The 67,668-nt window shown below is 56.1% G+C and overlaps 4 protein-coding genes across 10 annotated transcripts in view; 3 read left to right on the top strand and 1 right to left on the bottom strand.

Annotated features, from left to right (window-relative positions):
• CYGB (cytoglobin) overlaps positions 1-2,219 on the top strand; it is a 9,373-nt gene extending 7,154 nt beyond the window's left edge. The window contains exon 4 of one of the 3 annotated variants that reach the window (XM_039226183.1): positions 921-2,219. In XM_039226183.1, coding sequence (XP_039082114.1) covers positions 921-1,277 — 357 coding nt within the window. In that variant the 3' untranslated portion in view covers positions 1,278-2,219. The remainder of the gene's footprint in view (positions 1-920) is intronic. The other 2 variants (XM_039226184.1, XM_039226185.1) reach the window with 2 other exon arrangements.
• Positions 2,220-17,984: 15,765 nt separating this feature from the next.
• On the top strand, positions 17,985-43,361 carry RHBDF2 (rhomboid 5 homolog 2). 4 transcript variants are annotated; one of them, XM_039226531.1, is made up of 20 exons: positions 17,985-18,052; positions 29,744-29,926; positions 30,363-30,414; positions 33,730-33,901; positions 34,646-34,773; positions 35,127-35,322; positions 35,421-35,624; positions 36,348-36,476; positions 36,838-36,956; positions 37,109-37,303; positions 38,903-39,014; positions 39,214-39,288; positions 39,417-39,578; positions 39,888-39,997; positions 40,137-40,200; positions 40,290-40,384; positions 40,731-40,806; positions 40,971-41,071; positions 41,336-41,489; positions 42,185-43,361. In XM_039226531.1, the coding sequence occupies exons 4-20, from the start codon at positions 33,758-33,760 to the stop codon at positions 42,602-42,604; spliced, it is 2,484 nt and encodes an 827-aa protein (XP_039082462.1). In that variant the 5' UTR covers positions 17,985-18,052; positions 29,744-29,926; positions 30,363-30,414; positions 33,730-33,757; the 3' UTR covers positions 42,605-43,361. The 4 variants fall into 4 exon arrangements, with proteins under 4 accessions (XP_039082462.1, XP_039082459.1, XP_039082461.1 ...); XM_039226528.1 differs by having other exon boundaries at positions 34,586-34,773; XM_039226530.1 differs by lacking the exon at positions 17,985-18,052 and adding an exon at positions 18,500-18,533 and having other exon boundaries at positions 34,586-34,773.
• A 340-nt stretch (positions 43,362-43,701) lies between these two features.
• AANAT (aralkylamine N-acetyltransferase) lies at positions 43,702-46,442 on the bottom strand. The gene is made up of 4 exons (XM_039226560.1): positions 46,350-46,442; positions 45,313-45,541; positions 44,891-45,045; positions 43,702-44,543 (listed from the first exon to the last, which is right to left on the bottom strand). Exons 2-4 carry the CDS (start codon positions 45,473-45,475, stop codon positions 44,238-44,240), a joined length of 624 nt encoding a protein of 207 aa, XP_039082491.1. The 5' UTR covers positions 45,476-45,541; positions 46,350-46,442; the 3' UTR covers positions 43,702-44,237.
• Positions 46,443-59,675: 13,233 nt separating this feature from the next.
• Positions 59,676-67,668, top strand: part of UBE2O (ubiquitin conjugating enzyme E2 O) — a 56,740-nt gene continuing 48,747 nt past the window's right edge. The window contains exon 1 of one of the 2 annotated variants that reach the window (XM_039226237.1): positions 59,676-60,164. In XM_039226237.1, the coding sequence (XP_039082168.1) occupies positions 59,745-60,164 (420 nt within the window). In that variant the 5' untranslated portion in view covers positions 59,676-59,744. The remainder of the gene's footprint in view (positions 60,165-67,668) is intronic. The other variant, XM_039226236.1, reaches the window with a different exon arrangement.

The following is a 67,668-nucleotide window of genomic DNA, read 5'->3' as shown; positions in this document are numbered from 1 at the left end:
CCCTCCCCCTCTTTTGCCCCAGCCGGACCCCTGGGATTCCATCTCGCCAAACCCCAAACACTAAGAAACCACCAGAAGCTCCGTCTGCCCGTTTCTGCTCCTCATGGAGTGAACGGGGATAGGCTACAGGGACGGGCTGGCCGGGCCCCCACACCCATCTAGGCTTGGACATCCCGAATTTACGTCACTCCCCACCCCCCGCACCCCCGCCAGACATGAAAGGGCTCGTCCCTTCATCCCTTTGCACACTCTCCCCCTACCCGGGTCTCCTGAGGGCACGGGTGCGGGCGCCAAGAAGGCATGTGGCCCTGGGCCCCGGCCTACAGACCCCACCTACTGCCGAGGTTCAGATGGGGTGAGACGGTGGGAGGGAGTTGCACAGCAATCCTAGCAGGTCTCCATCCAGTTTCTCGTACCAGGGCAGCAGCGCTGGGCCGCCCTTTATGGAAGGGTCTCTGCTCAAGGGTGTGTGTGCCTTTTCTCATGGGTGGGGGGGTCGGAAGGTTGGGGGGTGCGGTGGTGAGTTCAGGGGGCCTTCATGGGCAGAGAATGCCTGTGTGTGGCAAGAAGGGTACCCAGCCAGGCCCACCCGAGGGGGGACACTCAGAATTCATAGAAAAAGGGCCGAAGTGTTGGTTCACACAGTTGATGTTACCCCAGATGTTATCCACCTGGTGGAGAGAGAGCTGCGGTTCAGGGGGGCCGCCTGACTTGTCTGAGGCCGCCTGGCAGGTTCCCAGCAGAACTGGGGTCTAGTGGGCTCTGCCTCCAGGCGGCCGTGCCCTGGGCCTCTCGGCAGATACTGTCCTGCCTTGCCGTCCCCTGATCCCTCCCCCTGCCCCCCCACCACGTCCCCTGGTCCCACTCCATGCCCCCCCTCCCCGGTAACCTCTCACCTCCGTCTCCTATCTCATCCACAGCCCACCGGCCACGCTGCCCTCCTCGGGGCCGTAGGACCCCCCCTCTCTCCTTCCCCCCTCCCAGGCAGCACCCTGAGCAGAAGGCCGAGTTCCGAAGACCCTCCCTGGGTGCCAAGGAAGCTGGAGGAATCCCTGAGTCGTCTTCCCAGAAAGAGGCAGCCTCAGTCCCCACCGGAGCCGCCGGGAGGTGGCGCTGGCTGCCTGGCTGCTGACCCCAGCTCAGTGGCCTTTGGGGATGGGGGACCCTTCCTCCTTGAAGAGCTGGGCCCACCCTTCGTAGCTTTTCTACTCTCTGTCAGAGACCCGGCTGAGAAGCTGGCAGGAGCCGGGGGCAGGTCCGAGTCCCTCCGGGAATAAGCCAGCCCCGTTTCTGTCTGCACGAGCAGCATGCACCATGTCACCTACCTAGAGCATCACGCGCACACATCTACCATATAAACAGATATATTCTATATACAATCTATATATAAAATATATATATATACATACATATCTATACTGTGTATCTTCGGAGCCCAGAGGCACATGGAAGCCTGGGTTCTGCCCATCTGTGTGTGGGGCAGGGAGGGGTCCTGGTCATGCTTCTGGGCAGAAGACAGTGTGTTCTCGGAGAGATGGGGGTCCCACATCAGAGAGAATCGAGGTCCGTGGGCACGGTTGGGGTGACCCGAGGGCCTGGGTGGGCAGGGCTGGGGTGACCCAGCTTTGCCAGCAGAGTCCAGCCCGTTGTCTGACCAGCCTCCCCACATTCCTGCCTTCCACTTCCAGGTTAAAAGGATTTGGCTTTTCCCACTCCCCTGCCCCCCCCCCCCCAGGATGTGGCTCCCTGACTTGCTGCAGCCCCAGGTTGCAAGGGCGAGCAGAGGGCCAGCCCCGCGCGGGACAGGGGGAGGGGCCGGAGGAAAGGAGCCTCGAATGCCACCCCCATCTGCCTTTGCTGCCTCTGCAGCAGAAGCAGGGCTCCACGCTGCTGTCAGAGATGACAGCCCAGATGCCGCCATCCTGCGGGCCTGGGGCCTGGGGCCTTCCCGCCTCTCCCCCCTCCCACCCCGGCTGCTGGCTGAGAGTTGGTCCTGTCCACCCATGTGGGTCAGAGAGGCTGGGGACCCCCTCCCCCCGTGTGTGTCCCTTGGTCACGTGTACCGTCCTCAAGGGTGTCTGGCTGCTGTGGCTGCTGTGCCTGTGTTCCCTCCCGTCCCTCCCCCTGCGGCCCTGCGTTAACTGCCTGCCCTTTTGTAGTTTCTGATGTTTGTAACCAGTCCCAGCCGTGTCATTAAACAAACTCGCTCTTCCCGCGTCTGTGCCGCTCATTCTGTCTTTTCCTGCCAGCTGGCCCTCGTCTCTGCCTCCCCTCCTCAGGTCAGGGCTCAGGCCTTACTTGGGAGCCACTCAAGGGCCCGCTGTCCTGTACCTCAGCCTTGGCTGGCCAGGGCCCCTCTGAGCTGGGGCTCGCCACCCCCGGAGTGGACGCCCCGACCTGTGCCGTCAGGAGCACAGGGCTGGAGACTGGAAGCCGGGGGGGGGAGGGGGGCAGGGGGAGAGCCAGCAAGGGTGTTTGTGCCTGTTTTAGTTTTTTTAATGTTTGTTTATTTTTGAGAGACAGTGTGGGGAGGGGGGGAAGAGGGAGACACAGAATCCGAAGCAGGCTCCAGACTCTGAGCTGTCAGCGTGGATCCCGACACGGGGCTCGAACCCACAACCCGTGAGATCATGACCTGAGCCCAAGTCGGACGCTCAACCGACTGAGCCACCCAGGCGCCCCTGTGCTTGTTTTAAAAAGTCAAAGGGCTTTTAATCTATGGTTCTAGAAATCTCCTCCCAGAGGAGAATAGGGTAAGTGAGGGAGGAATCAGGGAGAGACTTTCTGGAAGAAGGTTCCTGCTGGTCTGATGGGCCAGTAAGAGAGCCGAGGACTGGGCTCCCACTTGCCAGATGCGAGCATCCCAGGCAGGGAGAGGGAGCACCCCACCTGCCGCACCATTTACTGTGCGGAGAAAGGAAGTCTGCTGGTACCAGCCTGACACTTCTAGCACCTTCCCTGCGCTCTCCACTCCCACCCCTTCCCAAGCCCTGTATCCTGCACCCCACAGCCTCAGACTAGCCTGCCCAGCCCCCACGCACAATGGAAACAACAGCAGAGAGAGCATCAGCTCCCCAAGGAGGGGCCGGGAGGTCACCACCCCTGGGTGGGCTACAGGAGAAGCAGAAAGCAGCCTCCGCCCCTTGAGAAGACTCCAGGCGGCCTGGGAAGATTCAGCTGACAGACAGGAAAGTCTTATCTCCCAGACCATGAACTTCTTGAAAGCAGGCTACGCCTTCAGTCTCCAGGGCCTGGCACGGCAGACCTGCTCGGGAGAAATCCAAAGACTAAATGAACACCACTCATCCCACTCATCGAAAGCAAGACCAGGACCCGGGGCCAAGAGTGAGCTGTGTGAATGAGCCTTAAGCGCAGGGTGGAGACAGCGGCAACAGTGCAAGTCCTTTCCAGAGAGGCTGCGCCCCGGGATAGAGCGCTGGATTCTGGAGCCAGCCTGTCTTCTAATGCTGTGTGACGTTGGGCAAGCTGTTTTGCCTCTCTGGGCTGTGTGATCACTTCTAATTTAAGATAGGAGTGAGGGGCGCCTGGGTAGCTCGGTCGGATGAGCATTTGACTCGATCTTGGCTCAGGTTGTGATTTCAGGGTTCGTGAGTTCAAGCCCCACATCAGGCTCTGTGCTGACAATGCGGATCCTGCTTGGGATCCTCTCTCTCTCCCTCTCTCTCTGCCCCTCCCCTGTTCATGTTCTCTCTCTCTCTCAAAATGAATAAATAAAAAATAAAACAGGGGCGCCTGGGGGGCTCAGTCGGTTGAGCGTCCGACTTCGGCTCAGGTCGTGATCTCACTGTTCGTGGGTTCGAGCCCCACATCGGACTCTGTGCTGACAGCTCAGAGCCTGGAGCCTGTTTCTGATTCTGTGTCTCCCTCTCTCTCTGACCCTCCCCTGCTCATGCTGTCTCTCTCTCTCTCTCTCTCTCTCTCTCAGAAATAAATAAAACATTAAAATTTTTTTTAAAAATAAAATAATAAACGAAAATAAGTGAACAGGGACGTAAGCCAGCCATGGTGCTGGGCACGTGGAAGTTGCTGGGGCAGAGGGACTGGACTCTCAGGCCATTGGAAGCAGCAAATGGAAGGAGGGAAGGGGAGACTGGCCAAGATGAGTCTTGAGAGAGGAGGGGCAGGGATGGGAAGAGGAAGGCAGTGCATGGAGGAGGGAGCTCTCAGGAAGCAGGGCAAAGGACAGGAGGTGGAGCGGCCCAGGAGCCTGGCCATGTCCTGGGCCTCGTGGTCCCTGATGGCCTCAGGCTGAGCCCAAGCCAGGCTTGGAGGCTGCAGGGCTGAGAGGAAAAGGGGCACCTGTGGGCGGGGTGGGGGAGGGCTTCCGGGAGGAAAGACACCCCCCTTCACTTCACTTGGCTTAGATGGTGAAGGGGCCTCTGAACCCCAGCGAAACTGGAATCATTCTGGAATGTGGCCCTTGGGAAAGTTTATCTCCACTCCCCCACCACCTAGGGAGGGGATGTTGGCAATTAGCAACTCCCCCCAGACCTGGGCTAGACGGGGGTGGGAGGTGGAGAGTGGGTGGGGGAGGGACAAATCCAACCACCGCCAGATGGGCAGGGCCCAGGTGTCCCCCGTGGGCTGTCCCCAGGGAAGGGGAGCAGTGTCTGGGCTTTTGTGCTGTATGCTCAGGGATAGCCTTGTCGCTGAAGAGCTAAGCAACTGGGCCAGCTCCCGCTGGCGCCCTCGGGCTGGGAGTGATGGGGTGTCAGGAACAGGGGTGCCCAGGCCCCGGCTCCTTACAGGCCAAGCGGTCCTGGCCATGCAGACCCGCAGCGCCCCCTGCTGGCAGATGGGCAAGGGCCTCACCGCGAGGCAGCGCGCTGTGGGGCTAACGACCTTCCCTTTCCTGCTTCCCCTTCTCTGTGGGCCCGCCTTCCTCCCTCGCTTTTTTGTCCCAAGACAAAAAGAAAAATGTGAGCCCTCCTACCTATTTATGAAAATATCTTCCCATATTTTGAACCAAGCAGTGAAAGTTAAATAAATGGTCTATTAGTAAAAAAGCAGACTATATATAAAGCTTCATGGTGCCCAGGTTGTTGGCTCGACTTTGTCAACTTTATAAAGTGACTCACTTCTGGTGGCTGCATTATTCCAGCCTCTGCCTCAGGGCCACGTGGCCTTCTCTGTGTTGGCCTCAAAGTCGTGCGGCACCTGGGTGGCTCAGTCGGTTGAGCGTCTAACTTCAGCTCAGGTCATGATCTCATAGTCCATGAGTTTGAGCCCCGTGTCGGGCTCTGTGCTGACAGCGTGGAGCCTGGAGCCTGCTTCGGATTCTGTGTCTCCCTCTCTCTCTGCCCCTTCCCTGCTCATTCTCTCTCTCTCTCTGTCTCAAAAATAAATAAACATTAAAAAAATAAAAGCCTCTCAAAAAAAAAAAAAGCCTCTCTGTGCTCCTCTTTCAAGTTCATGTCATTGTATTTGGCGCCCAGCCTAAATCTGAGATAATGTCATCTGGAGATCTCTAGCTTGATTACATCCACAAACACCTTTCTCAAACAAGACCACATTCACAGCTTCCTGGTGGATGTGAATGTGGGCGGTGGGGACCTCCAGTGAGCCCACGATGCCTGCCTGTAGGGGGAAGAACAATCAGGGAGCCACCGTGACCTTGACCATGACCTTGACCGTGTGCCTGGAACCCCTCCTCATCCTGTAAGCTAGACTCTGGCTGGGCCCTGCTGGTCTGACCGGGCCGCGCCCCAGAAATTGTCAATCTCCAGGGTGGAAGAAGTCCGTAATGAATGTGTGAACAGAGAGGTAATTTCAGACCAGTGAGGACCACAGTCTCGGGGGCAGGAGGGAGCTCCTACAGATGGGCTTCATCTATTCTCCTCCAACGCTTCAGTGATACTCCTCATAACCCCATTTTATGGCCCAAGAACTGGGTTCAGTTAACAACTTGCCCACGGTCACAGGGCCGAGCAGGAACTCCAGACTGACCCCGAAGTCTGCGCCCCTCAACAACGCAGCAGAGAGAAGCCTTCGCCCCTGGCCTGGACTCCTGGCCTGAACCCATGGCCTGACCTGCTACCTCTGCTGCTTCCAGAGTCTGTCTCCACCCGGCAGCTGGGCAATGCTTTCTCTAATCGTGTCGGCCCCGGCTCAGACCTTCCAAAGGCCTCCGGGTCCTAGACAGCCCTCTGGGGTCCAGAAGGCCCTATAGAAGGAACAGCTAATAATGGGGGAGGTTAGGGGCACCTGGGTGGCTCAGCCGGTTAAGCATCCGACTTCGGCTCAGGTCATGATCTCACATTCATGAGTTTGAGCCCCACGTCGGGCTCTGTGCTGACAGCCAGCTCAGAGCCTGAAGCCTGTTTCAGATTCTGTGTGTCTCCCTCTCTAACCCTCTCCTGCTCACTCTGTCTCTCTCTCATAAATAAATTTAAAAAACATTTAAAAACATTTTCAAAAACTAATGGGGGAGGTTAAGGAAGTCGATAAAGAAAGGACCTGGGGTCAGAGACTGTGGGGAGAGCTGAAAAGGCCCCACGGAGCTTCAGAGAGAAAGTGAGGGTGAGCTTTCACAGACCCGAAGTTCTCAGTTTCTCATTCCCGAACTGAGGTCTGGGCCGCTGGTGGGGAGCCCACAAGTTCCCAGCTCGGGAGGAGTGGAGGGACCCAGGCTCTGGAAAAGACTTTGGGAGCCTGAGGGACAGCTTTTGTGTTTCTCAGGACAGAGTGTGGGCAACAGCATTTCAGACGGGCATCAGGAGACCCGCACGGGTCCAGATCTGCCCTGCCTTCCTGTGCAACCGTGGGCAAATCTCTCCTGTGCCGGGCCCCACTCAGGACCCCCCAAGACGAAGGGCCAGATGACCGCTGGAGTCCATGGGCTCTTGAACTCTTCCTTTTTCTGCTGAGCCCAGAGTCTCTCCTGAGAGTTACTTCGAGGGGCTCTAGGGAACTGAAAGCTCTAGAGGTGACTAGCAGCCCCCAGGAGAGCAGAGGGTCAGGGCCCCAGGCCACAGTGAGGGTTCCGGGAGGGTAAGGACCAGGCCCCAGGAGGAAGAAGAATGCAGAAGAATGTCTTTTCTTTTATTCTTCCTCCTTCTTCTGTTATTTTTCTTTTTCAATTACATAAGTATACATTTATATATTTTCATTGTAGAAGATTCTAGAAAAACCTTTCAAATGTTATTTAAAAAAATTTTTAATGTTTTTATTTATTTTTGAGAGAGATAGAGTGTGAGTGGGGAGGGACAGAGAGAGAGCGAGCGAGACACGGAATCTGAAGCAGGCTCTGGGCTCCAAGCTGTCAGCACAGAGCCCGATACAGGGCTCAAACTCGTGAACCATGAGATCATGACTTGAGTGGAAGTCAGAAGCTCATTGGACTGAGCCACCCAGGTGCCTGTAAATTTTATTTTAGAGAGAGAGCATGCCCTGTGTGCATGCAAGTGGGGGATAGGGAGAGAGAGAGAGAAAGAGACTTAGGCTCAGCACAGAACCCAATGCGGGGCCCCATGGGGGGCTCGAGCCCACGACCATGGGATCATGACCTGAGCCAAAATCAAGAGTCTGTGAATTTAAAGTAAAATATAACAATCTCTCTCTGGGGGCTAAAGAGTATCAGCTGCCCAAGAACACACAGACACCCCACATCCCAGCAGCACAGCCTTGAGCAGATGACTTGAATTTACTGTGTCTCAGTTAGTCATCTATACAACGGGCTGTTGGGAGGATGAAATGAATTCATACATATACAGAATGCATTTGTGCCATGCCTGGTACTCATGGGGAATCTTGAATAATTTATGCAAATGGGGCCACAAGGAAAGATGGGGGCACATATGTCATGTCTCCTCCCCCTCCACCACCCCTCCCACCCGCATACACACAACATTGTCCCATTGGTTCACTTTCAAAAGCCAAGTCCAAAGATAAAAGTATCGACAAACAGACTGCAGAGCCTTAAATCTAGCACAGAGCCCTTCTGAGCACAGGGCCCTGTGCTGCTGTCCAGGTCACATGCCCATGAAGCTGGCCCTGCCTCTGGACAACAGCCATTGCCAATGAACTTGGAAGTGGATCTTCCTCTAGCCAGGCCTTGGGATGCCCACAGGCCGAGCTAACACTTCAATTATAGCCTCTCAAGATACCCTGAGCCAAAACACCCAGCTAAGCCACACCTCATTCCTGGGCCACAGAAACTGAAAGAATAGTGTGTGTTGCTTAAAGCAGATAATTCACTAGTGCGGCCGTAATTAAGGAATTCACAGCTGTCATTCTGTAAAGTGGGTCTTTCCTTCCTCCAAAGTAGGACTGTTTGGTTACTTTAAAACACATTTCCTAGGGCACCCGCATGGTTCAGTCAATTGAGGGTCCGACCTTGTCTCAAATCATGATCTCACGGGCCGTGGGTTCGAGCCCTGCGTTGGGCTCTGTGGGGACAGCCTGAAGTCTGCTTCTGATTCTGTGTCTCCCTCTCTCTCTGGCCCTCCCCTGCTTGTGCTCTGTCTCTCTCTGCCTCTCAAAAATAAATAAACATTAAAAAAATAATAATAAAATAATAAAAGACAGTTCCTGCTGAAAAGGCAGGAGAGATGCTTGAGATTTTCCCTTTATTCACCTTTTTTTTTTTTTTGAAAAAAAGTAAGCTCTACATCCAACATGGGGCTCGAACTCACAGCCCTGAAGTCAAGAGTCACATGCTCTCCCGACTGAGCCAGTAAGCCGCCCCACCACCAGCTTTCAGAGTAAAATACTGGTTTAATAAATTCCTCTCTGGGGGTCCTAAGAGCTTCTCTGGATTTCTCCTGTTTACATTTCTCAGGAACACATGACTTTTCACGATTCCATCACCTGTACTCATGTTTCTTTTTGATGCTCAGATTGTTCCAGTTTGGCCAGTGGGAGTCCCTTCCAGCAGATTAGTGTGTCCTTTTGACACGGTGCCATTAATTTCTGAAATCCTCCTTGCTTTCTGCCACAAACAAGATGTCTCAAGGTCCTCACGCACTTTCCTTGCCCCAGACCCAGAGCCAGCTATTTTTCCAGGGAGCCTTGTTTCCTTCAGAGGAGCCTTTGTTTAGGCACTGAGATCTGGATGCTAAGGGTCTTTGTGGTTTTAATCGGGATCCCCCCTCTGCCCCCAGAATCGGGTATATTCACTGTCCGTTTTCACATATTCTTCTTTGAATTATCTGTTCCTATTTTGTATCCAATTTTTCTCTTATACATACATTTTTTAAGATTTTATTTTTAACAGGCACCTGGGTGGCTCAATCAGTTGAGCATCCGACTCTTGATTTTGGCTCAGGTCGTGATCCCAAGGGTCATGGGATCAAGACCTGCCTCAGTCTCCCTGAGTGGGAGCCTGCTTGGGATTCTCTCTCTCTTTCTCTCTGCCCCTTCCCCTCCCCCTTCCTGCTTATGCATGTGCTAGCTCTCTCGCTCTCACTCTCATTCTCTCTCTAAAAAAAAAAAAAGGAAAAATTATTTTTAAGTAATCTGTATACCTAACACGGGGCTCAAACTCACAACCCCAGGATCAAGAGTCACATGGTCCCTAGTCAGCCAACCAGGCTTGCCAGGTGCCTCTCTTATCTTGTAATTTTAAAATTGGTTTGTAGGACCTCGATATTGATCCTTTATCACTTATGTTCATCGGAAGCACTTTCTCCCATTTGCTGGGCTTTTAACTTTGTCGAGGGGCAGAAGTCTACAGATTTTATGTCATCAAATCTGTCGGTCTTTTTGGGTATGGCTTCTAGGTGCAGTTTCAAGGGTGGTGTGTCTTCCTACAGAGGCCTCAGCACCTCAAGGTTAGCTAAACGGCTTAATGTAACACATCAAACAGCTACCTAGTGGGGAACTGGGTAGACTGGAGTATTTGCTACCAAAGCCAGCGTACCACCCCCCCCCCGCCGCCCCCCAGGCCTCCACTGCCCTCCCAGGGTGTCTGCAGCCTCCAAGGTGAGGGAAGGAAGATGCAGTGGTGATCTGGGGTCGGCAGCATGAGCCCAGCCAGGATGTGGGAGGTAACATGGTTTCTGGAGTAACATTCAAAGTCATTCCCAAAGACCAGTCAGAATGACCAAGCCTTGGCTGAGACTAGGATGCCCCAGAGGAGGGCTGATAAAGGGTTGAAGGCAGCACATGCTGGAGCAGGCTGCCGGGAGGGAGGTAGAGAGTTCAAGGTCACCGTGGGGGAGGAGCTGGCACCGGGAAGAGACAGTACTGGAAAGCATCTCTGGGCCCCAGGAGTCTAATCACATCAACCTCTGGACACTGGACGCCTCCGCAGTTCACCTGGGTGGCAGGCAGCTCTTAGGATCCCTGGGGTCTTATAACTCAGGAGCACCCAGTTAGAGAGAGGGTCACTGGTGCCCCTTTCTGGGCAGGATGTTCTGAAAGGAGTGCAGGATGGCAGAGAGGAGTTATTTAGGCTTTGGCATCTTAGCCTGTGGCCTTAATGCCTGTAGATTTAAGAGGGGCTGCCAGGTTTTCTGAAAAAAAAAAAAATAAATAATAAAGGCAGCAAAGATGAATCATGGCTTCCTTAGGTTTCCTAGACCAGGTGGGGCTCCTTGGCGCAGAACCCCTTATAACCACTAGGTGGCGACTCTGCACCATCAATGCCCGCTGCCAGGGCCCCAGGAAGTACAGGTTCCCTTGTCTCCACTTCACCCCTGGCGCCAGCTGACTCTTTCTTGACTTTGCCCCCTAGAGCCGGGTGGTGGGGGGGCGATAAACCCCCGAGCATAAATAGAGAGGACACCTGGGGTCCTGGGCTAACCAAACTCTGGACAGAGGGGATGCCTTTCTCATCCCTCTTCTCCACTCCGGTCCCCTGGCCCCCTGGCCCTATACCTTTGACCTAGACCATTGCGGTAGCCTTTCACTAGCCTTGCTACCTTTCTTTCTTTCTTTTTTTTTTTAATGTTTTATTTATTTTTAAGAGAGACAGCGTGAACAGGGGAGGGTCAGAGAGAGAGGGAGTCACAGACTGAAACAGGCTCCAGGCTGAGCTGGCAGCCAGCACAGAGCCCGATGCAGGGCTCGAACCCACGAACCGTGAGATCATGACCCAAGCCGAAGTCAGATGCTTGACCCACTGAGCCACCCAGGCTCCCCTAGCCTTGCTACCTTTCAATAGATCTTTATTATGTATTCTAAATATCTTTTAATCACAGCTAACAAAGAGACCCCCTAATATTTTATTCCCCTGGACAAATACAAGGACATCCTTCAAAGGTATGTTATCAGAACCTTTTGGCTTTGCTAACCTTTGACTTCAGGGTCGCTTTGCCCTTTTCTTCGGAGTGTCACAATGTCTCACCTTCTGATCTGAATGTCACAAGTGATGGGATTTTGGAGTGATGGGGACTCAGAGCCAATGGCCAACAAAGAATTCCTGAGACATCTTCAGTGCAAAAAGGTGGGTTTATTAAAGAGACCGGGAACAGGACCCTTGGGCAGAAAGGGCTACCTTATAAGTGTGAGGCTGACCATTTACATACTACGGAGTTGGGGGGAGATAAAGTCAAGAGGAAGTTTCTAAAGGGATTTTCTTATGCTAAGAAGACTAATAAGATACTGGAGGCCTGACTATTGTCAAGCTAAGTATCTAGTAAGGCACTAACAGTAGGGAGTTCCTGGAGAAATGTTATACTTTGTATTTGCCTCAAGTATTTGTCAATGGGCTGCAGGTTATAAGCAAATTTAATTTCACTTGCCATTTCCTTCTTGCCTTTGTTCCCACATCACTGTGGAGGGGAGGGTGATGCTGGGGCTCCAGGACACTGGGTCTAGAAGTTTCTGGAAATGAGGCTATTGAGAAGATTGCCTTTTTCTTGTCATTTACTAAGACATTTGTCAATTAATAGAGACTCATGTCCTTCATGACTGTGATTTCTGTCAGTTACCCATTTTCTTTCCTTCCCTTTGTTCTTGGGCAGCCTGAGTGCCTGAGGAATGTCACAGATGGGGGGGGGGAGAGACGGGGGTTAGTGCTAGCTTGTGCCTGGCCCTCAGCTTGCCTTGTGATCCCATCACCATCTGCAATGCTTGTCTTGCTTACCCCTGGGGATTGCTGTCAAGATTAAAGATGCAATCATGTCTACGGAAGTACTTTTCAAAGAGTAAAATATTAGATACCAATTTTCCAGTTTAAAAACTCCCTGCTGTTTGCAGAACAGAATAAAAACACCTATCTTGACCCATCAGAGCCTCCAGCAGACACCGCCTGCCTTCCCACACTCGCCGCCCATCATCCTTCCAGCAGATTCTGTGATGCAGCCAAACCAGGGGCCAGAAATTCCCCTACTATCACCGGGGTTTCCTCACTCCTGAGTCTTTTTTCTTGTTCTACTAGGAACTCCTTTTCTCATTGCTACCAGTCAAGCCCCTCCGGATGCCTTTAGGCTCATTTTAGAAAAAGCTTAGGCAGTGTTTTCTGTAAGTGAAGAACATAATACGTGGCACATGGTATGAAAGGAAAAGCAAGTTTCTGTCCCCCTCCTCTCCACCACCCTCCCACTCAGGGTCACTCCACAAATGCACTTCTGGAATGTTTTTGTGGATCTACCAGCAAATACATGTATGTTCTCTTTAAATGTAGGTAAATGAACTTATTCCAGGGACAGCTGGCTGGCTTAGACCTTAATCTCAGGGTCAAGAGTTAGAGCCTCACGTTGGGCATGGAGCCTGCTTTAAAAACAACGGAGGGGAGTCTAGGCGGCTCAGTCAGTTAAGCTTCCAACTTTGGCTCAGGTCATGATCTCGCTATCCATGAGTTTGAGCCCTGTGCCTGGCTCTGTGCTGACAGCTCAGAGCCTGGCGTCTGCTTCGGATTCTGTGTCTCCCTCTCTCTCTGCCCCTTCCCTGCTCATGCTCTGTCTGTCTGTCTCTCTTTCAAAAATTAACATAAAATTAAAAAAAATAAATTTAAAAAATGGAGTTACACTAAACACGACCTTGCTCTTTTTCACTTACTATATTCTGAATGGATTCCACATGAGCTCACAGACTTGCCTCCCTGCTTTTAAACACCTGTGTAACCATCACCGCAAGCTATACCCCTGGTCTGTTTGACGCCCTTCTGCCTGCTGGCTGCACGGGTGTTTGCAGTTGCAGCCAAGGCCACGACCAGCCTTCCTGTGAGGAGGAAAGCCGGCAAGAGCAGATAAAGAAGGCCAACCAGATGTCCGAGGCTGGACATGCTTCTGGCTTCTGTACCCTTGCTTGCCTCTTGCATCAGCCAGCTGCCCACATAAGCACAGCTGATTCCCCCTTTTTCCTTGAGCCCCTGCAATCTCTCCCACCTGTGCAGGCAATAGAACGTTGCCAAGTACCCGGATGCTAGCCAGGCATAAAAGAAGGTCAGTGCCAGGGCTCGGGGCTCAGCCTTTGGAGGTGACTCCGCTGAGCAGGTACCGGTGCGAAATCAACAGTCTTTTCTGATTCTCGGAGTGCGTGTTGCTTGTGTCTTCCCGTGTGCCGAGGATTTGCTGTAACACCTGCATCCACATCGCTAGGCAGTGTGCTCTGTTTCCATGGGACAAATCCCGGACATCAGTCACGGCCAGGAATCCTCTCCTCCTGGGGGCGCCTACAGTGTCGATTGGCGTTCTAGGCGTGACCACGTGGTTCAGGTATCTGGAGGATTTGCTGGAGCCTGAAGTCAGATTGTGACTCAGTTCAAACTCCAGCTGCTCCACTTCATCTCCCTCTGCCTCAGTCTTCTCATCCCTAAAATGGAGATGATCATAATGGTACCACTCCTGAAGTTGTCACAAGGATGTGAGGACAAAGGCAAACAGAAATGTAGATAAAATTAAATTTCCTTATAATCTGCAGCCCATTGGCAAATACCTGACACGGGCAAAGGATAACATTCCTCCAGGAACTTCCAATTGATTGTCTTCACGTTAATACCTTGGCGGGGGGGTGGGGGGGGTAACCCTTATCTTGACAACAGCCAAGCCTCCAGGATCCTGTAAGTCTTACCCCGTCTTTACCTCCCCCCAATCCCAAAGGATATAATCCATTGCTCCTCACAAGCCTAATGTAGCTTTTTCTACCCAGGGGTCCGTTCCTGTGCCTTAACAAAATCACCTTTTTGCACCAAAAATGACTCAAGAATTCTTTTATTATTAAAATTTTTTTTTGAATGTTTAATTTTGAGAGAGAGCATGAGCGAGGGGGACAGGGGGGAGGGCAGAGAGAGGGAAACAGAATCCAAAGCAGGTTCCAGGCTCTGAGCTGTCAGCACAGAGCCCGACGCAAGGCTTGAACTCATAAACGGTGAGATCATGACCTGAGCTGAAGTCAGACACCCAACGGACTTAGCCGCCCAGATGCCCCCCCAGGAATTCTTTCTTGACTGTTTGCTCATGAACCTCACTTCAAACCACATCAGCAAGAGTTGAGATAACACATTATAGCCCTTAGATCAGGGTGATGGGGTGGGGAGGGGCAAGCTGAGGGCAGAGGGCAGAGTGCAGGATAATAGCACCGACCCCCCCCCCGCCATGTGGGACATGTATGATATTCCTTGGACTGTCCCAGCTACCCAAAACCAGGAAAGGACAAAAACACAAAACAAAAAAAAACAAAACAAACAAAAAGCAAATGGTTAAATTGACGAGTCTTCACCAGTTCATCAGAAAAAGCCAATCCCATCAATAGCCTGAAGTCCAGGAGCTCTACTGTCTTAATGTTAATTCTTTGTTAGAAGGAAAAACAACCTTAGCTTAACAGTATCTCTGCCTCCAGTAAGTATTTAGCACGCGAAAGTCTCTTTGGAAGCCCCCTCTTGACTTTATCTCCCGTGATTCCATTTTTTAAAAAAGTCACCCCCTACACTTACAGTACAGCTCTTCCTGCCCACGGGCCCTGTCCCTGTGCTTTATTTAATTTTTTAAAAGAAATTTTAATGTTTTATTTATTTCTGAGAGAGGCAGCATGAGCAGGGGAGGGTCAGAGAGAGAGGGAGACCCAGAATCCAAAGCAGGCTCCAGGCTCCGAGCTGTCAGCACAGAACCTGATGCAGGGCTTGAACCCACGGACAGTGAGATCATGACCTGAGCCGAAGTCGGACGCTTAACCATCTGAGCCCCCCAGGAGCCCTTCCCTGTGCTTTAATAAAATCACCTTTTTGCACCGAAGACATCTTGAAGAATTCTTTCTTGGCCACCGGCTCAGAACCCCATGAACCCTACCATCACCCCCACAGTTCATCAAGAGGAAGGACTCCAAATGGCCAGCTGCCCTTACCTTCCTGTTCAGTTATTTTTTTTTTTAATTTTTTTTAATGTTTTATTTATTTCTAGGAGAGAGAGAGAGACAGCGTGAGCAGGGGAGGGTCAGAGAGAGAGGGAGTCACAGACTGAAACAGGCTCCAGGCTCCGAGCTGGCAGTCAGCACAGAGCCCGACGCGGGGCTCGAACCCACGAACCGCGAGATCATGACCTAAGCGAAAGTCGGACGCTTAACCGACTAAGCCACCCAGGCGCCCCCCTGTTCAGTTATTTTTAAAGGTTGTTTGTTTGTCTTGAGAGAGAGAGAAAGCCCAAGCGGGGGAATGGCAGAGAGAGAGGGGACACAGAGGATCTGGAGCAGGCTCCGTGCTGACAGCAGCAAGCCTCATGTGAGGCTTGAACTCATGAACCGGGAGATCATGACCTGAGCCTGGACACTCAGCTGACTGAGCCACCCCAGGGCCCCTAGCCTTCCTGTTAGAGTGTGTGTGTGTGTGTGTGTGTGTGTGTGTGTGTGTGTGTGTGTGTGTTTCCACCTCCCTATTGAGTGCCAGCCCTTGGCACACAGGCCCTGATCTCGATCCTCTCTGCTGGCCCCCAGCCCCCAGGGATGTGGTGGGTAAGTGGTCCTTGCATTTGCTACGGGGCGGGGGTGGGGGTGGGGGGGAGCCCTCCAGCTTTAATCCACTCCCCACCCCCCTGTCCTGGGGGATGGGGAGGAAGAGGTATGCCTTCCTCTGCATAATCCCCAGCAGCCAAGAGCCCCTCCTCCTCTTCTCACTTCTTAACTTCCCACCCCCATCCGGATTAGTGATAAACACCGCGGGAACTCTGTAAGGGGCCAGGGTCTTGGCTGTCCTCTCAGACCACAGGACTGCTTGATCCTGGTCCCCACGGGTCCAGGCCCCTCCCCCCGGCCCCCAAGTAGAGTCTCCCTTCAAACTGTGCTCCTTGTCAGGCCAGGCCTCCCCAAGGTGGAAGGGCAAGATAAGAGCTGCCAGGGCGAGAAAGGGGCATCCGGACCTTGGAGATTTTCCCTGGCTCCCCTCAGCACAGTTTTGTCTAGGCCGAAGTGGGGAGGCTAGGTCAGTTAGGTCCTCTTCATGCCGAGGAGGAAGAAGGGTCCCCCTGGGTAGCCAGACCCAGGCCAAGGGGCCGAGAGGGCAGAAAGACGGGGTGGCTCAGTGCCAGTGTGGGGGCATGGTTAGTGGCCACACCACAGCCAGCACCCACCCAGCCCACACCCAGCCCGCAGATGGAATTGGGTGGGTCCTGGCAACACCTTCAGGAGGGGATAGGTTCATAAATTTTGGCCCTGGCCACAGGGTAGATGCAGGTGGGACCCTCCCCCTCCCCCCACAACTATGGGCTCCTGTGGGAGAGGGCGAGAGCAATGCCACGTCCACACCCCAGGAGAGCCGCAGAGCTATGGAGAAGCCCGGCCACAGGGAGATCAGGAATCAAAGGCCAGCTTCTCTGGGCTGAGAAGGAGTAGAAATTGGCTCAAAATTGATGGGACATGGGGTCCCAGTGTGATAATAGTAACAAAAATAGCAATACTAACAATAGCAGCTGCCAACAGTTATTAGCACACGCCAGGTGCCCTTCAAGGGGCTTCTTACCAGAGGCAGGGCCGGTTATCACCCCCATTTACAGAGTAGCAAGCAGAGGCTCACGGAGGTGGTAGGCTATCCAAGGCCACACAGATAGGAAGTGGCAGGGCCAGGATCTGAACTTGGGTCGTCTGGCTGTCAACCTCCACGGCCTATAATAACCACAGTAGTTAACACTGCGATGCACCGCTTCACTGCATCCCCACTACCAACCACGTGAGGCCAGGCAGGCTTTGCTACTTTGCAAATTAAGAACAGGCTCAGAGGGGCCAGGGCCTGGGCTGAGGCCCCCCCTGAACCCGAGGCTGGCCCCACCGAATCTCTGGATCCTGAGCCCTTTCCTCTTCTGCAGCAGGCACCGTGTGAGCCAAGGTTTTGCCCCATCAGGAAGGTTATGTGTCGCCAGGTCAGAGACAACGTGAGTTTTCTTTCACTGGGTCGGCCGGAAAGGAGATTCCCGGGGCCCCTCCAGAGCCCCCCGCCGCCCACGCAGGCACCCAGCGCGCGCTTCGCCCAGTGGCGAGCACTCCGGCCCGGGCTTCGTGCAGGGGTCGGACGGGGGCCGCCCGGGGGCCGGAGCAGTGGAGCAAGTCTCCGCCCCAGGAGGATGCAGGGGAGGGCAGAGATCAGAGGCTTCCTGGAGGCGGGAGCTGCCGCAGGAGTGGTAGTCATCGAGATTCTGCAAATGCGTTTCGGGGAAAGCGAGGGGCTGAAGGTTCGAGGAACAGGCCCCCTTGGCCTTGGACTGAGAAAGCTGGCGGGAGCGGGATGCGGGATGCGGGGTGGTCGTCACGGGAGTGACTATTCTTGGGGGGTGACGTGATGGCAGTTCAGACCTAGATCATGCGCTTTGTCCCGGGAGGAGAGGTCGGCGCCCGGAAGACACCAGCTCCCGCAGAAAACCGGGCTCTCCCCAGGCGGGGACGCCCTCCCCCAAACCGGGGATCTGAGCCACAGAGCGATGGGCGCGAGGCCCGGGCGCTCCTGGGCTGGCCGCCTGGTCCCGCAGCGACCCGGGCCCCGCCCCCAGGCCGCCCGGCCCCGCCCCCGACCGCCCGGCCCCGCCCCCGACCGCCCGGCCCCGCCCCCTCCGCCCGCGCGCAGGTAGGGAAGAGGCGGAGCGCCGAGGCCCCGCCCCCAGGAGCCACCGCCCAGCCGCCGGCCGGCGCCGCTCGGAGCTGCGTCCCGGGGACGTGGGGCCGCAGGGAGGTGAGCGCGGGGTGAAGGGCGGAGCCCTGCACGCGGCGGCCCGGCCGCAGGCGTCACAGGGGTCCGCGGGGTCGGGCGCGAGCCTGGCCTGGGGCTGCTGTGCGGGGCCCGCGAGGGCGCCCGACCTGCGGAGCGCTCGGGCCCCACGTGGGCCGCGCCCGAGGCCAGAGGCCGGGGCTGGGCTCGGACGGGGCCGCTGGACCGGGGCTGCCGGTCCCTGGGGCTCGGCTGGGGCGAGACGCCCAAGGGGTCCTTGGCCACGGGTCACCAGATGTAGGGGACACGACGATTGAGCAGAAGTTTAAAGCCCCAGGAGGAAGAGAGGGGACTGCCTGGGTACAGGACCGCGCAGTCTCGCCTTCGTTTCAGAAGCGCCTGGAACTCAGACCCTTCCCTCCCCGTTCCCTTCCTGGACGAGCAGCGGGCCGGCGCCGCCGCCGAGGCGAAGTTTGTGCGTCCAGCCTCGCCAGGGTGGAAACAGGTGCGGGAGAGTGGATTCGCAGCAAGTCTAGGTCGGAGCTCAGAAATCGGACCCAGCAGTCCATTCTGATGTTGCTCCAAGGGCCTTGGGCTAAGTGAGGGTTAGAAAGGGTTAGGTCTGCTAGACATGCTCTCCCATCCCAGGACAGAGGGGAAGCCAAGGTCTCAGCCCCCGCCTAACTGGGTGAAAGGCTAAAGGAAGGGGAAGGGTTGCCAAATGACCCCACACGTTGACTGGCTGCTGTTTCCCATATAGATTTAGGACCCCGCGTTTGTGACACTTACAGGTAAAATGATGAGCCCCCAGCATCTGTGTTCCTGCCACTCCGTAGGGAGGGCAGAGTGGATAGTGAAGCTTGTGGTTCTCAAGCAGAGGACTGATTTTTGGTGGCAGGAGATATTCGGGAATGTCTGGAGACATTTTGGTTGCCACAGCTCAGGAGAGGGAGGTGAGTGTTGATCACCACTGGCATCTAGTGGGTACAGGCCAGGGATGCTGCTAAAAACATCTTACAGTGCGCAGGACAGCTACCTACCAGAAATTAACCAGCTCAAAATGTCAGTGCTGGCCCATCAAGTCACTTATTATTGACTTCCCCTGCTTGCCTCGGTTTCCCCACGGGTTAGGGGAAGAACAGAGTAAACTTAGGTTGTGAGGGCAGTCATTCCCCTAGCATGAGGCTTCCTTTGGTGCCAAAAGCCTGCCTCTTCCCTGCTCAAACCAGGGGCCCTGCAGGAAGCTGGTCTGGGTGCTGTGGGGGAGGAGCCCAGTCCCAGGGGCTGGGAACAGGGCCCTCTCACCGCTCAGTCTCCAGGAGTGCTTCACCCCTAAGGCAGCCTCCCATGCGGAGTTAGCCAGGGCAGCCCTCTAGCTCAAATATCCCCTGGGGTGGGGGTGGGGGGGAGGAGGAGAATGGGGAGAGCTCTGTTCTCATAAATTTCCCCAAAGCTGGATTGCTGAGACAGGCATGGACGCCTGGCGCCATGTGACCTGCTGGAATTTTCCCTTCTAACCTGACACCTAAGTCTTCCAGTTATTTACACCAGGAAAATAACAACCAGGGACTAACAGGCTTCTAACTCCTTGTGGCTCTCCAATCTGCTTCCGCCCGGCAATAAAAAGGTCCTCTGTGGCTGTGGGAACCCTGATTAGCCCCCCTGGCTGGGACAGTGAGGCAGCCCCTGCTCCTGATGTTAGCCAAGCGGCAGGCCGAGGGGCAGACCCCAGTAGGGACGATTCCTTTGAGGTGGGCTCAGAAATGTTGGCCCAGTTCTCAGGGGATGGGGCTGGGGGCCTGGCCTAGAGGGATGGGATGTCCGTGCCCAGGACCCCAGGCCACCCCACTGCCCTCCCGTCTCATTTTCTGACAGTGTTCATTGCCCATATCCTGTTCACTTCTGAACCCTGGCCTCCTGGACCAACTCAGAACTCTGGCAGGATGAGACGGTGGGTGGCAGATTCTAGGGGTTTTTTTGGTGGGTTTTGTTTGTTGTTGTTGGCTGTTTTGCTTTTAACTTTGAAGGCCTGGAATGGCACTCCCATCTTTTTGTTTGTCAAAGAAACCAAAATAGTGGCCTCTGTCTGTAGTGCGTCCCTCGTGGCACAAAGCAGCATTGAAGGCTTGTACAAAGCCGTTCAGGGATTAAGCCGTAGAGCCCGATATTGAACCTGGGCCTGTGGTTCCCAAGCCCAGCCCCAAAACCTTGTGCCACCTGCTGGTAAACCTCCAGCTGGCTCCTATCTGGTTCGCTCATTTGTGAGCTGTAGCTCGACGTGGCATAAGACACACACACACTGCCCAGAGGGACACTTCTGTTCTCGAAGGAGGGATTAGTCAATGCCACAGATACCTCGTGGGGGCCACCGGGGTCTGAGCCGGGCCCTTCGCCCTTGGCAGTGTTTTTACTGGTGGCTGGAGCCCTTCAGAGCTTCCTGTCTACCTGCAATCAGCTATGCCCGATGAGACGGCAGATAAGAGGAGAAGAAGCCGAGGGGGTGTGTCTGTGCGGGCCTGTACCTGCTGGTTTCCAGGTGACTTCAGCGAGAGCCACTGCTTTTTGGTTCAAGATGAGTGGTGGCAGGATCGGGGTGGCCCTAGCCTTCTGCCTGCCCCACGGTGTGACCCCTGGGGAGATGTGCTCTCTGGGCTGCCTCCCCCCCCCACCCCCCGCGCCCCATCTCTGCACATCCTTTCCGGTCTGTACCACCCACTTGGGAGCGCAGGCCTCGGTGTGGCCAGGCCACCGGCGGGGTTTTCCGGACTGAGCTCACATGTTCGTTCCCAGTTTCGTATCCGGCTGAGCCAGGCTGTGGGGAGGACTGGCCGGGACATCAGCGGCCACTGGGAGTGCAGGCTAAACTCACCTGTGGGGACTGGGTTGGGGAGGCGCCCAGGCGAGGCCAGCTCTGAGGATACAGGCCGGGGCGCCTGGCCTCACCTGTCCCATCATTGGGGGGGGCAGTGCTCGGGGGACAAGGGCTTCTACCACACAGCCCATAAAGTTACCGTTGCTTCCCTGAGGGAGTTAGTGGGGGGGGGGGCGGTAAAGAAAAACCCATCACCTCATCTTCAGGGAAGTCCGGGAGGCCCTGTGTCCACATCCCGTCATCCTGTGCTCTTACCCAGGGACCCAGACACAAGTCATTTGTTTGCGGTTCAAACGCTGCCAGAAGGCATGTTGTGGGGGCGGGGTGCTAGCTAGGAAAGCGTTGGAGCTAAGCGGCCAGTGCCAATCAGGGATGCCAGCCGGCGGAGGGTGGGAGGAGGGGGGTTCCCAGCGCAGGGAGCCGAGAAGCAAGGCCCAGAAGCTGGTGGGCACAGTGGCCTAGGAGATGGTCAGTAGGACTAGGGTCACTTAGAGTCCGTGCCTAAGTTTCCTTCGCTACATAGTGGGCCAACAGTGGTCTCCCGGGACGAGCTGCCGTGAAGATTCCAGTGGATTCCAGTGGTGACACATGTGAAGTCTTGGGCGGGAGCTGCCGTGATAAAGGCATCACACCTGCTGTTAGGAGCGTGGCTGTGGGCCCTTGGCACGTGCTCATGGTGATGACAGGGGCCTTGCCTCCTGGGCTCTGGGGGAGGCAGTGCTATAATTACAAGGTGTGGGGGGGCCGATCTGGGGTGGGGACCTCAACCCGGGGAGGCTGAGCGACTCCGGAGGGTGGGTTTCCAGTGGAGCCTTGGGCAGGGAACTGTTGGCTCCTCCCAGCCAGGGCTTTTCCCTGCCGCCCCCCCCCAGCTTTTGTGATGGGGGAGTGAGGGAGTCATGGAGGTGGTGACCCTTGGCTCTGCTCCCTCTGGCTGCGCCCTTGGGGCCAGGAACGGGAAAGCCATTCAGAGCCTTGGTTTCCTCTGCCTCCCCCGTGTGGCCCAACAGCCAGTACCTAGAGCGCCCTCAGGTGGTCCCGCCCCTGCTGTGCAGCAGGGAGCACCTTTGCCCGCTCCGGTGGGCCCTCCCCAGGTCAGGCCTCTGGGTGTGGCTCCAGAAGGCCTGAAACAGGAGGTGGGAGACCCACTGTGGGATGGGGGCCAGAGCAGGACTTGGAGGGGAAATAAGGCCTGAGCCCTTGATCTCACTTTTTCGGCCACTAATGATGATGAGGTAAGGGGAGCTTGAGCTTGAGAGAAAGCCCTTTGATAAGCTGGGAAGTAGCAGCTAAGTGCCAGGTGATGTCACTTCTGCCTAGGGGCTGCTGGGAGGGGCTCCCGAGTCTCAGAGGCCCACACCTAAACTGGGCCAGGCTCCGGGACTCCTCGGTCACCACCCCAGGCCCATTTTGTGGCCACTTTGTCTCACCAGTTCCAGGGTGGCAAGAGACACCACGACCCCCTAAGTAGGGAGCCTAGGACAGGTGACTTGACTTCTCCGAGCCTCAGTTTCCCCACCTGTCAATCAGAGATCTGTTACCACTGGGGCTCTGGGCTCAGATGTAGAGACCAAGTGAGTGGCGGTCAACCAAAAAGAGGCTACCAAGTACTGGCCATCGCTAGTGCGCTGAGCGCGGTACATTCATGATCCCACGTCATCTCTGTTGGGTGGGGGAGGCGTCCCGCCATTTCACAGCAGAGGAAACTGAGGCTCTGGCAAATTGCTCCAAGTCTCCCAGCAGGGGGTGGCCAGGGCCGGGTTTGAGTTCCCGTCTCTGTCCTCCCCTCCCCGCAGCCCTCACTCCTCAACAAGGGAATCCATGCTGCCCCAAGTGAGGGGGCGGAGGGGCTGCAGTGAGTAGGGATTTACAAATCCCCGCCTTCCCCTGTCTGAGTGGCCTGGATCAGCCCAGGCCCAAGTACCCTGAAGCTCCAGCAGCCATTGGGGCTGGGACCAGCCTCTTCCAGGGAAGCAGCGAGCTCCAGGGCAGGGTTCTGGGAAGTCAAGTTTATTAGCTCCCTAATAACTGTTTACAAGCTGAAAACTGTTGGCCTGGCACGCTCCCTCCCAGCTGTGGGGCCGGCCTGGGCCTCCAGAAGTGAGGGGGACCCAGGGCTGCCCAGGGCCTGACTGCTGGCTGAGTGATTGTGGGCACGGTGCCTGCCTCTCCATAGACTATGGTGAGCCTTTGTCCCTCAGCTGAACGTCCACCCAGATGAGCCCAAGCTAATAATGGTGCCAAAGCCACCTAGATTTCAGACTCCTGGGAGGCTTTGCATAAACAGACTAGGGTCAGAGATGTTAAGTGGCTTGCGTCCAGTTCACGGCATTTAGGGCTGGGCCCCTGTCTCCCCAAGTTGGACCGTGTTTGTTTCAGCTTGTATTTATTTTGAGAGAAAGAGCGCAAGAGAGAAGGGGGGAGGGGCAGAGGGAGAGACAGAATCTCAAGCAGGCTCTGCGCCAGGGCTCGAACCTCTGAACCGTGAAATCATAACCTAAGCCAAGATCAAGAGACACTTAGACTGAGCCACCCAGGCGTGCCAGGTGGACAGAGTTTTCACTGTCTGGAGCCAGGCCGCCGGGAGGTGGGTGGAAGCTCAAGACAGAGTGCCCTGCTCTGGGTACCGAGTGTGGTCCTGTCTGGAAACAGCCTGGTGTCAGCCTGGAGTGAAGTGGGCCTGCCCTGCCCCCCAACCGATGTGTACCCCATCCTTCCCCTAACTGCCCAGCCTGTGCTAGGCCTCTGCTGGGGCCAAGGACCGGGGAGAACCCAATTGCCAGGGGCACCCGGCTGCCTCCTTTGGAAGAGCATGTGACTCTTGATCTCGAGGTTGTGAGTTCCAGCCCCACGCTGGGTGTAGAGATTACTAAGAAATGATTATAAACTTAAAAAAAAAAAAAAAAAACCAAAAACCAATTCCCAGTACCTCTCTTGCCTCAAGAAGGGCAAATCCTCTTGCATGTTTGAGCAAAGCCAAGTTTGCACCAAGCTCGGGTCAGCATGGTGTCCAGTGGTGTGCACTCCCTTTCTAGGAGCTTCTTCTGCCCTGGTGTCTGGCCCAGAAAGAGCCAGGGCCTCTGCACCCCCCGATGCCACTTCCTTTTTTTTTTTTTTTCCCCTGAAGTTTATTTATTTTGGGGGCGGCTGGGTGGCTCAGTCTAAGTGCCCACCTTCTGCTCCGGTTTCATGGTTGGTGGGTTCAATCCCCACATGGGGCCCTGTGCTGACAGCTCAGAGCCTGGAGCCTGCTTTGAATTCTGTGTCTCCCTCTCTCTCTGCTCTCTCCCTCCCCTGCTCATGCTCTGTCTCTTTGTGTCTCTCTCAAATATAAACATTAAAAAATTTTTCGTAAAAAAGTTACTTTTGAGACAGGGGGACAGAGGATCTGAAGTGGGCCCCGTGTGCACTGACTGCAGCTTTAGCTCAGTGAGCCCCATGTGGGGCTCAAACTCACGACCTGAGCTCAACCAACACTGAACCAACCGAGCCACTCAGGTGCCCAGCCCCCCACCCCGTGTCCCTCCTGACTCTTCCCCTTCTTCACTGTGATGCTCAGGGAGCAGCAGAACTGGGGCAGAGCATGTCACCTTCCCAGAGGGGGCTGGGCTGTTGGGTAGGACGCCCCAGGACCCTGTGCTCCCTGCCTTCTGTTGTCCCCAAGCTTCAGTTGGCCCCTAGGCTCTGGGAGCTGCCGCTTTCCTGGGAGTGTGGAAGGGCACATGGATCCCTGCTCAGCTGCTGTCCCTTGGGTGCCCCCACGAGCACCTTCTGGAGTCCAGAAAGTCCCAGAGGGCACCTTGGAGGGCAGGGCCCAGCACTGTGCCCAGAGTGCTGCCTGCCCCTGTATGTTGCCTGCAGCTGCTACGTCCAGCTCAGCCAGCTTCCTGGACGCAGGGCCCCCTCGGAGGATGGGGGATTCACATCTCTGCCCGCCCCACCCGCATGTGGCCCCGAGAAAGCCCGATGGGTAGTACCTAGGGTGTCGGGGTCTGCACCACTCTAAGAACTTGTGATCCCCACCCCCGACTCCCACAGACTCACACCCTCAGCCTGGAGCCCAGCGCCCGCTTCCCGTGTCTGTGGTCGGCAGTGCCACCTAAGCCACTTGAACTGGGTCAAGGGGAGTCCAGAACCTGGGGTCTGATGGGGGGAAGCCAGTAGGTGATCAAGCCCCTGGATCTACTCTCTCCTCCCCACTCATTACCTTCTGAACTGAGTCTGAGCAAAGCCCTTAAAGGTGCGGCGGGGTGGGGGGAGAGACATGGGGGCTCTCTGGGCAAGGGTCCTCTGGGGGTGGGGCCTCTCCCTGTGGGGGGCGGGGTGCAGCTGGGCTGAGCGCAGGTCCCTGCATAGCTTGCAGTTTGTGTCTGCGGGCTTGCACCACCCTGGGGAAGTGGGTGCTGGCCGGGAGGGACGGAGAGGGCCGCGGAGACTTCCTGCTGGCTTCTCCAACTTTGCCCAGCAAGTGACTTGGGGTTCAAAGCCTCCAAGGGGGACATTGTGATCCCTTCCCTTTCTGTCTCCCTGTGTTCTTTGTCTTCCTGAGTCCTGATCCCCAATCCTCAGAGTCTCCTCTGCACTTTCCTGTCCTTCGCTCCCGGCCCCACTTGGCAGGGCAGGGAGTGCGCGGGTGAGTCACTGGCCATCGGGAAGCCTGTAGGACGACTGGGTGACATGCCTGCCTTTACATAAGCTCCTGGACCTCGAGAGGAGCTAAAGCAACTTCCCGAGGTCAGCAGAGGCAGGGTTTGCCTGGGGGTTGCACAGTGGGCGAGGGCCAGCTTCCTCTTCGCAGCTTTCTAAAAACGACCTGGTTCCCAGAAGGGGTGAGGGGGGGGAGGGACAAGCTGGTTTCAGTTTCTACGGCAGGGAAGCAGGGGGGAGAGGCCACTTCCTTGCCCCCGGCCGTCATCCTGTCATCCTGTGATTCATCAGGGAACAGACAGGTTCCCCCGCAGAGGGCCCCGAGCTGCCTCCCTTCCCTCTGGACTGCCCCTGGCCCGCTCACCACCCACGGCTCAAAACCCCGGGCCAGGTGGCAGTTTCTTTCTTTCCTTGGTTCAAGGGACCTGAGCCCCTCCCTGCAGGAAGGTCCTCTGAACTTCCTGATCCTGTCCGATCTGGCGGTTCATACCGATCTGCCTCTTTCCTCTACTGGAGGGGATGCTTGCCCCTTGTCCAGGCTCGGCCTCTGCCTTTGTCCCCAGTTCTGGCCACACACAGGCTGAGCCCTGATGCCAGCAGCTGCCGCTCGCTCCTGCGCTGGGATTCTGAAGATCCCGCCCACCGTCGGCATGACCAGGGGAGCGTTCAGAAACCTGCCAGGGCGCCTCAGAGACAGGCGGGCAGGGAGGGGATCGGGCGGCCCCCTCCAGCGCCCGGCCGGAACGTGCGCTGGTAGATCTGTCAGGAGACCTCTCCGGCCGAGGCCTGGCTGTGACTGTCGGGATCGGGCTTAGCTGCTAGGGCCCAGCCCCACCCTTTGTGGGGAAACCACATTTTCTGTGGACATCAGTGAGTGCTTCTGAGTCTGCATTTCTGTCCTGTGTGCCCGATCCTGGCTGCCATCAGCTGGGTCCCACCACTGCTGTGGGCATGGGGGAAGGGTAGCAGACCTGTCACCCCGTGAGCCCCTGGGGGTGATTTGAACTCTGCACCTTCACTCTTTATTGGATCTGTCCCACCCCACCCCATGATGGACTCCACCCCAAGTCCCCTCTCTCCATCCAGGCCCCTTTGAGGTCTTCTAACCAGTCTGGGCTGGGGCTGAAGGTCCTTCTGGGAGAAGGCCCTGCCGAAGCCAGGATCCAGCTAGGGCAGGTGCCATTGGTCTCGCTGGGTGGGAGAGGCTCCCGGCCTGACGTGCTCCCCTGACTCGACCCTGAGGCTGGCCGCTGCATCGGCCCTGGGGGTCTTAGAGAGAGCAGCGGATGTGACTGTGGGCCAGGAGGAAACCCGGTCCCAGGATGTCACAATTTCCTCTGCAGTGAGCAAGCATTTCTGGGGCGTGGGAGATATGTGGTGGGCGGGGTGCTCCCAACGCTCCAGCGCTTTCTCTCTGGGTTCCTCCACGGCCCCACCGCACTACCGGCCCTATCCTCTGCCCCCCACCGCCCCCAGGAAGGAACTGGGATTCTGATACATCTGCCCCCCAACTTCTGCACGAGTTTGGGGCCAGTCTCAGGAGCAGGCTCGCCCCTCCATGGTGGAGAGGGGCCGAGGAGAAGTGGTGTTTTGTACTAAATGTGTGGGCCTCGCGGGCAGCAAAGCTGGGCCGTCACCTTGTCCGACTCCCTTGCTTAGCAGAGAAGGAAAGAGGCCGGGGTAAAGCTGCTTTGCAGGCCAGGATGTGGCCTGGCCCACGAAGATGGTGGAAATGGTCTTGGATACCACACTCCGCCCCAGGAAGGTGCGCACGCAGCCCTGCCTCTGTTCTCCGGGGCCAGGCCTCTTCTCCCTGTGACCCCCAGAAGTGTCTTGGGGCCGGTCCAGTCTCCCCAGCCCTGCCGCCAAAGGTTGTGTCTGCCCTTATTTCCGTCAAGACGGTGGCACCGATGGCCCTTGACACAGCAGGTCCGAGGCTGGGGAGTCTGGGCTGTGTGGGGGAGGGGGGAACAGGAGACCCCGTGGGAGCTCATCCTGGGACAGCATCTGGTCACAGAGCCACAGCAGGGCAGAGGGCACTTCGTGGAGCCTTCCAGAATGGGCTGGGTGCAGGATGGGGGGAGGTAGTTTTGTCCAGGGTCCATATGGACTGACAATCTGAAACCACGCATGTACCCACCGTCCCCCCTCTCCCCTGCCTCCCATCCCATCAGCCTTTAGTGAGGGCTTAACTGTTCCAGACCTGCCTCTGCCTAGGGCTGTGTAGAGGACACCTACGCACAAGCAGTGATGCTGGGAGAGGCAGGTGAGAAAGTGGTTGGTTCTGTCTGGTGACAGCGCAGACTTCCTGGAGGAGGTGACATTTCACCTGGTGCTGCCCAGGCAGATGAGGTGGAGCCTGGTGTGGCCAGGTGAGGTGCCAGGCTTCAGACAAGGCAGTGGGGGCTTGGGAATCTGTAGGGACAGCAGTGTATTAGGTAGGGGCCAGGGCAGGTTCTGAAGGGCACTGGGTGCTTATTCCAGGAAAATGAGTAGTGCTGAGTTCCAGAAGGATCCTACGTACTTGGTGACCTCACCCAAGCTTGGGCTCAGCAGCCCTGCCTTCCCAGCCTTCCTCCGCTGCCTGCCTCCCTCCTTGGGGCCAGTTTCATAGGCCGGTGCCTGCCTGGTGCCCTCTCGCTGCACCGTGGTCCCAAGGGAGACCAAACTGGAGAACTTTCCGTGCAGGGGCCCCAGGTGAGGCTGTTGTCTGGGAGCTGTCCCCAGAGTAGACTCGAAACGGTATCTGAGGAGCTGGCCAGCCCAACGCTGAGGCCCATCTGCCCGTGACCTCTGAGGGACCTCGTCATCCTCTGCCAGCCTGGCCTGAGGGGTGGGGTCAGGACTGCCAGCACTTTGGGATTGAAAGGATGCCTGAGTCTCTCGGTCAAACCCGGAGCAGAAAGTGTCCTGGGCCCCCGGCTCTGCCCCAGATCCCCCTCTGGCACCCACTCCCCACCAAAAGCTCCTCCTGTGGTTGGAAGCCTTCGCTGCCCTGTGGAATCAGAGGGAGGGCGCAGACCTGCCCCCACAGCTCCCCATGGCAGCCCCCGGACCCCTCTTGTTAACCCCAGGCCTCTGAGGAACAGCTCTTAAGTGCTGCTGAGTATAACTTTCCCTGCGGGCTGGACTCTACTCTGTCGCCTGCCCTGATTGGGGGGGGGGGGCGCTGTCTAGCCCCCCGTGGGCTCTAGCTTTGGGCTGGGGGTGGGGGAGCTCCTGTTTCTTAAAGAGACCCAGCTGTTCCCTTCCTGGCTGTGTGAGCTTGGGCAAGTGACCTAACCCTTCTGAGCCTCCGTTCCCATCCACAGAAGGGGAGCAAGGGGAGATGTCTGTTTTGAAAGGTGTTTTGAGGACAAATTGGGATAATGTGTGTGAAGGGCCAAGCCGGGCCTGGTGCACTTCTGAAGACATGATCTGTCCTGTCCCTGGTAGCCGTCGGGGTTGTCTACTCACTGAGGGTCTGCTGCAGTGTCCCCTGGGTCCCCTGTGGGTGTCCTAGAGAGCTCTTCACCTTCAGATGCTTAATTTTATGTTGTGTGGACCCGACCTTGATCAGTTATTTAAAGAACAAATACAACTTCTGGGGCGCCTGGGTGGCTCAGTCGTTTAAGTGTCCAACTCTTGATTTCAGCCCAGGTCATGATTTCACGGTTCGTGGGATCAAGCCCTACGTTGGGCTATACTGAGTGTGGAACTTGCTTGGTCTCTCTGCCCCTCTTCTCCCTCCCCCCATAAGTAAACATTAAAATAAAGATCTAAAAAAAAAAAAAAAGAACGAATACACCTTAAAATCATCTGAACGCTGCCTGAAATACCTGCCTTACTCTAATTGAAATGAAATCTTGATCAGAAGACATCCAGCACTTTGTTTTTAAGTTAAATGTGTCTAGTAAAGTTATGTTGAAACAGAAAAAAAGAGTAGAGACCATCCGGATTTGGGATTCCCACCCTGGAGCTGGGGCTTACAGAGGGCTTTTTAGGTAAAGCCTCTGAGGCGAGAGCCCCCCAGCTGGGCACCCAGCTCACTGTCAGGAGGGGCTCTGATGCCAGGCAGCCAGAACCTATTCTTTAATGCCTCACCCGGGAGGCGGGTGGAATTATCCCCATTTTACAGTTGCATAGACTGAGGTCAGGAAGATTAAAAGGTGCTTTGGTCCCAACATGCCTGCTTGAGTTTGCCCTTCCTTCCTTAGGGGCTGCGCGTGCCAAAGGAACCGCCCTGCTTGGCCTGGAACCGTCTACCTTTGCACCTGCCCACTGAGCTGAAGCTTGGCCCCAGAGCATCTGCAGAGGGAAGGGCTAGAATGTACTAGAACATGCTCTAAAGACCCCTGCAACCAGAGCCAGGAAGCCGTGAGCTCAGCCCAGATCTGAAGGTAGGAACCCGGGGAGCGGAGGGGAGCGGGAAGCGGGGGGTGCGGGGGTGGAGGAGCAGCGGGGGCTGGACTCAAGGCGCCAGGTGCTTTGCTTGTTGGTTTGCTTTTCAACAAGTACGTGCTGATCCTACCGCCTGTGGGCCCGGGGCTCCTCTGGAGGTGGAGATGCAGCAGTGAACAAGGTAGAGAGAGGAAGGCGAGACTTGAAGGGAGGGGGTGGCAGAGGGCTGCTTCAGGCAGTCAGAGGGGGCTCCTTGGAGGAGGCGGCGCTCCAGCTGGAATCAGAATGAGAGGAAGGAGCTTCCTGTTCCACTGTGTGATGATCTGACATGGAGATGGAGGGCCGAGCACAGGCAGAGGCGTGACGTTTATGGAGCGCCTGCCTGAAACTTTTTTAAATAGTTTTATTGAGCTATAACTCACATTTAATCCACAGAAACTGCATCTGTCTACAGTGTACAACCCAGTGGTTTTTCGTGTAGTCACAGGTACGTGCAGCCCTCACCGTCACCTTCAGAATGTTTCCATCACTTCAGAATGAGACACCCCCCCCCACCCTTCAGCTGCTGTCCCGCCCCCTCCCTGAGCCCTAAGCAACAGCTGATCTTTCTGTCTGTAGATCTACCTGGTGCAGACTTTTGCATGAATGGGCTCCTAGAGTTCAAGGTCTTTTGTGTCTGGTTCCTTTTTTTTTTTTTTTTTGTAATGTTTATTTATTTTGAGGCTCAGGAGGGGCAGAGAACGCTAGAGAGAGAATCCCAAGCAGGCTCCCTGCATCAGGGCAGAGCCTGAGGCGGGGCTCAAATTTAGGAGCACTGAGGGGCGCCTGGGTGGCTCAGTCGATTAAGTGTCCGATTTCGGCACAGGTCATGATCTCATGGTTCAAGGGTTCGAGCCCCGCGTCGGGCTCTGTGCTGACAGCTCAGAGCCTGGAGCCTGTTTCAGATTCTGTGTCTGCCTCTCTTCTCTCTGCCCCTCTCCTGCTCATGTGCTCTTCTCCCTCTCTCTCTCTCTCTCTCTCTCAGAAAATAAATAAATAAATAAAAATTTAAAAATTTTTAAAAATTTAAAAAAAAGCAAACTCAGGAGCACTGAGATCATGACCTCAGCCGAAGTCAGGAGTCCACCACTTAACCGACTGAGCCGCCCAGGCGCCCCTCACGTCTGGCTTCTTTGGCTTAGCATAACATCCTGCAAGTTCATCCCTGCTGGACCGTGTCAGCGCTCCCCTCCTGTTTGTGGCTGACAATTCCGTGGTGTATGCGACACATTCTGTTTGTCTGTTGATTGGCCTTGGGGTCGCTTCCACCTTTTGGCCCCGATGAACGTGCCTCCAGGAACCTTCCTGCACAAGGTTCTGGGTGTGTGTCGGGCATTCTGTTGTTTGATGCCCCGGGCGCCTCTCTTGGTGGGGGGAGGTCTTTCCCCCATTATAAGGGGAGGGTTTGGGTGACCTGAGGTCAAGGGCAGGCCTCCGTGCAGGTCAAGCCCAGACCACCCACCTGCAGTGTGCTTGTGACCATGACCCCTCGGCGTCTCCTAGCGGAGCCTAGCAGGTGTGAGACAATGAGGGACCTAGAGAGGTCAGGTCAGCCAGGGGCAAGGAGGAAACTAAGCGAGGCAGGGCTCAAAGCCCGGGTGAGAAGCTTGGACTTGGTTTTAAGGGAGAACAGGCCATCGTGGGGTAGTGTTGAGCAGAGAGTGATGTGGTATGATTGGTGCTTTTTTTTTTTTTTTTTTTTTTTCTGAGAGAGAGAGAGACAGACAGACAGCGTGAGCAGGGGAGGGTCAGAGAGAGAGGGAGATACAGAATCTGAAACAGGCTCCAGGCTCTGAACTGTCAGCACAGAGCCCGACACGGGGCCCGAATCCACGAACCGTGAGATCATGACCTGAGCCGAAGTCGGATGCTCAACCGACTGAGCCACCCAGGCGCCCCTGATTGGTGCTTTTAAAAGGTGGCTTTTGTCGCTGTGTAGAGGATGGTTGTGGGGGGAGGGACAGCAGGTGGAGTGGTTAGGAGGGTGCCTGTGGTCCTTCGGGTGAGAGAAGATGGTGGCTTTGGTGAGGCCGGGTAGAGATGGTGGGGACAGACAGATTCAGAACAAGCATGGCTGCTGTGTCACCCTCTGTCACCTGGAGGGCTCCCGTGTGACTCCCTGAGTCTGTGCACACCCGGGGTCAGCACTGTGTCGGCAGGTGGTGTGGAGCCCCTGGCCTTGATCGAGGGAAGGAGAGACCAACCCTGCTCCAGCAGCTTCGGGAAGCCGGGAGAGGAAATAGCCGCAGATTTTAGCCAGAAAGAGGGCAGAGTGAGTGACAAAAGGAAGAGAAAACAGGCAGAGGGCCTTGACTCTGCTGGAGTCAAAGGGGAAGTGGGGGCTGGTGGCAGCAGTAGGAGTGGAAAAGCCCCAGATTGGGGCAGCGTCAGTAAATTGTCACCTCCTACTGGCAGGGCCATTCCCCAAGATCCCTGGAAATTCAAGACGCACTTATCCTTCCGCCCAGCAACTCCGCTTCTAGAAGCTTTGTCTTGGGGTAGTGCTGGGGCAAGCACACAGTCTAGGTCTAGGCGGGGGTGTCGGTGAACAGACAGACCCAAGTCCAAAATGCCGGAAACACCCTCCACGGCCATCAGTCTGGAATTGATTTAGTCTTGGTACGTTCCACTCAATAAAACCTTTGTAGTCATCGAGAAAGGTAAGGTGGGGGCGCCCGGGTGGCTCAGTGGGTTAAGTGGCACCAACTCTTGATTTCGGCGCAGGTCGTGATCTCACAGTTCATGGGTTCAAGCCCTGTGTCCGGCTCTGCACTGAGTGCAGAGCCTGCTTGGGGAATCTTTCTGTCTGTCTCTCTCCCTCTCGCTCTGCCCCTCCCCCACTCTCTTTCAAATAGACAAACATTTTTTTTTTAAAAAGAAGGATAAGGCAGCTCTGTGTGCATTGATGGGACAAGACGCACATGCCCCGAAAGGAAAGGTTTGGTAGGAGTGTGTGTAAAACCCAAGTGCGTGTGTCCTTTTCCAACTGCACAGAGGCTCCTTACTGGGAGATGGGTGACAGGCAGGCCACGGGCTCACTTTCTGCTTTATTGTCTTCTGGGTCTCTGCTGCTTTGTTTCTGCAGTGAAGCATGCGTCACTTTTATGGTTGGGATATAGCATTTTTCCTCCCTGAAAAGAAAGAAGGACCAGACAGGTGGCAGTTTCAGTTACCTTTGAAAAAGGAACCAGGCAGCCCAGGGGATGGGAACCAGCGTGGTGGCTTTCTCCTCCATCTGCAGGCAGGCTGAGCCACTACTTCCCTGCCCACACAGCTGTGGACCTCTCGTCTGGCTAGCGCCCCGCCAGGTGGCCCTGGAGCCTCTTTGTCCTCCCCCAGGCCCTGCCCCCAGATCAAAAGCAGCCCTCGGGCCCCTGGCCTACTTTGACCGGGCTGACAAGACGGCCAAGGTCACCACTGCAGCTCTGTCCTTTGCCCTCAGGCTCCTTTCTGGGTGTGGTCCTTGCCTGAAGCAGAGAGACCAGCAATGGAGGGAGGTGGAAAGGTGGGGATTTCCCAGGCCCCCTACTGGCCTGGAATGCAAATGATGGACTGAAATAGACCTTGCAATACCCCCCCCCACACCCCCCCAAGTTCAGATTCAGTCTCTGCTGCGAGGTTTAGACCCCGGAGTTAAGTGTGACCAACTTTCTGCAGGTTGTTCTTAGCCTGAGCCACCTGCCCTGGCAGCAGGGTCCCCAGGTCCCCGCCTGTCTTGCCACCTCTCGACACACTTGTGCCCCTCTCCCTGTTTCCATTCCAGCCGCCCGGCCCCCCCTCCCCCGCCCGCCATGGCCTCGGCCGACAAGAACGGCGAGAGCGTTTCCTCCGTGTCCAGCAGCCGCCTGCAGAGCCGGAAGCCGCCCAACCTGTCCATCACCATCCCACCACCCGAGGCGCTGGCCCCTGGCGAGCAGGCTAGCATGCTGCCCCAGGTAAAGGGGCAGCTGGACGCCCACCGCCCTGCGACACGTAACAGCTGAGCCCATGCAGCACCGCTCGGGCAGAGGAGGCCCCTCCTGGCTGAGCCCCAGCTGCCTGGGTAGCCCCTGACTTAGGCCTGTGCGCCCTCCTCCCTCCCCAGACATCACAGTGAGTGGGCCCTGTGCTCAGGAGCTGGGTCTCCCGGTGGCCAGTAGCCAGGGATGTGCGGTCCTCAAGAAAGCCTCCCGGTTCCACCCAGGACGCGCTATTTCCCTTTCTGTGCGAGCCCCTCCACATCACCACCACCCCCCCCAGGGGCGAGGACTGTCAGACTTGGGGGAAGGGGCCCCGTGCGCTGGGCATCAGCGGCCTGACCCTGCAGCGCCTGGCTCCTGTGGAGAATGGAAATGAGCAGTGTCACCGACAGGCTGGACCAGCGCTCCATAAAGGGCTCATTGAGAGCAGGCTTGAGGCAGTGTCCTGGGGCATAAAGGGGTGCTGTGTTGGTGCCACCCACTCACCCTGGGGGGCTCCTTCATGTACAGGGAACCAGGAGGGAGTGCTGGGAGGGAGCTAGGAAATCACGCTCGGGTTCACTGAAGAGCGTTAGAAAATGGTGACTTGACAGGTGGAAGGAAAGCAGCCCAGGGCTCGTAAATCAGGGGGTGAAGCTTGTTCTCCGTGCTCTCACGTAGGGAGCCAAAGAGCCAGGCCAGGGCACGGGCGCCACCAAGTCCCAGCCTGTCCCCCCACAGAGGCCCAGGAACCCAGCCTACGTGAAGAGCGTCAGCCTCCAGGAGCCACGGGGAGGACGCCAGGAGGGCAGCTCGGAGAAGCGCCCTGACTTCCGCCGCCAGGCCTCCCTGTCCCAGAGCATTCGAAAGTGAGCACCCTTCCCGGCGCCCCCATCCCCGGCAGCCCTGCGGACCTTCTCTGGACCTTTCCTGGGTCCCCTTCCTAGAAGGAGCAGGCAGGCCTTAATGAGCAGCCCTCCCTGCGGGGCTAGAACGTGAGGGTCCGTTAACACCGTGTTGTGGGGGGAAACTGAGGCCCCAGGGCGGCGTGTGCCTCGGCACCTATCCCCCCACCCACCGCACGTGCATGGCATCGCCTCCCACATCCCCTCCCCTGCACACAAGTGCACCGCGCCCTTCCACCTCACGTCCCCCCCACACGTGCCCTGTCCCGCTTCGGGGCTTCGTCCCCACGGTGCGCCCACACCCGCGGCTCCCGCAGGGGCACAGCCCAGTGGTTCGGGGTCAGCGGCGACTGGGAGGTGAAGCGGCAGCACTGGCAGCGGAGAAGCCTGCACCACTGCAGCGTGCGCTACGGCCGCCTCAAGGCCTCGTGCCCGCGGGACCTGGAGCTCCCCAGCCAGGAGGCGCCGTCCTTCCAGGGCACCGAGTCCCCAAAACCCTGCAAGATGCCCAAGGTGGGTTCCGTGGGGAGGGGGTCAGGGGCAAGGGGGGCCGGCAGTGGCAGGCGACCCAGCCCAGGGGCCTGATCTGCTCTCTCCTCCCTCTCTTCCAGATCGTGGATCCGCTGGCCCGAGGACGGGCGTTCCGCCACCCAGATGAGGTGGACAGGCCCCACGCCCCACACCCGCCACTGACCCCCGGGGTCCTGTCCCTCACGTCCTTCACCAGTGTCCGCTCTGGCTACTCCCACCTGCCCCGCCGCAAGAGGATGTCTGTGGCCCACATGAGCTTTCAGGCGGCCGCCGCCCTCCTCAAGGTGAAGATGTCCCTGCCCGGCCCCCCACGGCCCCTCCGTCTCTCTCCCCAGAGCATCCCCCGGAACTCACCCGGGCGCGTCCCTCTGTGCCAAGGGCAGTGGATGCACGGGATTACCTGGCAGAGGGAGGGGCCCGGCCCATGGCCTTCCAGCCCCAGCGCTCTAGGGTTTGGGAAGCGGGGTTCTGCACCCCCTGGGCTGGGAAAGTCAGAAGGGAAAGGTACACGCACCGCCCGCTCACCGGAGTGTACTTGGCCCCTGTGATGTGCTGGGCACAGGGGCTGCAGAGTGAAACGAGCCAGTGTCCCTGCCCTGGAAGAGCCCGCAGTCCCGAGGGGACACGTGTCCCCAGTCCGCGTGATGAGTGCCGGGGTCTGTGCAGGAGATGGGCTCGTGTCAGGGAAGGGCCCGTGCAGAGCCCGGGAGGTAGGAGTGGGTGTGGCGCGTCGGGGCCAGAGAGGTGGGCAGGGGCACAGTGTGTGTGGCCCGAAGCTGGGGCTGGGGGAGATGGCCCGAATTTGGGGACTAGGGGTACAGAACGAGTGGTAGGGAGTTCGCTGCCCAAGCCAGAGGGCAGGAAGTCAGCAGGGAGAGGAGCATGGCCAACTGGCGGCGGAGCGCTCCGTTCAGGGCTACAGAAGGAGGTGCTCTGCCCAGGGAGGATGGGCTTGCTGGTTCCTTGGGGGGCGGGGGGGACTGATGCCCATGCCTCTGTCATCACAGGGGCGCTCAGTGCTGGATGCCACGGGACAGCGGTGCCGGGTGGTCAAACGCAGCTTTGCCTACCCCAGCTTCATGGAGGAGGACGTGGTCGATGGGGCAGACACATTTGACTCCTCATTTTTTAGTAAGGCAAGCATGGGGTGAGGGCCTTGGGGACAGGGTATGGGGTGGCCTGGGAGTCAGGAAGAGGGGACCTGGCCTTGATCATGCTGTGCCAGGAGCCCCTGACAGTCCAAAGGCCCACTGGTGAGATGGGATGTGCCGCCCCATGGAGCTCCTGGGCCCCGGTCCTACTGTCGGGGACCTGGCGGGGCAGAGTGCCAGCCGGGAAAGTCACCGTCAGGGCTGCCAGGCACGTGTCCGCCACTTCCCTCCCAAAGAGCCTGTCCAGGCTTTGTTCTGTCCTTGGACTGAGCTGTGGGGAGCAGCTTTGGGGACAGTGACTCCTCACACTGTCTTTGTGTGTGTCCCCCGCTCCACCCCACCCCAGGAAGAAATGAGCTCCATGCCCGATGATGTGTTTGAGTCTCCCCCACTCTCGGCCAGCTACTTCCGGGGGATCCCACGCTCGGCCTCCCCCGTCTCCCCCGATGGGATACAGGTCCCTCTGTGAGTTCCGGGCATCCTTCCTCCCAGTGGAGGGAGGCGGTGCAGCGGGCTGTGGCTCCCCCAGACCGCAGGTCCCTCCCAAGCCCCCTTCTGGGAGGTGCGGGGTGGGGGTGGGGGGAAGGGGCAGCAGGCTGACAGCCCTCCCCCACCAGGAAGGACTATGGCCGAGCCCCAGGGCCCGGGGCCAGGCGCAGCAAGCGCATCGCCTCCAAGGTGAAGCACTTTGCCTTTGACCGCAAGAAGCGGCACTACGGCCTGGGCGTGGTGGGCAGCTGGCTGAACCGCAGCTACCGCCGCAGCATCAGCAGCACCGTGCAGCGCCAGCTGGAGAGCTTCGACAGCCACCGGTGAGCAGCGCGGTGGCCGGCTCCGGGAGACGGGCTGTGCGCCCGGCTCTCAGGCGCCTGCCGGCAGAGGGGAGGAGGGCCGAGAGCCACCCACGGAGGTCTGGGAGCTTCCGGCCTCCCCAGGACCCTCTCCTGCAGCTCCCCCGCGTCCGGGCACTTGGCGAGCACCTCCTGTGGGTGAGGACGGCGGGGACAAGGCCTCAGGGTTTTGCCCTACAGGCAAGCGTGTCACCTGCGAGGGGTCCTAGGGTGCCTGCTGCCTCTTCACCCTCCCTGCTTCCTTGGCCTGTATCCTCAGCCTGGCTCCTGAAAGCAGTCAGTCGACAAGCATTCGAGCGCCGTCACACGGGCCCCGGAGCAGCTCCGACAGGCACAGGGAGGGCACGGTGGGCCAGAGGGACAGATAGAACCGTGGACTATGAGTGAGGGGGGCGTGAGGCAGGATGCGCACAGAGACCTTGGGGGAAATTAGAGGATTGGAGAGTGCCTCACAGTGTGCGATGGGCAGTGACCCGATAGCCGTTAAGCCCCAAACGTTAAAAAAATATTAAGTAATAAGTGTAGCGGGGCGCCTGGGTGGCTCAGTCGGTTAAGCGTCTGACTTTGGCTCAGGTCATGACTCACAGTTGGTGGGTTCGAGCCCCGCGTCGGGCTCTGTGCTGACAGCTCAGAGCCTGGAGCCTGTTTCAGATTCTATGTCTCCCTCTCTCTCTGACCCTCCCCTGCTCACACTGTCTCTCTCAGAAATAAATAAAACATTAAAAACAAAACAAACAAAAAAAGTGTAGCAAATGTCCCAAGGAGGACAGAGAGTGAGAGTGAACTGGTGAGGAGGGGCGCAGCCAGCATGAGCAGGAGTTAGCCCAGTAAAGAGCGATGTGAAGAGCATTGCTGACAAAAGAAGCACCATGTATAAGGCCCTGGGGTTGCAAGGATCATGGATTGTTCCAGGAACTGTGAGAGAAATTCGTGGGTGGGCACAGTAATAAGGCCTTGCAGCCAGCAGGAGGCAGTGGTGTTAGACTTAATTCCAAGGTGGCAGGAAGCTGGGAGAGAGACACGTCGGGGTGCATTTTTTTTAACGCTTATTTATTTTTGAGAGAGAGGGCGCAAGCTGGGGAGGGGCAGAGGGAGACAGGATCCGCGCTGATGGCAGAGAGAGGAGAGAGCATCAGCAGGGCTTTCACGGACTTCAAGATCATGACCTGAGCTGAAGTTGGACGCTTCACAGACTGAGCCACCCAGGCGCCCCTCTAGGGATGCATTTTTTAAAAAATATTTTTATTTATTTCTAGGAGAGAGAGACAGCGTGAGCAGAGGAGGGTCAGAGAGAGAGAGGGAGTGACAGACTCTGAAATAGGCTCCAGGCTCTGAGCTGGCAGTCAGTACAGAGCCCGACGTGGGGCTCGAACCCATGAACCGTGAGATCATGACCTAAGCAAAAGTCGGACGCTTAACCGACTAAGCCACTCAGGTGCCCTTGTAGGGATGTATTTTAAAAGTCCCTGTGGTGGAGGACGAGTTGGAGGGGGGATGAGCTCGACAGGCTGAGGGCTGGGATGTGGGTTCAGCTCTGCTGACCCAAGGCCTGTTCCCCAGGCCCTACTTCACCTACTGGCTGACCTTCGTCCACATCATCATCACACTGCTGGTGATCTGTACCTATGGCATCGCGCCCGTGGGCTTCGCCCAGCACGTCACCACCCAGCTGGTGGGTCAGGCTGAGGGAGGGGTGCTCCACTGGTGGGGGGGGGGTCCCACCTGCCTGAGAGGCATCAGGGTCATCTGCCACTGAATCCTTCCACCAGTGGCCTCCCTTCACTATATAGCTCTACCCCTAGGCTCCACCCCTTGGGCCCTACCCTGGGACGGGGAGCCCCCTGATCCCCCTCCTTCTGCCTCTGCCCCAGGTGCTCAGGAACAAAGGTGTGTATGAGAGCGTGAAGTACATCCAGCAGGAGAACTTCTGGATCGGCCCCAGCTCGGTGAGGGGCCCAGCGGGTGGGACAGCCCCCGTCCAGGCAGGGTGTCGGCTTGCCCAGGGGGTCCCCTCAGGGGAACCTCAACAGAGTGGCCAGCTCAGGGCCCACACTTACTCTTTGCCCACCCCCAGATCGATTTGATCCACCTGGGAGCCAAGTTCTCACCCTGCATCCGGAAGGACCGGCAGATCGACCAGCTGGTGCTTCGGGAGCGAGACCTTGAGCGGCACTCGGGCTGCTGTGTCCAGAACGACCACTCGGGCTGCATCCAGACCCAGCGGAAAGACTGCTCGGTGGGGCCAGCCCTCCGCTTGCCATACCTTCGGGAGGGTCCCTGGAGGACAGTGGCCTCATCATCCCCTCCCTCCTTCCTCGCCCCACACACCCCTGCACGCAGGCTGGCACAGGGAGGGTGCCGGCTTCCCCAGCCCTGGACGAGTGGGAGCCGGGTCTCGGGAAGGTCAGCGGGGGTGGAGAGAGGTCTGGGAGATGGGTCTGAGCCCTGAGGACGAGCGGAAGAGGCCCCGTCCTGGAGGGTCCCTCGGCCACTCCAACGGGGGCGACGTTGGCTCAGTCATAACCAGCCCTCCTCCGTCCTCCAGGAGACTTTGGCCACTTTTGTCAAGTGGCAGGATGACACGGGCCCCCCCATGGACAAGTCTGATCTGGGCCAGCGGCGAACGTCAGGGGCAGTGTGCCATCAAGACCCCAGGTACGGCCCCAGGGTGGCCCACACCGGGGCCCTGAGAAGATGGGTTTGCGTATCCTGCCCTGTGCCTCCTGCAGGGAGTGTAAGGCTTGGGGGGGGTGGGGCACAGCTCCTCATTTTGCCCCCCCACCCCTCCCTCCAGAACCTGTGAGGAGCCAGCCTCTAGCGGCGCCCACATCTGGCCCGACGACATCACCAAGTGGCCAGTGAGTGTCTGGGGTGGAGCTCGGTCAGGGAAGGGCAGGGAGGGGGTGCCTGGCGCTGCCCAGGCCCAACCCAGTGTCCACGCCGGCAGATCTGCACGGAGCAGGCCAAGAGCAACCGCACCGGCTTCCTGCACATGGACTGCCACATCAAGGGCCGCCCGTGCTGCATCGGCACCAAGGGCAGGTGAGCCAGCCTGGCACCTCACCCCGGGAACCCCAGCGCCCGGCACCCCGCGGCACCCAGGCTCCAGGCACCCCGGCACCCCCCTGCACCTGGCACCCCGCCCAGGGCTTCCTCTTATCCTCTGTCACCACCCACCACCCTGGGCCAGTGTCCTCCCTCCCTGGTGGGACACTGGGGTCACCCGTAGTGTCAGGATGAAGGGAGCTTGTCCCAGAGCTAGGGTCCCTGCTGAGGGGCCCCCCCCTTTCTGCCAGGGATGCCTGCTGTGGCCGGGCCGTGGGCACAAGGTGAATGTGCAAGAGTCCTCAGGGCCCTGATGCATGCCCTTGCCTCCTTGGCCCCCCAGCTGTGAGATCACCACCCGGGAATACTGTGAATTCATGCACGGCTATTTCCATGAGGAGGCAACACTCTGCTCCCAGGTGAGGCAGGGCCTGGCGGGGCCCTGAGAGGGAGGAGGCGAGCGCGGCAGCCTGCCCGAGCTGGCCTCATGCGTCCCCTCCTGCAGCGGGGGCCCGGCTCTGCCCCCCTACAATGTCAGGGCTCGCTGGGTGGAGGGCACTGACCTCCACATGCTTGGCCTCAGGTGCACTGCTTGGACAAGGTGTGTGGGCTGCTGCCGTTCCTCAACCCCGAGGTCCCAGATCAGTTCTACAGGCTCTGGCTGTCTCTGTTCCTCCATGCGGGGTAAACGACCCCTGGCTGCCCGCCCCTCCCCCCCAGACCCCAGTGATGTCTGCCTGCCCCCCCCCAGGCCCCTGTGATGTCTGCCTGTCCCCCCAGGCCCCTGTGATGTCTGCCTGCCCCACCCTCCCCCAATCCCCGAAGGGGGGCTCCTAGGCCAGGGCACAGCTGGCACAACCCCCCAGACCCCCCCAGGCCCTGCAGTGTCTGGCTGGCGGCCGCAGGCAGATGCCCGATGGCTGATGCCTGGTGCGCCCCCCTTGCCAGCGTGGTCCACTGCTTCGTGTCTGTGGTCTTCCAAATGACCATCCTGCGGGATCTGGAGAAGCTGGCCGGCTGGCACCGCATCGCCATCATCTTCATCCTCAGCGGCATCACCGGCAACCTCGCCAGCGCCCTCTTCCTCCCGTACCGGGCGGAGGTAGGGACTCAGAGGGGGCAGGGCAGGGAGGGCCAGCTCTGCTGCTTCCCACCCTTCCGCCCACTGTTCTGCCAGGGGACACACGGCCGTCCTGTGCCAGGCTCAACAGCAGATGGACAGCTAAGCTGTGGGCTTATTGGCTGATCCCTAATCCCCGGGTGCAAGGAGCAGCAATGCCCCTGAGTCTTGCTCAGGCATCCCCTCCAGACCTTCCCAGATCCTGTCCCTCCCTTTGTTCACCTCTGCTTCATTCCTCTGCGTGACCATGACCCCTGCCTTCCTGCCACATATCTGTGGGCTGAGCTGCACAAAATCGCCAACATGAGACCGCTCTCAACCCACAGAAACCGCAACAGGTTTCTGATCAGCTCGACCTAACGTCGTTGGCTTGCTCAGTGTCTGTCTGTCCCACCGTACGCTGCCTGGAGTGGCTTGTCGGTTGCGCTGATTGCACTGACCACCCACTGGGCACATAGCAGGTCCTCAGAGTTTGTAGAAAGTGTGGGTGCCGCAAGCCCAGCTTTGGCCCAGCAGCTGCAGCTGCTCCCTGACTTGCCCCCTCCGCCCCAGGTTGGGGGTCCCTGTGCCTGGGAGGAGCCCACCCATAGGCTAACCCAGATCCCGGGGCTCCAGCCGGCCCAGCCCGGGCTTCCCATGAGGCACCTCGAAATGACCCTTCTCCCCTCCCCCGCCAGGTGGGCCCGGCCGGGTCGCAGTTCGGCCTCCTCGCCTGCCTCTTCGTGGAGCTCTTCCAGAGCTGGCAGCTGCTCGAGCGGCCCTGGAAGGCCTTCTTCAACCTGTCGGCCCTTGTCCTCTTCCTCTTCATCTGCGGCCTCCTGCCCTGGATCGACAACATCGCCCACATCTTCGGCTTCCTCAGCGGGGGGCTGCTGGCCTTCGCCTTCCTGCCCTACATCACCTTTGGCACCAGCGACAAGTACCGCAAGAGGGCCCTCATCCTGGTCTCGCTGCTGGTCTTCGCCGGCCTCTTTACCTCGCTGGTCATCTGGCTCTACGTCTACCCCGTGCACTGGCCCTGGATCGAGTACCTCACCTGCTTCCCCTTCACCAGCCGCTTCTGCGAGAAGTACGAGCTGGACCAGGTGCTGCACTGACCGCCTGCCCCCCGGGCGGGGCATCGCTGCTGCCCACAGGGCGCTGGGGGCACCGGGGCCCCAGGCCGCAGCCCTGAGACCCGCTGCCAGGGGGCCCGGGCTCTCCCTCCACCAGGCCAGGCAGTCACAAGGGCGGGGTCCCCCGGGGCAGTGATTCCTTTCCCAAGGTCCTCAGGCTTTGTCCGTCCCCCCACTCAGCCTCTGTTGGTGTCTCCTGGCCACACACGCACACAGACACAGACACCATCACTGTGAGAGTGCCCTTACTCGGACGTGGGCAGGGTGCCCACCCCTGCCTCACCATGCCAGCCTTCCTGCCTGTTTCTCCTCCCGTCTCTGCCCTAAGAGCCCATGTCCCTTGTTCATCGGTGGCCTGGTGAGCCTGCCCTTAATGCTCCTGCAGCAGACTTGTGGGAAAGGCTTTGCCGTGGTCTGAGGCAGAGAGAGAGCACCGAGACCCGGTTAGGCGGGGAAGCTGGGAGCCTCTGCTTGTTCTGAGCACACAGAGGCTGTCCCCTCTGTCCCTCCTGGCCCTCCCTTCAAGTCAGTGTTCTGCCTCACGGGGCTGGCTCTGAGAAGGCCGGCCCTGCCCCACTCTGCCTCACTCCTGCCCAGGTTGGGGTGGGGGCTGGGCTACTCACTCCTGCCCAAGCTGGGGTGGGTTCCCAGGGGTTGCCCAAGGCTCAGTCAGACCCGTTTTTTACTGGTTTATATTAAGGTTCTAATTTTTAAAAGTAACGCTAACTTTATACATGGATGATGTCTCAAATGTATTAAATGATATTCTTTAGAAATTTCATCTTTGGACCCGAGGGGCTCTAGCAGAATGAAAGCTGGAACTTTATTTGGGGTGCGGGGTGAGCCCAAGGCGATGGTGGAAAAATTGCGGGGGATTTGGTTGGACCAGAAACCAGGTTTGGGGCCCCAGGGGGTCCCTTGAGAGGGCGGGGTTAAATGCCTGGGCCCCAGGGGGGCGTGAGGGTCTGGCTGCCCCCAGCAGAGATGGTGGGGGGAAGGCAGCCCCCGGTGCGTTCACCGTGCCCCACGCACAGCCCTCGCCCCACATCAAGAAGCCACGTGGAAGGTTATGCCACGCAACCACTTTATTAGAGGGGAGAGACTCAGGGTGTGTGAGACCAGGGGTGGAGGGTACACAGGGTGAGCTTGGGGGTGGCCCCTGCTCTTTCCTGAGCCCAGCTACACCTCATTCTGGGGCTGAGGATGCGAAAGGGAATTGTGAGGCTGGGGAGAGGAAGGGCCTTCTGAACACCAGGCCCGTCCCGTGAGGGTGAGGGTGTAGCCTGCCGGGAGGCTCCACCGTTGGTTCCTGAGAACGAAGGAGTCGCTGGGGTGGGCGCAAGGCCACTGCCTGCTGTCCCCCATTACCAACCTCTCCCCACCTCTGGCGATTTGGAATGCAGGGGGTCCAGAGAGCCGCACAAGGACAGGCTGGGAGGGAGGTGTACCGCCTCCGCGGTTGCCAGGCAGCTGGGCTGGGGACAAAAGGGGACATCGGGGCTGGGTGGGAGCCCCCATCCTGCCTCCCCAGAGCTCCAGCACCTGGCTGCGGGCCCTCTGGGGATCACAGCCAGGTTGGAGGGGGGTGAGGGGGGGAGAGCGGGGAACGCAGACTTCAGCAGCCGCTGTTCCTCCTCCGGGAGGCATGGTCCCGCATGGAGCGCTGGAGCTCACTGAAAGTGTAGGAGCCCAGCTTGATGGCGCACCGGCCCACAAGGCTGAAGCCGAATTTCTGGTAGAAGGGCACCAGCCTGTCTTCACACATGAGCACGGCCCGGCGCACTGTTGGCTGGCCGCCCAGGTAGCGCAGGAATCGCCACATCAGGATGAAGCCCTTGCCTTGCCCCCGGAAAGTGTGGTGCACGGCCAGGGCGCGGAGGTGGGCAGTGTGGCCCCCAGGCCGGTGCAGCTTCATCGACTCCTGGGGACGGGCAGGGGAAGTGAGGCCAGCGCATCTCTGTCAACACCTGCCTCCCAAACCAGCCCCACCCAGCCAAGAGCAAGCTCCTCTCGGGTGCCTCCAGTCGGGGCTCCGTTCCTACCCACGGAGGGCCCCAAATTGAGAACTGTACTCTCAGCCCCATGAAGGACCCTTCTGGAAGGCCTTTGAACCCCCAAGAGGTGGGTCCTTTTGACCCAGGAGAGGACCAGAGGAAGAAATCCCAGCCCAGGGGCTCCTCTGCCTCCCTCTAAGCTAGAGAAGCCGGGGCCTGGCGGTGGCAGCCTCCCTCCCGGAGGCCGAGTCCCCCAGCCCCGTCCTGCCCTCACCTGAGTGAGTCTCTCCTGGTCCCAAAGTGAGGCCATGATGAAAGCCACAAGGCGACCCTCCTGGAACCAGCCCATGGATAGCTCAGGACACAGGGTCAGGAAGTGCTTGATCTCATCCGGGTATAAAGGGCAGATGCCCAGGACAGAGATGAAGGCTGGAAGAGGAGGTACGGCAGGTGACTCAGTGGTCCCCATGCCTCTGGCCGCTGCACACCAAGTGTCTGCTCAGAAGCCCAGGTGTGGTTTCCCACTCCCCTCCCCCATGGGAAACCAGGGGATTCAGGGTCCTTCCCATCCCTGCTTTGTGTGCGTGTGTGCACGCGCGGGCGCACACACACACACTCATTCTGATACTCCCGGGCTCCAGCCACCAAGGACAGCGGCTCCTCCCCATGGGCAGACCCTGTGCGGGGCCCACTCACCTTCACGCTCAATCTCAAACACGCTGGTAGCGTCCTCTGGGGTGAGGCAGCGAAACTCGCTGGCGGGAAGCGTATGACTCCGCTGGCGGCCTGGGGCCTTTGGAATCCCAGGCTGCGGGGGTGAGGCCTCGGGCTCCAGGGGGCTCGTGCTCTGTGTGGACATCCTGGATGCTGGTGCCTCCTCGGGGTGCCCCAGCTTCAGAGGCGGCCAGAAAGGGCCCTCCAGCACCTGTCAGAGGGGAGCGAGAGTCAGGGGCATGGTCCGCATCTCCGGTAGGGGCCGGCCAGGGGGAGGACGTCTCTTGCCTCTTGTAGCCGGACCTGGGGTCAGGTGAGTCCCAAAGCAGATTCTGGGGACTGTAAACATCGGTGCCCTCTCCCCTCCTGTCCCTTCTCAGTCAGAGGTACCCGCAGAACAGCCCTTCCAAACCCCCAGTTCCGGCATCCCTTCCCTCCAGGGACATCTAAGCCTCAGGAGGCGGTGGGCAGGGTGGGCAGGGCTCCGCAGAGCCTCGGGCACCCGACACTGCCGCCCAAGGTGGGAGGGGGGGCCACTGACTACTTCTAACACATTTGTCCTGTCCGCCCAGAAGGAGACTTTCTGGACCTTCGGGTGAAAGATTCCACGGCTCCAGCTCTTGAGGTGGCTTCAGCCCTTGACACTGGAGCAAAAGACCTTTCATCAAAGTGGGTTCTCAGGGAACCTTCACATCTACTCAGACGGCCTCAGACTGGATGGTGCACACCCGGGGAAGGCATCAGGCGAGCAGCAGTAGCCTGAGGGAGCAGGGAGTGGGCCTGGGGAGCATGGGAGACCCCCCTGCCCTGCCCCTGGCTCACCCGCCCCCTGTGGTGCTTTGTCTCTCCCAGGATGCCCTGCGGATTCTTAGAGGAGGCTGTCCTTCCCTTACAAAGCCCCTGGCTTCCCTATGTGCCTCGACCCTCCTCCTCGTCTCTTCCTCCCTACATCCAGGAGCCCCAGGCCGGGCATCTCCTATTCCTGAAGGCTGGGTGCCAGGGGCAGGGGTCCCACTTACCAGCTCCCTGAACAGGGGCCCAGTGTTCCCACCACAGAGCCGATCCCCCTGGAGGTGGCCTGCAAGCACAGGAGCCTCCCCCTCGGCGTGCGGCTTGCCTTCCGCAGCAGGTGTCTACGGGGAACATGTGATGTTCTCACTGATTTATAATCCCTGTCCCGCCTCCGTGTCATACCCGCAGGACAAAGCCAGCAGGGTGTTGGGCACAGTGCTCTGTCCCTGCCTGCTGAGGGTCAGACATCAGCACAACACACTGGGTACACAAAGGATTACTGTGATTGATTAAGGCCCCAGAATGTGGGAGGAGGAGCACAGGGCTAAAGCCTCAGGGGTCCGGTCTAATCCCTGCCCTGGCTCTGCCTGGCTGGGACAGGCATTCACCCTTTGTGCTCCGGAGGCTTGGGCAAGCCCACCTCCGAGGGGCCTTCCATCTCCTGCAGGCCATTTGTAGTGCCTGCTGTGTGCTGAGCTGCAGGGAAGAATGGCCTTTAATCCACATGACAGCCCTTCCCAATACTAACCCCATTTTATAGAGAAAAAAACTGAGGCTCAGAGAGGTTGAATAACCTGCTCAGAGCCCCCTGGCAAGTCACTGAGGCAGAAAAGGCAACCCCAGGTCTGTCTTCCTATATCATGCCCTTACAGGGTGTGTTGCTTTTCCACACAGCAGATACACGACTTCATGGCCCTACTGACCATCAGACTGTGTTCTCAGGTCAGGGTCTCCTAAAGCGAAGGGAGCAGTGAGTGGCCCATCAACCTTGGGAGGAAATGCCCAGATCTCAGTGAGCCTGGAGAGGCAGGCAGGGCCGGAGGCAGCAGTATTCAGACCCTGCTGTGTAGACAGTGGCAAGCCACTGATCACAGCCTTCTGTGTCCTGCTCCCATAAACTACCTCCTCCAGGGATAGTATAACCAGCATTTCTCTTTCCAGAGTGCTCTGGGGAAAAGCCCCAGGTCCAGAAGTAAGAGTCAAAGCTTCATGCTCACTGCTCGCTCACCACCTGTCCCAAAACCAGCCTAAAGAAGCAAGAGGTCCTTAGCGACTCATGCCCCCTGCCGTCGCCCTGGTACTTGGCCTGGCCTCCCACACTGGCCATTACCCCGAGGTACTTCAAGAACGCCAAGGTGGTGCGGCCGCCACTTTGGAAGACTCCTGCTAAAGCTGGACCCATGCCCTGGGACCCACAATCCCACTCAAACACCGAAAGAGCTAGAAGGGTCCCCAACTGGAAGCAGCCCAAAGGACCATCCATGCTAGAAGGGACTATGGAATATACGCAAAATGAAGGATCATTCGGCAATGAGAACAAACGACCGTGATGACACAGGGCATCCCCGAGGACACTCCCCCCAATGAAAGAAGCCCCAAAACAAGGATTTTGAAACAGAACCCACGAGTCTGTGGATTGTTTCTGTCCTAATTTGTGGTAGAAGTAGCGGCTGCCCAAGGAAGGGCTTCTGGGGTGCTGGTAATGTAACATTCAGTTCTTAAATTGAATGAGGGAGGTGGAAATTCATTTTGTGGGAAATTTGTGCCCTTTTGTGTATGTACGTACACTCTACTTGAAGTTTACTTAAATATTCCAGAGAGTCTTCCATCAGTTACACCCGCTCCAAAATTCCTTAAATACCAATGACCTTGGCTGCACCCCGTGGCCAAAGCTGCCCCCCCCCCGGGGGTGGCATCAGCACCTGCTGTGAGTTTTCCCTTGGGAATCTTGAGCCCCAGTCAATGGTCTCCTGGGACTCCTTCTTCCCCACCTCCAGGACCTCAGACATGCAGACTTCCCTTCTTCTTCTTCTTCTTTTTTTTTTTTTAATTATTTTTGGTTTTTTTTGAGACAGAGAGACAGAGCACGAACTGGGGAGGGGTAGAGAGAGAGGGAGACACAGAATCTGAAACAGGCTCCAGGCTCTGGAGCACAGAGCCTGACGTGGGGCTCGAACCCACGGACCGCGAGATCATGACCTGAGCTGAAGTCGGACGCCCAACCGACTGAGCCACCCAGGCGCCCCTGCAGACTTACCTTCTTTCCCTCCAGCTCACACCCCTCCTGCAGCCTTAGCGCTTCCCTTGCTGGAACCCACCCCTGTCCTGCCCTATCGAGGCCTGGTTTCTAAGCCTGCACTTCAGCACTGCTGCCCCGTCCACCCGCCGCAAAAGGAAGGCCTGCTCTTACAATGGTTCCGGAGCCCTGCCTGCGTGGCTCTGACACTGGGGTCCCCAGCCCAGCCCAGATGCCCACCACAGGCACACCCCTATCTGTGGGGTCCCTTCCTCCCAGGGCCTCTCTGCTGTGTGAGGCCCAGCAGAACCCCCAGAGCTTAACATGCCCCCCAGCCCAACTGCTACCAGGCACTCCCTGTCTTTCCCCTTCTGGGGACCCACAACAGACCTCTCAGGACTGCCTAGAAGACCTCCTCACGCGTGGCTATAGGGCCTGGTTGGGGAGACCTGTCCAGGACTGGGGCTGGGCACCTCTAGCCCCAACCTCAAGGTCTCAGGAAAGGCCTTCTCTGTCCTTCTTAGACCCTGTGGCTCCACTGCACCCCCTCATGCCCATCACTACCCCCCATCACCACCAGAGAAGAGGAGGCTGTTGAATCTGCCTCTCTTTTGATTGACCACTGTATGACCCTATTCTTTCTGGAAAACACCTCTAGACACACGGAACCTCAGAGACCAAGACATTATACTAAACACGGCTACTGGGGGGCCCGATCCCCCAAAGGGGCAAGGGAGGGAGGGGGAGGGGGATCTATCGCCATCAACTGGAAGGGGATGACAATATACCATGAATGATGAGAAGGAAAGAGATGATTGAGGGGCACCTGGGGGTGATGAGGACAGAGAGGGACGCCCTCTGTAGTGAGATCAAGAGAAAGGTCAAGAGTGACTGCATTTATCTCTAGTCCCAGCCTTGCTGAGGGATAATCGTGGAGGCATTTCAGAACACCAACCACTTCTGGACACCAGGGCATCCTTCCCCACGAGGGGCTGTCATCGAATTCATCTGACCAACAGAGTAGCCTCAGGGGATGTACCTTGTGAATAATGTTGCCAGATTTAGCCAATAAATATGGAGGAAGCTCTGCGAGTTTCAAATTTCAGGTAAACAAATTTTTTTTTAAGATTTTATTTTTGTTTACTTTTTTCAGTGCAAGAAGGTGATTTTATTCTATTTTTTTTTTTACTTTTTAAAAATTTTTTTTTTTTTTTAAATTTCTGAGAGAGACAGAGACAGCATGAGCAGGGGAGGGTCAGAGAGAGAGGGAGACACAGAATCTGAAACAGGCTCCAGGCTCTGAGCTAGCTGTCAACGCGGGGCTTGAACCTACGAACCGTGAGATCATGCCCTGAGCTGAAGTCACAGGCTTAACTGACTGAGCCACCCAGGTGCCCCATGCCTACCAGTGGTTTTTTTTTGTTTGTTTGTTTGTTTTTAAGTAGAAGTCTGCCCCCTGCAATATTTGGGACACACTTACACTAAAAGTGTTGACCCAAAATTCTGATCCCCACCTGAAAGTCATGCAACATTGTATGTCAACTTTATTCAGATTTAAAAATATATTTGTTTTAATTCTGATTTAATTGGGCATCTTGTTTTTTTTTTTTTTTTTTCCTGGCTAGTCTATCTGTGAGATCTGAGAAAGGGAGAGGTCAGGACAGACTGGGAAAAGCACAGTGAGGGAACCAGGAAGAATTGCCTGCCTGCACCAGGGCACAGGGAGGAAGGCGCCCAAGCCTCGGGCAGGGTTGAAGCCTTTGGGTTTCCAAACCCCTATCACATCCATCATGTTGTACGGCACTAGTCATTACTGTGCCCATCCAACTCCCCCTGCTCCAGGGCTTCTCATGCCTGGCCACACACTGGAATCATCTGGGAGCTTTAAATAATCCCAAGCCTTGGGTCACCCGCCCATCCTGAGATTCTGATTTTAAGTTCTGGGCTAGGGCCTCAGGAGCGTAGACCCCCACCCCACCCTCACCAGGGGCTTCCTCTGTGCAGGCGGGCCTGACACCACTGCTCAAAGCACACATTGTCCAAGGGGCGCCCGGCTGGCTCAGTCAGTAGAGCATGTGCCTCTTGGTCTGTGGGTCATGAGTATGAGTGGAGTTTATTAAAAATTAAAGATATCCTGACCCATTGGCAAGACTTCCCCCATCCCCCATCTCATCCCTCCCTCCCCCTCTCCGTCACCAGCACCATCACCTGCAATGGCTCTGATGCACCCGCAGAGCCTGGCACAGTGTGGCAGCGAGCATCCACCCTGGCCCAGGGTCTCTGGGAGCTTCCCACACGGGGGTGCACCTGCTCTGCTCCCCCTCCTCCCCTCAATGTGACAATGGCCCGGTTCCCACCACAGGGCCCAGGGGAGTCCACCTGGGGGAGACGGAGAAGTGGGCCCCCTGAGAGACGGGGCCCAGAGACACTCTGATGATGTCTCTGAGACCCCGATTTTCCACACAGAGCAAGGGAAAGGCCCTAAGGGGCAGGAAGGCAGCCCTCTGTTACGTCATCTGTACAACCAGTTGCATTTTTAAAATGTTTATTTATTTTTAATGTTTATTTATTTTTGAGAGACAGAGAGCAAGTGGCGTAGGGCAGAGAGAGAGCATGGGAGACAGAGAATCCCAGGCAGCTTCCACGCTGTCAGCGCAGAGCCCTATGTGGGGCTTGAACTCACGAACCGTGAGATCATGACCTGAGCCGTAACCAAGAGTTGGACGCTTAACTGACCAAGCCCCCCAGATGCCCTACTAGTTGCGTCTTTGGGTGGTCTTGAGGGCAGCTTATTTCTCTTAACTCCTTTCCTGGACTTCGGATCTGCTCTTCACACCTCGTTGCACTGAGCACATTTTGTGTTACTGAATTTACCTTTTCAAACTCAGTCTGTTTCGGGCAGGGTCCCCTGGAGACAGAAACTGAGATAGAGGATTGCATGCAGGGTCCTGCTAGGGCGAGCTCTCGGGGTCAGACCCTGTCAGGGAGCCGGAAGCAACCCTGGGCAGAGGGACAGGTCAGCCATGGTGATGCCGCTGCCATAGAGGCCTCAGCCCAGCCCATGGGAACTCGGGAGCCAGAAAGCCTTTCAAGGACGCCCAGATTGAATGAAGCCCGGGGGCAGACCTTTTTGCCCTGCATTGACCTTGGTTGAGACAGCTTCTTGAGCTGAGAACAATCCTGCCAGCCAAGGGGTGGGTGCTCTGGATCCTTCTCTCTCAGCTGCCAAGAACCGCCCTGGCTGTGTGTTAGCACCAACTTCCGGGGTCCTTGCCAGGGTGATAAATCCTGCCGTGGGGAGAAGCGGTCCCAGAACTACGCACTCACCTTATCCAACTTGATGTTCTGCCTCTCTCAGCCCAGTGTCCTTGACTCCAGTCCCACGTTCTCCCAGCTCCCGTCGGTACCACCGGCTGGCACCTTCAGGCCCTTCCAGGTCCAGCCTTTCTCTTCCCTTAGGTGACCCAGCACATTACCAGCCGGGCTATGCTGTGATTTAGACCCAGCTATTGATCTGGTCCAAAGAGAGGAAGTAGAGTAGGTCCTTGGGGGGTAGCAGTGGGGAGAGTTGGCACTTGTCTTATAAGGAAGAGACTTGCTTTCCAGCAAGGAGAAAGCACTAAGCTGTCACAGGCAGGAGGGGCCCACACCTGTGAGGGTCCAGAAGACTCAGGGAGGTTTTCTCAATCTTTGAGATTTTCGAGTGCAGTGACCCAGATATCCCCAGATGTCTCAGGGTCCCCCTTCTTCCCAGTGAGTGTCCTCCTTGGCATAGCTGACTCACTAAGGTTGGGAATTCAACCTCCTTGTCTCACTAGGTCCAGAACCTGATCCCCTACTTTTCTCTGTTCCCTAGCCTCAGGAGGCAGGTTTCTTAAATTAAAAAAAAAAAAAAAATTTAACATTTATTATTGAGAGAAAGAGAGAGACAGAGCATCAGCAGGGGAGGGGCAGAGAGAGACGAAGACACAGAATCGGAAGCAGGCTCCAGGCTCTGAGCTGTCAGCACAGAGCTTCATGCAGGGCTTGAACTCACTAACTGAGATCATGACCTGAGATGAAGTCGGACATTTAACAGACTGAGCCACCCAGGCGCCCCTAGAATCCCTTTTAGGGTCTGTCCTCTAGGACCACACTTGGCACCACTCATGGGTCAGAGTACGCAGGAAACAGACTTAAAGATTCTGAGGATGTTTACTGGGAATGTCTTCAGGCAACAAGGTCAGCAGAAGTGGGCAGAGGGAGAAGTTTAACCTTGATGAGGAAGTTCCAGGACCTCAGCTGATCCCAGGGGAAGCTCCGAAGCTGGCGGTGGCCATTCCCAGGTGTCTTGAATGGAGGTGAGAAGGCCAGGTTTTTTTCCTCCTTAAGGACAGTCATCGGATGGGTGAGGCACCTTCTTTTGGCCAAGGGTGATCTTTGGAAAGGTACCAGCAGCCAGTGCCTGGCAGTGGGGGAGGGGGTTCTTGGGATCTGAAGGTGGATTTGAGCTGCACACCACAGTGTCCACTGATGCTCGTCTCCCCAACAGGCTTTATAAGCCCCTGGAAAACAGAGCCTGGGGTGGAAGTGTGGCATTGTGTCCGTCCCCCCACCCTCCAGTGGGTGTCTATCACCCAGGTGTTGATTCTTCTGTTGAGGAGGATGGCATTTAGCTTCTTGACTTCCTGTGGATTTATTTTGAAGCCTCATTTGCATAGACAGGCTGGTTTCACTGCAGGGCCGAGCGGAGCCCCGTCCTTATTTGGGGTTCAATATCTGACATATTACACAGGCAAGTTTCCTCGGGAACTTTCCAGACCTTTCTGGAACGAAGATGTCAAAGGCAGGGAGGGATCGCCACCTTCTGGACAAAGAAGGGACCTACGGCTCCCTGAACATCTGGAGCCCTGCTGTCCAAGAGAAAGGTCACGTGTGAGTTCCACATGTGATTTTCATTTTGTCGTGGCCACGTAAAAAAGAGCCAAAAGACACAGGTGAGCTTGATTTTAGTAATATATTTTATTTAGGGGCACGTGGGTGGCTCAGTCAGTTAAGTGTTGGAGTTTGGCTCAGGTCATGATCTCGCGGTCCATGGGTTCGAGCCCCGCATCGGGCTCTGTGCTGACAGCTCAGAGCCCGGAGCTGCTTTGGATTCTGTGTCTCCTTGCTCTCTCTGACCCTCCCCGACTCATGTTCTGTCTCTCTCTGTCTCTCAAAAATAACTAAACATTAAACATTTAAAAAAATAAAATTATTAATAAGATATTTTGGATTTTTTTTTGCAAACAAGTCTTCAGAATTCAGTGTATATTTTACACTTACCTCACATGCCAATTAAGACTAGCTGCATTTCAAGTGCTGAAGAGCTGCATGTGGTTAGGGGTTACCACAAAAGACAGCACAGATCTAGAGACTGAAGTCTGAGGAGAGAACGAGAGTATGTGCGTGTTCATGTGTGTGTGCATGTGGGGTGAGTGTGTATCCGTAAGCAGTATGTGAACGTTCCTCTCCATATATAGGAAACAACGAGAACAGGGCACTTGAAGAAAAACAGAGGTGTCAGGTCCCAGAGCCCCGATGACACATCTAGGGCCATTGGGGGAGGTTGGCTGGTTTTGTTCAATCACTCAACAAAAATCTTTGGAGCACCGGGAGCCGGGGTGACTCAGCTGGTTGAGTGTCCAACTCTTGGTTTTGACTCAGGTGATGGTCTTGTGATTCGTGGGCTCGAGCCCCATGTTGGGCTCTGCACTGATGGTGTGGAGCCTGTTTGGGTTTCTGTCTCTCTTTCTGCCCCTGCTCTCTCTCTCCATCTCCATCTCAAAATAAACAAACAAATAAATAAATAAACCTTTGGAGCACCTACTATGTGTCAGACCTGTGCTGGATGCCGGGGGTACAATGATGAAGAAGAGCACAATAGAGAAGAATAAACACAATCACACAGGTGTTACAGATAAGTGGGGGGCCTAAGCAGGGGAACGGGTGCTTGGAGGACTTTTTAGATAAGAAGGCACAATCTGGGTTTTGTGAGATGAAGAGAAAGGAGTTCTTTAAAACTCCTGGTAAAACAGGAGTTGAAGTCGAGACATAAAATCTTCCAGGCAGATGGTGAACAAGTGAAAAGACACCAGGCATGAAAACTTGGGGTCCTGGAGGAGGGTGCCCAGGCTGGAGCATGGAGCATGTGCGTGGGGTGTACAGCTGGAAGACAGGGTTGGAGTTTAAGTAGAGGAAATTGATTCTAGAAGAGTTACCTGGTGGGCCAGGAGAGCCACAGAGAGATGTTAAGCCAAGAAGTCGGATGATCGTGTCTGCATTTTCCTGCTTCCTGGGGACAAGGTGGCACATAGTTTAGGCAGCAGGGTGACGGGTATATGGGGGTGGAGTACGGCCCGGGGGAGGGGCATGGTAAGGAGGCTACAGCAACAGCGTGGGCAAGAGATGGGGATGAACTAACCCCAGCAGGTGACTGTTTCTTGGGCTGGAACACTGAACAGGCCCTATGCCATCTATTCACCATGTAAGTTAAATTCTCAATAGCCCTAAGAAGTAGGTACTATTATTATTCTTATTTCACAGAAAGGAAACTGAGGCCACACAGTGAGTCAGAGGCAACGCAGGCTTCAAACCCAAGTCCGTCTGATTCTGGGACCCTACTCCGAGCCATGCCACTAGGACACCTCCCCACCTCCCCAGTGGAGCCGCTCTGGAGCTGGGGGGTTTGGGAAAGGGGTAGAGGGGCCATGACCTGGGCTTTGATTGCATGTGGAACTTAAGATCAAGTGTTAACCCCCAGGTGGCCAATTTGGTGCCCAGGGAGGTGATGCTGCCATCAACCTGCGTGAGGAGTCTGGGAGAAAAAAACTGGGTTTGGGGGAAGATGTCACTTTGGGGCATTTGGCTGGTCATCCGGGAAGTACCCATGAGCTGCTGCTGAGGATAAGGCCCTGGCCTGGCGATCTGGGACTTGGTGGCGAGGAGAGTGGCATGATAGAGTGACAGCAGCCCTACTATGCTTCAAGCTGGTCTGGTGGATTTGCTGTCCTTGGTCCCTGTACCCACAGGAAGGACAGACACGGGGTGGCCCTGCCAACCCTAAATACTCCACTTAGAGTCAGGAGTGAGAACGGCTAAGAGCCAACCCATCTGGGTCCTGATCCTAACCGCCCTGCACGGTGATCTGGGGCAAACTCCAAGGTTCTCCCGGGCATCAAGACAAAAAGGGGTGAGGCTCTAAGGGCAAGAAGGACTCCTTTAATTCCCAAAGCCCATGATTGCGGAGTAACCCAGAGCTGGAGCCTCAGGCAAGGACATTTCTCCTGCCCACCACTGGGGTGTGGGAGGGCTCCCCTGGGAGCTCCCTTCCCCCTCTACCTTCCCAGCTGAGACCCCAGGTACCCTACAGCCTCCAAACAGGTACTCCAGGATAAAAGCAGTTCTTTGGGCCTGTCTGGATGGACTCGAACAGGGAGGCTTGGAGAGGCCAAGCAGGCGGGGGCTCCTCCATGGGGCAGTGTGAGGCCCCGAGGCCCGTGCACACTTCTTAACCCAGTGGCAGTTTAAGATAGGGATAAGGCAGGGCCTGCTTCCCAGAGATCAGTTCAGGCTGCCGTGAGCTCTGATGCCAGCCCTTTAGCAAGGGGAGTGGCCACACTGGTTCAGTTTCTTGTTGGCGTGTTTATAAATCAGCAAAATTTTCCTGAAAAGAATCTCTATTCCCCAAGAAGGGCTGAGTATTCAGGCCATGAGAGGACCATGAGGTTTCTCCACTGGGGAATGAAGTTTTTTTTTTTTTCATTCAATAATTATGAGAATAAAAACTAACACACTGTTCCCATCCCAGCTCACCCCCCTCATCAGTGTGTGCGGTGTGCAGACTGTGGCTGGGAGCTCGGGGACCAGGAAGGAGCCAAGCTTCAGACCTTGGCTGGAGCATCTCAGGTCTGAGTGACGTTGGGAGGAATATGTACTGAGCCTCTTCCTCTAAAAGGACTCTGATGCAGCTCCAGCTGGGGGTGACACAAAAGGCTGAGAGGGAGCACCGGCAGCTACTCAGATGTGTGGGCCGGGGATGGGAAACTGACCAAACGGAGGGTCGGGAATCTCGGGCCTTTGACACCACTTGATACGTTACATCATGGAGCACCAAGACAGGTGCCAGGCACCTTACTAAGTACTGGGTTGACAAGCATACCCAGGACATGATCCACATGCTCACAAGTGGTTTTGTTCACAAGGGAGAGATCATTGTTTGAAACCAAAGACTCTTACCTACAACCTAGCAGATTCCTGGAGAAGGGGGCCAGCACGGGGTTGGCATGATGCTTCACAAAACGGGGGCTCATACTTCCTCTCTCACAGAGGACTAATCTATGTAAAGGTGGAGAATCTATGTAAAGCACTTGGTATAGTACCCGGTATTAAGTTACAGCTCAGTTAAGTGGTAGCTATTATTAGCCATTATTACAAGAAGCCGCAGAATAAACATGGTGCATCTTCCTGGAGTGCCAGTTTTGCTCAGTGATTAGGTAGGAAGGACATTCTTTTTATATTAAAACAGACACAGACATAAACTAGAGTAGGGTGTAAAACTCACTTGGATTTTCTTTAAAAAATTTTTAAGTTTATTTATTTACTTTCAGAGAGAGTGCACAAGCAGGGGAAGGGCAGAGAGAGGGCGGGGGACAGAGAGAATCCCAAGCAGTGCCGTCAGTGCGGAGCCCAATGCGGGGCTCAAACCCAGGAAGTTTGAGATCGTGACCTGAGCCCAGATCACGAGTCAGCCACTTGACCGACTGAGTCACCCAGGTGCCCCGTCGCTTGGATTTTTGACACAAAGATACTGAGCTCATTATTGTCCTGCTCTGTCAACCTACTTGCTTGCACCCCTCCACCCCTGCCCCATCCCTTGATAGACACAGGAACTAGAAAAGCCTCTGCAGTTGGAGCCAGGAAACCTGGGTTCCAACTTGGCTCTGCAGGTTACTGTGTTGTGACACTAGGCACTGAATTCCCTGCGTCCTGTTTTCTCCCTGATAAAATGGGGGTAAGTACACCTATATCCAGGATTGTGATAACAAGATAATGTATGTGAATGTGCCTGGCACAGTACCTGGTGAATAACAGGTACTCAATAAATGTTAGGTTATCAGGGGGTGAGGGGAAAGGGCTAAAGGGGCATAGTAGGTGACACAGAAGCTACTTATTGCTGTTAAGCACCTGGGTGGCTCAGTCGGTCTTTATGGGGGAGGGGGTGGGGAACTGAGTCTTTCGAGCAGATTCCAGATGGCCATTCATACACCGTGGTCTGGAATGGAAAGGCCATGGTTTGAGTCCAGCTTTGCCCCTAAATTGTATCCTAATTTCCCATCAGCTCATTTGGCCACAGTTTTTTCTATATCTTAGTATGCGAGTTTTCTAAGATTTGGGTCCATTGACAACGACCCCAACCCCAATATTACATCAAGATTCTAGAAGCACTTGGCTCAGGACACGTTATATACTCAGGCTGCCATCTGTGCTCCATGTATGTTCTGTCATGACTTTTCCACGAGTGTAGTTCTGTATCCTTGGTGGCCTCTCAACTGCTCAAGGAACAGGGACTCTGCCTTTGTAACAGAACCCAAATACTGTACTATTGAACCATTTTACTAATCTGTCATTGGTGGCCTTGCAGAAAAATGAGAAAAAATGATTTTGACTAGGAAAGGTCAGGGCCATATTCTTAGTATTCTAAATTTCCTTCTAAGAACCCATTAGGAATCTGTCCTCTGAGAATGTATCTAAATATTTTTTAAGTTTATTTATTTATTTTGAGAGAGGAAGAGAGAAAGAGAACCAGTGGGGGAGGGGCAGAGAGGCAGGGGGACAGAGGATCTGAAGTGGGCTTGGTGTTGCTAGCAGAGACCCCGATGCAGGGCTCGAACCCACAATCCATGAGATCATGACCTGAGCCGAGGTCAGACGCTCAGCTGACTGAGCCACCCAGGTGCCCTGAATGTATCTAAATCTTTTGGAACTTACTTCTGGGACACATTAGCATAATTACTTTTTATATTTACTTTAATTAATTTTTAAGTTTATTTATTTAGAGAAAACATGAACAGGGAGGGAGGGGAAAAGAGAGGGAGAAAGAAAATCCCAAGCAGGCTCTGCACTGTCAGCAAAGAGCCCCATGCAGGGCTCCAACTCACAAACCAAGAGATCATAACCTGAGCCGAAACCAAGAGTTGGAGGCTCAACTGACTGAGCCACTCAGGCGCCCCACTACTTTTTAATGTTTTAAAATGGCAACATGGAGCAAACCATAAGTATAGCAGTTCTACCTGACTAGACTTTTAGTCTAAGAAGGGAGGGTTGTAATATTGTAGCCATGGTTAAGCTTTATTTAAAAAAAAAAAACCACTTTATTTTTATTAAGTGTATGTCAGGCACTATCCTATTTCCTTCAATCCTCCCAATTGCCCGATGAGACACATCCTGCTATTATCCACCCCTATTTTACTGATGAGAAAATTAAAGTGAAAAAAGTTTATCAGTTTACCTACTTTTACAAGATTAGGACGTGGCAGTGCCAAATATTGGAATCCATGGGTCCATGCCACTCCTAACTATCTCACTATCCTACCTCTTGCTATGCATACTAAGCCTCATGAAGCTTTGAGCCCCCCTACATGGGTTTAAAGCCAAACCATAGGGGCTACTAATGCTTGATTATCTTTCTGATCTTTCTCTGGACCTCCTTCACTAACCCCTTGACCCATCCCCGAGGAGTCATGACCTTCCAAGCTGTGCGTGGAATGTCACTCTGGATACACTCTATACATATCTTTTATAGCCTTGCTTACAAGCTGCCTTGGAGGTGCTTTTTAGCTAGTTAATATGTACACGTTTTTTCTGTCCAACCAGATTGTAAACACCTAGAGGACAGGGACGGTATCTGGCTCTCTCCTACCCCTCCAGTGCGTAGGACCAGGGCTGGGGACGCCGAGGAGGCTCTTCAAAGGTTGCTGACCATCCTCCGCCCCACCTCGGCCACGCCCCTGTTCCTCGGTGACCACTCCACGTCCTCCTCCCGGGTCCCCCCCCCCCCCCCCCCCCCCCGGCCCCCCCCCCCCCCCCGTCCCGCTCCCATCACTCGCCCTCCCTCCGGCGCCGCCCCTCCCTCGGGAACTCTACCTTTCCCCCGCCCCCGGCAGCATCTCCAGCGTCCCCTAGCGACGAGGCAGGAGCTCCTAGCAACCGCATCTCGGTTCCCAGACGACGACGGCACGTAGGGCCACGTCAGCGCGCCGTGGCCCCGCCCCCGCGCCGGCTGGCCCCGCCTCCCGGTGCCGCGTTCACCGCCGCCGCCGCCGCTGCCGCCGCCGCCGCCGCCGCCCGAGACTCGCGCAGAGCAGTTATGGCGGATCCCGCAGCGCCCGCGCCCGCAGCTCCGGCTCCCGCCCAGGCCCCGGCCGCGGCCCAGGACGCGGCGCCGACCCCGGACGCGGCCCCCGCCCCGGCCCCGGCGCCGGCGCCCGCCCCGGACTCGGCCTCAGGGCCGTCCTCGGACTCCGGCCCCGAAGCCGGCTCGCAGCGGCTGCTGTTCTCTCACGACCTGGTGTCGGGCCGTTACCGCGGCTCGGTGCACTTCGGGCTGGTGCGCCTCATCCACGGCGAGGACTCGGACTCGGAGGGCGAGGAGGACCGCGGGAGCTCGGGCTGCTCCGAGGCGGGGGGCGCGGGCCACGAGGAGGGCCGGGCCAGCCCGCTGCGCCGCGGCTACGTGCGCGTCCAGTGGTACCCCGAGGGCGTCAAGCAGCACGTGAAGGAGACCAAGGTGCGGCGCGCGGGCCGGGGGGGCCGGGGCGCCGCGGGGACCGAGTTGCTGCTGCAGGGGCCCCAGGCCGGCGAGGGGAGGCGCGCCAGGCGCTGGCCGGCGTGGTACCACCGCAGTGGCCCGAGGTGGGAGGACGAGCCTCCGCGGAGGGGACGCTCCGGTGCAAAGTCATTGCACCAGCGCCGGGCCACCGGGCGCCGCGCCTCCCCCCCCCGAGGGGCTGCCGCGCCGCGCCTGGTGGGGTGTCGGCCTCGCGCTTCTGTACGTGGACTCGCCGCCGCGGGGGAGCCCCTGGGGCTCCGAGGCACGCTCGGCGTGGCACCAGTGCGGCGTTTCGCTGACCCCCAAGGAGCTACATACTGCATTGTGCATCCCGAAAGGAAGGCCGTGCCGGGCCCGTGCAGGGAAGGGTCGTGGGCGTTCCAAAGCGATGATAGAGGTGACCATCTCGGGTCACCAGTAAACCCAAGAAGTTCCCTAAATGACAGAAGGCGTTATCAGGGGCACAGACACCCCAACCCCTCTCTCTCTTTTGTAAACCTTGTTGCCTCATTTTAATTGCTGCGGGAACTTTGTGAGTAAAATCATTAACAATCAGAGCCGTGATATTAATAGTCCGGGGGAGTTGGGGGGGGGGGGGATATGACAGCTGCGACTGGAATTGATGACTCCCAAGTGCAGTTGGACTTCTTGAAAAAAAATACTACAGAAGCATGGATGGAGAAGAGCCACCCGTTTGGAAGCCCCAAGGGGTTCTTCCTGACTCGAGGCTGCGAAGCAAACATCAGACTCCCATATGGTGTTGGGGTGAGGCCGGTGAATATTGCAGGTTTACAAGCGAAGGGGTTTATCATCTTAAACCCCGAAACCTTGAACCAAGGTTGGCTTGGTGGCGTCTTAGGTCATGTTTTCCTGAGTGCGAGTTCCTATCAGTGATTCACACACATGCACACACCCCTGTATCTTTCACCCCTTCTTCATCTCCTCCTTTTCCTCCCCTTGAAGAAAACATTTCTAAGCAGGAATCGGGCCTGTGCTGTTGACTGGTCTGATTTCGGGAGGTGGGGGGGGGGGGCGACTGGAGAAGTTAATCTGGGTTTCTCACAAGCTGGGAGACAAAGGCCACAGGGGAATGGGGCCTCGGGCCACCCTACAGAGGGGTCTGTGGTAACAGCTCTGCCAGTGGAAGAGGCCCCTCTCCCAGGAAGAGCCTGTGCACCATTTCCTAGCGGCACAAGTGCCAGCCGTCGTTCTGCTTGCCAGTGTGCACGCACCCCCAGACCCAGAAGTCCGCACACAGGACCCTCTGGCTTCCCCCGCAGAGAAAGGAAAATCAAGGCCCTAGCTGCCCTGAGTCCGGAAGAAAATGAACAAGTTTGTGTGCCTCCCCTCCCCCCCAAAAAGTGGAAAATACTACTTTTCATAGCGGAATGCTCGTTAAACATTCCCATCGGAATGGGAAGACTTGCGCTCTTTATGCCGTGTTTCTGCGCCGTCTTACTAGCACATGGTGGCTCATGTCTTTCTGTGGGTTTTTTGTTTTTTTTATTTTTAATGTTTTTCCCTAACCGTCTTCTCCAGAGGTTTGTGACTTTCAGAAGGCAGCTCGTTTCACTGTGTCATGGCCTCCTGCCCCGGGACTCAGGCTGGCAGGCCAAGCTCACGACCGCGAACTGCCATGTTTATCAGTAGTTGTTCCTGTTCATCTTGACTTTGGTGGTTAACTTTGTTTACAGTTACATTCTGCCAGCCTCCTTCCACCATGTGTAATTATATACAAAGTTTGACCTAAAGCACCTAGTTAGGAATGGAAGAGAAAATAACTTTATTTTGGATACATTTTGAAGCTGGCCTCTTGTGATTTGCTTTGAATTTGTTGAAACCCATTGTGGCTCCAGTGGTGGTGTTTTCCTCGCCACCATGGTGTCTGTAGCTTTTGAGCTTAGGGGCATAGGAACCTTAGAAGTGGTGGCACGTAGGTGCCCATTTGTGGATGGCAAGACCCAGTTCTTATAGGACTTTGAGATGGGTTTGTTGGGGGGGGGGGAATTGTACACCTGATGAGCAGCTCCAGGTTACCAGAAACCCTAGGCCCAGATGACGCTGACTAGGGTGGTAGGTTGGGTCCTGGGACCTTGCACTTTAGGAAGTGGTTTAGGAAGATTTTTTCCCCGCTTCTCACTTCTCCTTGTATATCCATGGAGGGGACAATGTGCTGTACAGGAAAGACCATCAGACCAAGGCTGAGTGTCGATTCCGATTCCTACTCCCTCGCTAATTTGGTTATGAGATTTGAGAACCCACTTACTGACAGAGTAATGTGGCGACGGTATCGAGAAACGTATTTCTTTTTAAAGCTGCCACCTCTTGGCATTTTTTAAAATAGTACCCCTGTAGTGTGGAGTGTTTAGTAGGCTGTGGGGTGTTTTTCTGGTTTTCAGGTGAATTTGTTGGGCAGCGAGTAAAGGCTTAATATTAGTCTCTTAACTTAAGTTTGAAACGAACAAATTCGTGGAGAGAGATGAAGAGACTGGCCCGCACGTTCTACGCCCTCCTGGCCCTTTCAGCAAAAATTTTCAATGGAAATCAAATAAGTAGCTCTTCGTCGAAACTGCAGAATTTATGGGCCAGTTCCTGAGGCTTCCAGCAGCCAAAGTTTAGGACCTCAAAGAAACACGAAGTATGTGCTCCTTTCTTTCCTCAATCTTCTGAGAACCCTTCCGCATGGTAGCTGACTTATCCCCTTGACGCTGTTCCTGTGTGGCCACCGATCTCCTGTGTGACTTGGCCCCTTCCCCATCAGCGACCATCCTTGAGTAAACTTTTGGAATAAAGCCAAATGCTGACAGTCTCTCTGCCTTCTTGAGCACCGGCTTGGCCTGGCGGGCCTTTGTGGTCTCCAGCTGTCACGGGTGGGCACAGTGGCCTCTGTAAGGAAGGGAACAGACTGCGGTCTGTCAGTCCAAGTTTGGGGGAGCTTCCTGTTTATGCTTTGGCTTTCCATCTCTTGTGCGCAGTCTTTTGCTTTGAGTTGCCACAACATTCAGAGTCGCTCCTGGTTTGAGATTTAAGGTCTCCAAATGAAGCGGTCTCTATGATCACGCTGCTTTTCAAAGGCTGTGTGTGTGTGTGTGGCATCCCTCATGACCGGTCCCTCAGTAATTGGCTTTTTGGTTTATTTTTGGCTTCTCCTCAGGCCAGCATTTCCATTGGGCAAGCTATTTAGGTGTAGCATCATGGTATGTGAAGCTGGTGCTGCCTCACTGGTCCTAGTGCCGGACCCATTAAAAGTAATTGCTTTTAGTGATGTAACAGGAAGAAGTTATGTAAGGTGAGCCGAGATGCGGGACCGAGTGCGTCTCATTGCACTTTGTTCACATAGGATCACCGCACTTGTAGACCTGCACGGCTGCTCTGTGATTTTGTCCTTTGTCCTTTGGTTTCCCCTCCACTGACTTCTGGGACTTGGTGCCGTGGTGGTGCCTCTGACTTGCCACCTCGCTCAAGGGTACTTTCACCGGATAAAGGGTGTGTGTGTGTGTGTGTGTGTGTGTGTCCTGTGTTTGGAAGTCAAAACCCTTGGGTGCTCTTCCCGGCTGGCACCTACTCTGAATGACCTTGGCCTAGTCACTGCCTCATTTTCTCTCTGCAGTAAAACACAAGATCTGTCTTCCTAGCCCCTGAAATGGGCCCTAGCCTGAACCAGAAGTGTAGCTGGGTGGTGTGGCCACTTGGCTGTGAGCAGACACCATCCTGATGTCCGTCGGACAGAGCCAGCCCCCCCACCCCTGTCCCTTCAGGAGATCGATCACTTCCGTCCATCACACGGGGGTGCTGCACCCGGGAGGCACCTTGGGGGGCAAAACGTGCGCCAGACAGGTTTGTTTCAGCGGTGTCGGTGCTCTTGACCTGGCGAATTATAGATAGGACTTCTTTTTAAGACTCTTCTATAAATACTCATGAACTTCACTGCTCTGTTACTTTATGCACATTTAAAGTAACACCTGCCAGGGGCGCCCAGGTGGCTCGGTGGGTTGAGCGTCTGACTCTTGATTTCGGCTCAGGTCATGATCCCAGGCTCATGGGATCAAGCCCTATGTCAGGCTCTGCGCTGAGCATGGAGCTTGCTTAAGATTATCTCTCTCTCTTCTCTCTCCCCCTCTCTCTTTCTTTCCCCCATCTCTCTCTCCTCCCTCCCCGTCTTTCTCTCCCCCTCCCTCCCTCCTTCTGTCTCTCCCCACTCTCTCCAAAATAAATAAATAAAAAAATAAAGTCACACCTGCCAAAAGCCACTAGCCTTCAGGAGAGGGATGGAATGAATATATGTGTGTGCGTATTTTCCAGAATTTGGAGGACATCTTTTGAAATTTCCAAAAGAATGAATTACAAGGATGGGAGAATATTGCTTTATATTTTAAAATAATTATATGGCCAAGCATTGTGTAGTGTTACTATGTGCCAGGCACTCTGAGTGCTTTCTGCGTGTTACTCAGTGCTCCCAACAACCCTGTGAATTAGGTACTGTTATTATCTGCACATTTCGGAGGAGGAAACCGAGGGGCAGAGAGGTTAAGTAACTTGTCCAATGTCACACTGCTAATAAGTGGAGGAGCCTGAATACAAATTGAAGTCAATGTAGTTCTCACCTGAGAATGTTTAAATTCAGCATTCGTGGATCGTTACTGTATCAAGTGCCCTGGTTAAACATGAGTCACAGACCCTGCGGTTGGTATTAATCATCCAGTCATGAAACACGTGAAAGCCTTAGTGGAGAGGAGGTAACCCCAGGTAAGGAGAGAGGAAGGCGCAGGCTGTTGGGATGGGTGGCAGGTGTGCCAGAGGAGAGGAGGAGACAGAGCCCCTGTCCCAGGGGACAGGATGGGAGGGGCGCCAGGTTCGCACTTGTGACTGTGCTTCTGCTCTGCATTTTTCGTTCCCTCGCCCCGCCGTCATTCTCAAAGTAATTGTCAAAACACACATTTTATTTCCGGAGAACCTGTGAGTGCCCCTAGATGCTGAATGGAAGCAGGCTGTGTGTGATCCATTCCAACACGGGTGTGCCCCCTGCACCCGAAGTCCGGGGAACGGGCGTTCTGTGTTGTCTTAGCAGGCGATGGTCAGCGTGAGGAAACGCAGCCTGACCTCCTGCCCCCAAAGACCTGTCCCCTCTCTGCTGTTGTCACCGTCCCGCTGGGAATGCTGAGTCATGAGACAGACAAGGAGAGACTCCTTGGAGAGAGGCTGCGTTCCTTCTCCTTCGGTTGCCCCGAACCTGACTCTGCTCTTGGCCTTCCTTTTGATTTAGGACATGAAAGGTCCTGTTGCGCCCTCCGCATCCCCACTTCACTGTTATCCCTGCCTTTCTGTTCTTCCGTTTTCCTGTTCCATCAAGAGAAATCTTGCTCTCTTTTTTACTGTTGTACCCAGGGGCCTCATGGAATCCAGTGGGGCCGCTGTGGGGCCAGTACTTTACAAAAGGGATGCGGTTGTCGTGCGTAACGTGAATCAGCATTCCCCACAGCGCTGGGCCCCTGCTCAGCGTCAGCTGCCCCTGGGAGTCCCCTCACCGTTTGGATTTAGGGTGATCTCTTTTAAAGAGCCATTCTGTACTTTTTTTTTTTTTTTTTTTAACTGGGAGGATGTGATCTGCCCTCCTGTTCCGACTGATAGAAGCTTTCGGAGTTTCCCTGCCCAGAGCTTAGCCTGCTTCTGGGTGGGGGTGGGAGGGTGCTAATTTAAATGGATAATCGAAAGAGGGAAACGTGCTTTTTCACCTACAAGCTGCTCTCGCTTACACTTACTGGGATTTGCGTTTGTTAACTGTAGCTCCTCCTGAGCTCCACCTGCCCAGGGGCTGGGGGCCAAGCCTGAGAAGGTCGTGCTTTCAAGGCTGTTGCGTGCCCAGCACTTGCAGCTCTAGTGAGCGGGGCGCGCGCATTCCGGGTTGCTCCTGTTGCTGACATTTCTGGTGGCCTCAGGGGGCCGCCATTAGGAACCACCTGACCCACGCATGGTCACAGACAGGGAAGAGCAGAATGCTTACTGGAAATTTTTGTAGTTCAGGATCAGATTGAGTCATGTTAATGGGTAGTCCTCTGAATTGTGTCTACTCCGAGGTTATTGGCCGTCATTTGGCTGCACTCTGAGGTTGAGGAGTCCACGTCCTTCAACCCAGGGCCGACCGTGTTGAATGGATCTTTTGGTCAGTTTTGCACACAAATCTGCTGTGTTCTTCTGAAGCAAGATTGTGAAAAGCAAGTTTTTGACTTAAACATTGAGGCATATGATACACTGTTCAGAAGTATTCAGCTAGGCGATATGTACTGGAATGAAGTCTTTGGGGGTTAAATCTGGTTGACTGGTGGAGGGATTTGCATATTTTGAGATTGATACATGTAACAATGTATCAGTGTATTTGAGATGATACATGTAGCTAGGTCAAAGGAATAAGACACCAGATTACTTTGGGTTTAAATCAGTAGCATAGGGGTGCCCAGCTGGCCCAGTTAGGAGAGCATGCAACTCTTTTTTTGTTTTTAATTAAAAAAAAAAGTTTATATTTATTTTAGAGAGAGAGCGCACACATGAGCAGGGGAGGGGCAGAGAGAGAGAGGGAAGCAGTCACCAGGCTCCTAGCTGTCAGCACGGAGTCTGACGCGGGGCTCAAACCCACAAACCGCAAGCTCCTGACCTGAGCTGAAGTTGGACGCTCAACTGACTGAGCCACCCAGGTGCCCCGAGCATGCAGTCTTGATCTTGGAGTGTTACGTTCGAGGCCCAGATGGGTGTAGTGATTTGAAAAAAAATAATAATAAAATAAATAAAATAAAAATTAAAAATATCAAAATAATCTAGCTATATCCCGTGAAGATTCATTCTAGCTATGATAATTTAAAACTTTTTAAATTAAAATCACCTGAAAAAAAAAAGGAAAATGTATTCAGTTCTATCCAATAATGAAATGAAAACCCCCAGCAAGCAGGAGAGATTTTCTACAGTCTTAAAAAAAGTGTTCTGGGACGCCTGGGTGGCTCAGTCAGTTAAGCTGCCGACTTAGGCTCAGGTCATGATCTCGCAGTTCGTGAGTTCAAGTCCTGCCTTGGGCCCTGTGCTGATATGACAGCTCAGAGCCCCGAGCCTGCTTCCGATTCTGTGCCTCCCTCGCTCTCTGCCCCTCCCCCGCTCACACTCTTGTCTCTGCCTCTCTCAAAAATAAATAAACATTAAAAAAAAAAAAAGTTTTTATTTTCATCCCGCAAGAGACAGCTGATCTTTGACACTCAGCAGCTCTGATGAGGTGCTTCACCTTGTTTTCATTTCGGTCTTTTGTTTGTGGGAGACGCTGCTGTGACGATGGTCGCTGACGCTGTTGTGACAGGCGTGTCCACGGGACTACTTGCTAGCCCCTTACGTGCAGGTGGGAAGGGACACACACACAGCTGTGTCCTGTGTGGCTTCCAGGACGATCAGGAACAGACTCTGTGCTGAAAGCATCCCCTTATTT

The sequence above is a fragment of the Hyaena hyaena genome, unplaced genomic scaffold (assembly GCF_003009895.1).
Source record: "Hyaena hyaena isolate Hyena2069 unplaced genomic scaffold, ASM300989v1 scaffold_21, whole genome shotgun sequence".
Lineage (NCBI taxonomy): Eukaryota > Metazoa > Chordata > Mammalia > Carnivora > Hyaenidae > Hyaena > Hyaena hyaena.
This window is presented reverse-complemented; position numbering and strand designations above follow the sequence as displayed.

What these genes read in the sequence shown, in the direction of transcription:
- RHBDF2 (XM_039226528.1), top strand. Translation starts at nt 33,758, where the DNA reads ATGGCCTCGGCCGACAAGAACGGCGAGAGCGTTTCCTCCGTGTCCAGC. An exon ending in GATGGGATACAGGTCCCTCT is followed by an intron (nt 36,957 to 37,108) that starts GTGAGTTCCGGG and finishes CTCCCCCACCAG; the next exon opens with GAAGGACTATGGCCGAGCCC. An exon ending in GAGAGCTTCGACAGCCACCG is followed by an intron (nt 37,304 to 38,902) that starts GTGAGCAGCGCG and finishes CCTGTTCCCCAG; the next exon opens with GCCCTACTTCACCTACTGGC.
- AANAT (XM_039226560.1), bottom strand. Translation starts at nt 45,475, where the DNA reads ATGTCCACACAGAGCACGAGCCCCCTGGAGCCCGAGGCCTCACCCCCG. An exon ending in GTTTGAGATTGAGCGTGAAG is followed by an intron (nt 45,046 to 45,312) that starts GTGAGTGGGCCC and finishes CTCCTCTTCCAG; the next exon opens with CCTTCATCTCTGTCCTGGGC. An exon ending in ACCAGGAGAGACTCACTCAG is followed by an intron (nt 44,544 to 44,890) that starts GTGAGGGCAGGA and finishes GCCCGTCCCCAG; the next exon opens with GAGTCGATGAAGCTGCACCG.